At 41.0% G+C, this 72,089-nt stretch overlaps 2 protein-coding genes across 2 annotated transcripts; both read right to left on the reverse strand.

Annotated features, from left to right (window-relative positions):
* Positions 1–16,774: 16,774 nt before the first annotated feature.
* On the reverse strand, positions 16,775–53,373 carry LOC121465488 (kinesin-like protein KIN-8A). Its single transcript, XM_041678712.1, has 10 exons — positions 53,320–53,373; positions 50,860–51,359; positions 46,151–46,220; positions 43,763–43,879; positions 27,446–27,562; positions 25,529–25,561; positions 25,379–25,440; positions 23,531–23,610; positions 18,979–19,073; positions 16,775–16,839 (listed from the first exon to the last, which is right to left on the reverse strand). The coding sequence occupies exons 1-8, from the start codon at positions 53,371–53,373 to the stop codon at positions 23,550–23,552; spliced, it is 1,014 nt and encodes a 337-aa protein (XP_041534646.1). The 3' UTR covers positions 16,775–16,839; positions 18,979–19,073; positions 23,531–23,549.
* On the reverse strand, positions 23,928–25,019 carry LOC121465732 (protein SGT1 homolog). Its single transcript, XM_041679099.1, has one exon. It carries the CDS (start codon positions 24,972–24,974, stop codon positions 23,964–23,966), a length of 1,011 nt encoding a protein of 336 aa, XP_041535033.1. The 5' UTR covers positions 24,975–25,019; the 3' UTR covers positions 23,928–23,963.
* Positions 53,374–72,089: the final 18,716 nt, after the last annotated feature.

The raw sequence follows: 72,089 nt of genomic DNA on the forward strand, positions 1-72,089 counted from the left end.
CTCTCCACTTCTTTAGTTTATGTTCAGTAAGTAGCTTTAAGGCTAAGATATATCTTCCTAACAAGGTTTTAATCAGAAAAGAATGGAGGTAATGATATGATTTCTTTTGTTGTATCTATCCGTTTCCTTTGAGTTCTGCCATGAGCCCGTTCCTGAGATACAGAATCTCTGTGTGCGATTAAAATGGAGTATCTTGACCCAAGGAATAAAAACAGTCATCATAAAGCTATGGCAAGTTCACCAACCTAAATGGCATTTTTGAGGGTTTCTGATGTTTCCTACTAAGATATGAACCACTTGTATACTTGTAGCTTCTTCTGCCACACCCTCCTAGGCTTGGCTTTAATATCCTAGCTACCATACATTCATCTACCAAGCTTTTCAAGTGACTGCCGGGATTGACTTGCCACCTGCACCATTCTGGACCCCAGGGATACTATCCTAATGGAGGCGCCATCATCCTACCTGTGCAGCTTGCTCTTCCTTTGTCTGCCTGAGCTCAGTCCGGAAAGTGCTAATGAGTTCTTCATTTTCTTGAAGCTGCTGCTTCATCAGGACATTCTCCTCCATATCAGCCGATTTCTTATCCAAATGAAGGGGGAAATATTTATTTAATCAATGGGATTGGCAACTTTTAGTTCTTTTGACTTTCTCATTTGCCTTGAATACCTACCCTATTTTATACTAATTTCCACTTTAATGCAAAAAGAATTTTATTTGCTAATTTATAAAGTATCATTGAATTGCCAAAACTTTTCAGAAGAAGACAGAAGCAATAGCAATACGCTTTTCAATTTCGTTGAAAGCTAACATAGCAAAGAGACAGACCAAATAGACAGTGAGAGGAAACATGGAAATCAGTAACAATATGTAAAAACTATCCTACAAACCTTGCACTAAACAAGTTAAGGGCAAACCAGAAATATTGGGATTTTCTTGGCATTAGAGAATATAAAATAATAATGATAAAAAAGACAGCAATAGAGCTACATCTGATGTTCCTGTGAAATAGGGAAAAATCCAAGGTAAACAAGAAGTATTTGCAGGAATAGGTGGCAGCTAGTATTAGAAGAGATGCAACACTTCCCATTCTTTGATCATGGGTAAATGCAGGCCATCCACAGGAAAAAAAAAACCCAAATGCGATCTGTATAGACGTTTAGCAATGGTTCAGTGGCAACTAGCACTTGCTGCTCTTGTGAAAAGATCCAGGTTCCATCACAGCACCCACGCTATCTGTAACTCCAGTTCCAGGGGATCTGATGTCCTCGTCTGACCTCTGGGGGTATGTAGTGCATATACATACATGTAAGCAAAAACATTCACACAAAAGATGCATGAACAATTACATAATATCATTCAAAAGTCAGGCATGGTGGCTCATGCCTATAATTCCAGCACTCAAGAGGCTGAGACAGGAGGACTGCCACAAGTTCAAGGTAAAACTGGGCTACATTGTGAGACCTTCCTTCAAAAACAACAACAAAAATCACGAAGAATAAGGAGAAGAAAAATATGCTGAAAGACACTGTAACCTATATCATCGTTAAACATGTTTAAGAAAAATGAAGAGGAAATGAAAGGAAAATTAGAGTTAGAAAAGTTTGAAAAATTAATAAAATTCATGAAGTTGTTGTAAAAGAAAACTCGTTTCAGAAGAGAAAGCCAAACACAAAACAGAATGCCTTTAGTTAAATAAGAAAAAGGATAAATCAAAAAAATATTAATCACAATTGGTAAAAAAAAAAAAACACACACAAACAAAAGTAAAGGTTAACAGAAACCTGCAAGGAAAAAAATGAAAGCATCGGAGCAGACCGAATGCTATATGCATCATGTAATTCAAGAGTTTCTGAAAACACACGATCCATACATGAAGAATACACTGAGTATGTGCAAATACCAACCAAGAACGCCACACACACACACACACACACACACACATGCAAACTCTAATAAATGAGTAGACCAGGAAGCAGGGGAGAGCAGGAGGGGCAGGCAGGGAGGGACAGACTGACTGGAGAGAGCTACTGATCTGGCTCTGGCTTCAGAATGACCATGAAGAAGAACGCTGCATACTAGAGTCATTAGCAATGAGCCTCATACCCTCTCCACTTCTTTAGTTTATGTTCAGTAAGTAGCTTTAAGGCTAAGATATATCTTCCTAACAAGGTTTTAATCAGAAAAGAATGGAGGTAATGATTTGATTTCTTTTGTTGTATCTATCCGTTTCCTTTGAGTTCTGCCATGAGCCCGTTCCTGAGATACAGAATCTCTGTGTGCGATTAAAATGGAGTATCTTGACCCAAGGAATAAAAACAGTCATCATAAAGCTATGGCAAGTTCACCAACCTAAATGGCATTTTTGAGGGTTTCTGATGTTTCCTACTAAGATATGAACCACTTGTATACTTGTAGCTTCTTCTGCCACACCCTCCTAGGCTTGGCTTTAATATCCTAGCTACCATACATTCATCTACCAAGCTTTTCAAGTGACTGCCGGGATTGACTTGCCACCTGCACCATTCTGGACCCCAGGGATACTATCCTAATGGAGGCGCCATCATCCTACCTGTGCAGCTTGCTCTTCCTTTGTCTGCCTGAGCTCAGTCCGGAAAGTGCTAATGAGTTCTTCATTTTCTTGAAGCTGCTGCTTCATCAGGACATTCTCCTCCATATCAGCCGATTTCTTATCCAAATGAAGGGGAAAATATTTATTTAATCAATGGGATTGGCAACTTTTAGTTCTTTTGACTTTCTCATTTGCCTTGAATACCTACCCTATTTTATACTAATTTCCACTTTAATGCAAAAAGAATTTTATTTGCTAATTTATAAAGTATCATTGAATTGCCAAAACTTTTCAGAAGAAGACAGAAGCAACAGCAATACGCTTTTCAATTTCGTTGAAAGCTAACATAGCAAAGAGACAGACCAAATAGACAGTGAGAGGAAACATGGAAATCAGTAACAATATGTAAAAACTATCCTACAAACCTTGCACTAAACAAGTTAAGGGCAAACCAGAAAAATTGGGATTATCTTGGCATTAGAGAATATAAAATAATAATGATAAAAAAGACAGCAATAGAGCTACATCTGATGTTCCTGTGAAATAGGGAAAAATCCAAGGTAAACAAGAAGTATTTGCAGGAATAGGTGGCAGCTAGTATTAGAAGAGATGCAACACTTCCCATTCTTTGATCATGGGTAAATGCAGGCCATCCACAGGAAAAAAAAAACCCAAATGCGATCTGTATAGACGTTTAGCAATGGTTCAGTGGCAACTAGCACTTGCTGCTCTTGTGAAAAGATCCAGGTTCCATCACAGCACCCACGCTATCTGTAACTCCAGTTCCAGGGGATCTGATGTCCTCGTCTGACCTCTGGGGGTATGTAGTGCATATACATACATGTAAGCAAAAACATTCACACAAAAGATGCATGAACAATTACATAATATCATTCAAAAGTCAGGCATGGTGGCTCATGCCTATAATTCCAGCACTCAAGAGGCTGAGACAGGACGACTGCCACAAGTTCAAGGTAAAACTGGGCTACATTGTGAGACCTTCCTTCAAAAACAACAACAAAAATCACGAAGAAAAAGGAGAAGAAAAATATGCTGAAAGACACTGTAACCTATATCATCGTTAAACATGTTTAAGAAAAATGAAGAGGAAATGAAAGGAAAATTAGAGTTAGAAAAGTTTGAAAAATTAATAAAATTCATGAAGTTGATGTAAAAGAAAACTCGTTTCAGAAGAGAAAGCCAAACACAAAACAGAATGCCTTTAGTTAAATAAGAAAAAGGATAAATCAAAAAAATATTAATCACAATTGGTAAAAAAAAAAACACACAACCAAAAGTAAAGGTTAACAGAAACCTGCAAGGAAAAAAATGAAAGCATCGGAGCAGACCGAATGCTATATGCGTCATGTAATTCAAGAGTTTCTGAAAAAACACGATCCATACATGAAGAATACACTGAGTATGTGCAAATACCAACCAAGAACGCCACACACACACACACACACACACACACACATGCAAACTCTAATAAATGAGTAGACCAGGAAGCAGGGGAGAGCAGGAGGGACAGGCAGGGAGGGACAGACTGACTGGAGGGAGCTAATGATCTGGCTCTGGCTTCAGAATGACCATGAAGAAGAACGCTGCATACTAGAGTCACTAGCAATGAGCCTCATACCCTCCACTTCTTTAGTCTATGTTCAGTAAGTAGCTTTAAGGCTAAGATATATCTTCCTAACAAGATTTTAAACAGAAAAGAATGGAGGTAATGATTTGATTTCTTTTGTTGTATCTATCCGTTTCCTTTGAGTTCTGCCATGAGCCCGTTCCTGAGATACAGAATCTCTGTGTGCGATTAAAATGGAGTATCTTGACCCAAGGAATAAAAACAGTCATCATAAAGCAATGGCAAGTTCACCAACCTAAATGGCATTTTTGAGGGTTTCTGATGTTTACTACTAAGATATGAACCACTTACCATACTTGTAGCTTCTTCTGCCACACCCTCCTAGGCTTGGCTTTAATATCCTAGCTACCATACTTTCATCTACCAAGCTTTTCAAGTGACTGCCGGGATTGACTTGCCACCTGCACCTTTCTGGACCCAATGGATACTATCCTAATGGAGACGCCATCATCCTACCTGTGCAGCTTGCTCTTCCTTTGTCTGCCTGAGCTCAGTCCGGAAAGTGCGAATGAGTTCTTCATTTTCTTGAAGCTGCTGCTTCATCAGGACAAACTCCTCCATAAGGGCCGATTTCTTATCCAAATGAAAGGGAAAATATTTATTTAATCAATGGGATTGGCAACTTTTAGTTCTTTTGACTTTCTCATTTGCCTTGAATACCTACCCTATTTTATACTAATTTCCACTTTAATGCAAAAAGAATTTTATTTGCTAATTCATAAAGTATCATTGAATTGCCAAAACTTTGCAGAAGAAGACAGAAGCAATAGCAATACGCTTTTCAATTTCGTTGAAAGTTAACATAGCAAAGAGACAGACCAAAGAGACAGTGAGCAGAAAAACATGGAAATCAGTAACAATATGTAAAAACTATCCTACAAACCTTGCACTAAACAAGTTAAGGGCAAACCAAAAAAATTGGGATTTTCTTGGCATTAGAGAATATAAAATAATAATGATAAAAAAGACAGCAATAGAGCTACATCTGATGTTCCTGTGGAATAGGAAAAAATCCAAGGTAACCAAGAAGTATTTGCAGGAATAGGTGGCAGCTAGTATTAGAAGAGATGCAACACTTCCTGTTCTTTGATCATGGGTAAATGCAGGCCATCCACAGGAAAAAAAAACCCAAATGCGATCTGTATAGACGTTTAGCAATGGTTCAGTGGCAACTAGCACTTGCTGCTCTTGTGAAAAGATCCAGGTTCCATCACAGCACCCACGCTATCTGTAACTCCAGTTCCAGGGGATCTGATGTCCTCGTCTGACCTCTGGGGGTATGTAGTGCATATACATACATGTAAGCAAAAACATTCACACAAAAGATGCATGAACAATTACATAATATCATTCAAAAGTCAGGCATGGTGGCTCATGCCTATAATTCCAGCACTCAAGAGGCTGAGACAGGAGGACTGCCACAAGTTCAAGGTAAAACTGGGCTACATTGTGAGACCTTCCTTCAAAAACAACAACAAAAATCACGAAGAATAAGGAGCAGAAAAATATGCTGAAAGACACTGTAACTTATTTCATCGTTAAACATGTTTAAGAAAAATGAAGAGGACATGAAAGGAAAATGAGAGTTAGAAAAGTTTGAAAAATTAATAAAATTCATGAAGTTGATATAAGAGAAAGCTCGTTTCAGAAGAGAAAGTCAAACACAAAACAGAATGCCTTGAGTTAAATAAGAAAAAGAATAAATCAAAAAAATATTAATCACAATTGGTAAAAAGAAAACACACAACCAAAAGTAAAGGTTAACAGAAACCTGCAAGGAAAAAAATGAAAGCATCGGAGCTGACCGAATGCTATGCATCATGTAATTCAAGACTTTCTGAAAACACACGATCCATACATGAAGAATACACTGAGTATGTGCAAATACCAACCAAGAACGCCACACACACACATGCAAACTCTAATAAATGAGTAGACCAGGAAGCAAGGGAGAGCGGGAGGGGCAGGCAGGGAGGGAAAGACTGACTGGAGAGAGCTACTGATCTGGCTCTGGCTTCAGAATGACCATGAAGAAGAACGCTGCATACTAGAGTCATTAGCAATGAGCCTCATACCCTCCACTTCTTTAGTCTATGTTCAGTAAGTAGCTTTAAGGCTAAAATATATCTTCCTAACAAGATTTTAATCAGAAAAGAATGGAGGTAATGATTGGATTTCTTTTGTAGTATATATCCATTTCCTTTGAATTCTGCCATGAGCACGTTCCTGAGATACAGAATCTCTGTGTGCGATTAAAATGGAGTATCTTGACCCAAGGAATAAAAACAGTCATCATAAAGCTATGGCAAGTTCACCAACCTAAATGGCATTTTTGAGGGTTTCTGATGTTTCCTACTAAGATATGAACCACTTACCATACTTGTAGCTTCTTCTGCCACATCCTCCTAGGCTTGGCTTTAATATCCTACCTACCATACTTTCATCTACCAAGCTTTTCAAGTGACTGCCGGGATTGACTTGCCACCTACACCATTCTGGACCCCATGGATACTATCCTAATGGAGACGCCATCATCCTACCTGTGCAGCTTGCTCTTCCTTTGTCTGCCTGAGCTCAGTCCGGAAAGTGCGAATGAGTTCTTCATTTTCTTGAAGCTGCTGCTTCATCAGGACAAACTCCTCCATAAGGGCCGATTTCTTATCCAAATGAAGGGGAAAATATTTATTTAATCAATGGGATTGGCAACTTTTAGTTCTTTTGACTTTCTCATTTGCCTTGAATACCTACCCTATTTTTTTCTAATTTCCACTTTAATGCAAAAAGAATTTTATTTGCTAATTCATAAAGTATCATTGAATTGCCAAAACTTTGCAGAAGAAGACAGAAGCAATAGCAATACGCTTTTCAATTTCGTTGAAAGCTAACATAGCAAAGAGACAGACCAAATAGACAGTGAGCAGAAAAACATGGAAATCAGTAACAATATGTAAAAACTATCCTACAAACCTTGCACTAAACAAGTTAAGGGCAAACCAAAAAAATTGGGATTTTCTTGGCATTAGAGAATATAAAATAATAATGATAAAAAAGACAGCAATAGAGCTACATCTGATGTTCCTGTGGAATAGGAAAAAATCCAAGGTAACCAAGAAGTATTTGCAGGAATAGGTGGCAGCTAGTATTAGAAGAGATGCAACACTTCCTGTTCTTTGATCATGGGTAAATGCAGGCCATCCACAGGAAAAAAAAAACCCAAATGCGATCTGTATAGACGTTTAGCAATGGTTCAGTGGCAACTAGCACTTGCTGCTCTTGTGAAAAGATCCAGGTTCCATCACAGCACCCACGCTATCTGTAACTCCAGTTCCAGGGGATCTGATGTCCTCGTCTGACCTCTGGGGGTATGTAGTGCATATACATACATGTAAGCAAAAACATTCACACAAAAGATGCATGAACAATTACATAATATCATTCAAAAGTCAGGCATGGTGGCTCAAGCCTATAATTCCAGCACTCAAGAGGCTGAGACAGGAGGACTGCCACAAGTTCAAGGTAAAACTGGGCTACATTGTGAGACCTTCCTTCAAAAACAACAACAAAAATCACGAAGAATAAGGAGCAGAAAAATATGCTGAAAGACACTGTAACTTATTTCATCGTTAAACATGTTTAAGAAAAATGAAGAGGACATGAAAGGAAAATGAGAGTTAGAAAAGTTTGAAAAATTAATAAAATTCATGAAGTTGATATAAGAGAAAGCTCGTTTCAGAAGAGAAAGTCAAACACAAAACAGAATGCCTTGAGTTAAATAAGAAAAAGAATAAATCAAAAAAATATTAATCACAATTGGTAAAAAGAAAACACACAACCAAAAGTAAAGGTTAACATAAACCTGCAAGGAAAAAAATGAAAGCATCGGAGCTGACCGAATGCTATGCATCATGTAATTCAAGAGTTTCTGAAAACACACGATCCATACATGAAGAATACACTGAGTATGTGCAAATACCAACCAAGAACGCCACACACACACATGCAAACTCTAATAAATGAGTAGACCAGGAAGCAAGGGAGAGCGGGAGGGGCAGGCAGGGAGGGACAGACTGACTGGAGAGAGCTACTGATCTGGCTCTGGCTTCAGAATGACCATGAAGAAGAACGCTGCATACTAGAGTCATTAGCAATGAGCCTCATACCCTCCACTTCTTTAGTCTATGTTCAGTAAGTAGCTTTAAGGCTAAAATATATCTTCCTAACAAGATTTTAATCAGAAAAGAATGGAGGTAATGATTGGATTTCTTTTGTAGTATATATCCATTTCCTTTGAATTCTGCCATGAGCACGTTCCTGAGATACAGAATCTCTGTGTGCGATTAAAATGGAGTATCTTGACCCAAGGAATAAAAACAGTCATCATAAAGCTATGGCAAGTTCACCAACCTAAATGGCATTTTTGAGGGTTTCTGATGTTTCCTACTAAGATATGAACCACTTACCATACTTGTAGCTTCTTCTGCCACATCCTCCTAGGCTTGGCTTTAATATCCTACCTACCATACTTTCATCTACCAAGCTTTTCAAGTGATTGCCGGGATTGACTTGCCACCAACACCATTCTGGACCCCATGGATACTATCCTAATGGAGACGCCATCATCCTACCTGTGCAGCTTGCTCTTCCTTTGTCTGCCTGAGCTCAGTCCGGAAAGTGCGAATGAGTTCTTCATTTTCTTGAAGCTGCTGCTTCATCAGGACAAACTCCTCCATAAGGGCCGATTTCTTATCCAAATGAAGGGGAAAATATTTATTTAATCAATGGGATTGGCAACTTTTAGTTCTTTTGACTTTCTCATTTGCCTTGAATACCTACCCTATTTTTTTCTAATTTCCACTTTAATGCAAAAAGAATTTTATTTGCTAATTCATAAAGTATCATTGAATTGCCAAAACTTTGCAGAAGAAGACAGAAGCAATAGCAATACGCTTTTCAATTTCGTTGAAAGTTAACATAGCAAAGAGACAGACCAAATAGACAGTGAGCAGAAAACCATGGAAATCAGTAACAATATGTAAAAACTATCCTACAAACCTTGCACTAAACAAGTTAAGGGCAAACCAAAAAAATTGGGATTTTCTTGGCATTAGAGAATATAAAATAATAATGATAAAAAAGACAGCAATAGAGCTACATCTGATGTTCCTGTGGAATAGGAAAAAATCCAAGGTAACCAAGAAGTATTTGCAGGAATAGGTGGCAGCTAGTATTAGAAGAGATGCAACACTTCCTGTTCTTTGATCATGGGTAAATGCAGGCCATCCACAGGAAAAAAAAACCCAAATGCGATCTGTATAGACGTTTAGCAATGGTTCAGTGGCAACTAGCACTTGCTGCTCTTGTGAAAAGATCCAGGTTCCATCACAGCACCCACGCTATCTGTAACTCCAGTTCCAGGGGATCTGATGTCAACGTCTGACCTCTGGGGGTATGTAGTGCATATACATACATGTAAGCAAAAACATTCACACAAAAGATGCATGAACAATTACATAATATCATTCAAAAGTCAGGCATGGTGGCTCATGCCTATAATTCCAGCACTCAAGAGGCTGAGACAGGAGGACTGCCACAAGTTCAAGGTAAAACTGGGCAACATTGTGAGACCTTCCTTCACAAACAACAACAAAAATCACGAAGAATAAGGAGCAGAAAAATATGCTGAAAGACACTGTAACTTATTTCATCGTTAAACATGTTTAAGAAAAATGAAGAGGACATGAAAGGAAAATGAGAGTTAGAAAAGTTTGAAAAATTAATAAAATTCATGAAGTTGTTATAAGAGAAAGCTCGTTTCAGAAGAGAAAGTCAAACACAAAACAGAATGCCTTTAGTTAAATAAGAAAAAGAATAAATCAAAAAAATATTAATCACAATTGGTAAAAAGAAAACACACAACCAAAAGTAAAGGTTAACAGAAACCTGCAAGGAAAAAAATGAAAGCATCGGAGCTGACCGAATGCTATGCATCATGTAATTCAAGAGTTTCTGAAAACATACGATCCATACATGAAGAATACACTGAGTATGTGCAAATACCAACCAAGAACGCCACACACACACACATGCAAACACTAATAAATGAGTAGACCAGGAAGCAAGGGAGAGCGGGAGGGGCAGGCAGGGAGGGACAGACTGACTGGAGAGAGCTACTGATCTGGCTCTGGCTTCAGAATGACCATGAAGAAGAACGCTGCATACTAGAGTCATTAGCAATGAGCCTCATACCCTCCACTTCTTTAGTTTATGTTCAGTAAGTAGCTTTAAGGCTAAGATATATCATCCTAACAAGATTTTAATCAGAAAAGAATGGAGGTAATGATTGGATTTCTTTTGTTGTATCTATCCGTTTCCTTTGAATTCTGCCATGAGCCCGTTCCTGAGATACAGAATCTCTGTGTGCGATTAAAATGGAGTATCTTGACCCAAGGAATAAAAACAGTCATCATAAAGCTATGGCAAGTTCACCAACCTAAATGGCATTTTTGAGGGTTTCTGATGTTTCCTACTAAGATATGAACCACTTACCATACTTGTAGCTTCTTCTGCCACATCCTCCTAGGCTTGGCTTTAATATCCTACCTACCATACTTTCATCTACCAAGCTTTTCAAGTGACTGCCGGGATTGACTTGCCACCTGCACCATTCTGGACCCCATGGATACTATCCTAATGGAGATGCCATCATCCTACCTGTGCAGCTTGCTCTTCCTTTGTCTGCCTGAGCTCAGTCCGGAAAGTGCGAATGAGTTCTTCATTTTCTTGAAGCTGCTGCTTCATCAGGACAAACTCCTCCATAAGGGCCGATTTCTTATCCAAATGAAGGGGAAAATATTTACTTAATCAATGGGATTGACAACTTTTAGTTCTTTTGACTTTCTCATTTGCCTTGAATACCTACCCTATTTTTTTCTAATTTCCACTTTAATGCAAAACGAATTTTATTTGCTAATTCATAAAGTATTATTGAATTGCCAAAACTTTTCAGAAGATGACAGAAGCAATAGCAATACACTTTTCAATTTCGTTGAAAGCTAACATAGCAAAGAGACAGACCAAATAGACAGTGAGCAGAAAAACATGGAAATCAGTAACAATAAGTAAAAACTATCCTACAAACCTTGCACTAAACAAGTTAACGGCAAACCAGAAAAATTGGGATTTTCTTGGCATTAAAGACTATAAAATAATAATGATAAAAAAGACAGCAATAGAGCTACATCTGATGTTCCTGTGGAATAGGAAAAAATCCAAGGTAACCAAGAAGTATTTGCAGGAATATGTGGCAGCTAGTATTAGAAGAGATGCAACACTTCCTGTTCTTTGATCATGGGTAAATGCAGGCCATCCACAGGAAAAAAAAAACCCCAAATGCGATCTGTATAGACCTTTAGCAATGGTTCAGTGGCAACTAGCACATGCTGCTCTTGTGAAAAGATCCGGGTACCATCACAGCACCCACGCTATCTGTAACTCCAGTTCCAGGGGATCTGATGTCCTCGTCTGACCTCTGGGGGTATGTAGTGCATATACATACATGTAAACACAAACATTCACACAAAAGATGCATGAACAATTACATAATATCATTCAAAAGTCAGGCATGGTGGCTCATGACTATAATTCCAGCACTCAAGAGGCTGAGACAGGAGGACTGCCACAAGTTCAATATAAAACTGGGCTACATTGTGAGACCTTCCTTCAAAAACAACAACAAAAATCACGAAGAATAAGGAGCAGAAAAATATGCTGAAAGACACTGTAACCTATATCATCGTTAAACATGTTTAAGAAAAATGAAGAAGACATGAAAGGAAAATTAGAGTTAGAAAAGTTTGAAAAATTAATAAAATTCATGAAGTTGATGTAAAAGAAAACTCGTTTCAGAAGAGAAAGCCAAACACAAAACAGAATTCCTAGAGTTAAATAAGAAAACAGGTAAATCAAAAAAATATTAACCATAATTGGTAAAAAAGAAATACACAAGCAAAAATGAAGGTTAACAGAAACCTGCAAGGAAAAAATGAAAGCATCATAGCTGACCGAATACAATGCATCATGTAATTCAAGAGTTTCTGAAATCACACGATTAATACATGAAGAATACACTGAGTATGTGCAAATACCAACCAAGATTGACACACACACACATGCACACTCTAATAAATGAGTAGACATTGAAGCAAGGGAAAGAGGGGGGCAGAGAGGGAGGGACAGACTGACGGGAGAGAGCTACTGATCTGGCTCTGGCTTCGGAATGACCATGAAAAAGAACGCTGCATACTAGAGTCATTAGCAATGAGCCTCTTACCCTCCACTTCCTTAGTCTATGTTCAGTAAGTAGCTTTAAGGCTAAGATATATCTTCCTAACAAGATTTTAATCAGAAAAGAATGGAGATAATGATTTGATTTCTTTGGTTGTATCTATCCGTTTCCTTTCAGTTCAGCCATGAGCCTGTTCCTGAGATACAGAATCTCTGAGTGCTATTAAAATGGAGTATCTTGACCCAAGGAATAAAAACAGTCATCATAAAGCCACGGTAAGTTCACCAACCTAAATGGCATTTTTGAGGGTTTCTGATGTTTCCTACTAAGATATGAACCACTTACCATACTTGTAGCTTCTTCTGCCACACCCTCCTAGCCTTGACGTTAATATCCCAGCTAACATACTTTCACCTACCACTCTTTTCAAGTGACTACCGGGATTGACTTGCCTCCTGCACCATTCTGGACCCCATGGATATTATCCTAATGGAGGCGCCATCATCCTACCTGTGAAGCTTGCTCTTCCTCCTGTGTCTGCCTGAGTTCAGTCCGGAAAGTGGTAATGAGTTCTTTATTTGCTTGAAGCTGCTGCTTTATCAGGATAAACTCCTCCATAATGGCCGATTTCTCATCCACCTGAAGAGGAAAATATTTACTTAAGCAATGTGATTGGCAACGTTTAGTTCTTCTGACTTTCTCATTTGCCTTGAATACCTACCCTATTTTTTTCTAATTTCCTCTTTAATGCAAAAAGAATTTTATTTGCTAATTTATAAAGTATCATTGAATTGCCAAAACTTTTCAGAAGACAGAAGCAATAGCAATACGCTTTTCAATTTCTTTGAACGGTAACGGAGCAAAGAAACAGACCAAATAGACAGTGAGCAGAAAAACATGGAAAACTGTAACAATATGTAAAAGCCATCCTAAAAACCTTACACTAAACAAGTTAAGGGCAAACCAGAAAAATTGGGATGTTCTTGGCATTAGAGACAATAAAATAATAATGATAAAAAAGACAGCAATAGAGCTACATCTGATGTTCCTGTGGAATAGGGAAAAATCCAAGGTAACCAAGACGCATTTGCAGGAATAGGTGGCAGCTAGTATTAGAAGAGATGCAACACTTCCTGTTCTTTGATCATGGGTAAATGCAGGCCATCCATAAGAAAAAAAACCCATAAGCGATCTGTATAGATAGAGGCTTAACAATGTTTCAGTTGCTACTAGCACTTGCTGCTCACATGAAAAGATCCAGGTTCTGTACCAGCACCCACGCTATCTGTAACTCCAATTCCCGGGGATCTGATGTCCTCGTCTGACCTCTGTGGGTATGTAGTGCATATACATACATGTAAGCAAAAACATTCACACAAAAGATGCATGAACAATTACATAATATCATTCAAAAGTCAGGCATGGTGGCTCATGCCTATAATTCCAGCACTCTAGAGGCTGAGACAGGAGGACTGCCACAAGTTCAAGGTAAAACTGGGCTACATTGTGAGACCTTCCTTCCAAAACAACAACCAAAATCACGAAGAATATGGAGCAGAAATATATGCTGAAGACACTGTAACTTATTTCATAGTTAAACATGTTTAAGAAAATTGAAGACGACATGAAAGGAAAATTAGAGTTAGAAAAGTTTTAAAAAGTAATAAAATTCCTGAAGTGCATAAAAAGAAAACTCGTTTCAGAAGAGAAAGTCAAACACAAAACAGAATGCCTAGAGTTAAATAAGAAAACGGATAAATCAAAAAAATATTAATCATAATTGGGAAAAAATACACAACCAAAAATAAAGGTTAACAGAAACCTGCAAGGAAAAAATAGAAGTATCGCTGCTGACTGAATGCTATGCATCATGTAATTCAACAGTTTCTGAAAACACACGATTTATACATGAAGAATACACTAAGTATGTGCAAATACCAACCAAGAAGGCCACACACACACATGCAAACTCTAAAAAATGAGTAGACCAGGAAGCAAGGGAGAGAGGGAGGGGCAGTCAGGGAGGGACAGACTGACGGGAGAGCTCTACTGATCTGGCTCTGGCTTCAGAATGACCATGAAGAAGAATGCTGCATACTAGAGTCATTAGCAATGAGCCTCATACCCTCCACTTCTTTAGTCTATGTTCAGTAAGTAGCTTTAAGGCTAAGATATATCTTCCTAAAATGGTTTTAATCAGAGAAGAATGGAAGTAATAATTTGATTTCTTTGTTTTATCTATCTGTTTCCTTTGAGTTCTGCCAAGAGGCCATACCTGAGATACACAATCTCTGTGTGCATTATAATGGAGTACCTGGACCTAAGGAATAAAACCAGTCATCATGAAGCTATGGCAAGTTCACCAACCTAAATGGCATTTTTGAGGGTTTCTGATGTTTCCTACTATGATATGAACCACTTACCATACTTGTAGCTTCTTCTGCCACACCCTCCTAGGCTTGGCTTTAATATCCTAGCTACCACACTTTCATTTATCAAGCATCAAGTGAATGCCGGTATTGACTTGCCACCTGCACCATTCTGGACCCCATGGATTCTATCCTAATGGAGGCGCCATCATCCTACCTGTGCAGCTTGCTCTTCCTGTGTCTGTCTGAGCTCAGTGTGCAAAGTGCTAATGATTTCTTCCTTTTCTTGAAGCTGCTCCTTTATCAGGCTGAACTCCTCCATCCCAACCGAATTCTTACCCAACTGAAGGGGGAAAATATTTACTTAATCAATGGGATTGGCAACTTTTAGTTCTTTTGACTTTCTCATTTGCCTTGAATACCTACCCTATTTTTTTTGTAATTTCAACTTTAAAGCAAAACAAATTTTATTTGCTAATTTATAAAGTATCATTGAATTGCCAAAACTTTTCTGAAGAAGAGAGAAGCAATAGCAATACGCTTTTCAATTTCTTTGAAAGCTAACATAGCAAAGAGACAGACCAATCAGACAGTGAGCAAAAAAACATGAACAACAGTAACAATATGTAGGAAGCTATCCTACAAACCTTGCACTAAACAAGTTAAAGGCAAACCATGAAAATTTGGATTTTCTTGGCATTAGAGACTATAAAATAATAATGATAAAAAAGACAGCAATACAGGTACATCTGATGTTCCTGTGGAATAGTGAAAAAAATCCAAGGTAACCAAGAAGTATTTGCAGGAATAGGTGGCAGCTAGTATTAGAAGAGATGCAACCCTTCCTGTTCTTTGATCATGGGTAAATGCAGGCCATCCATAGGAAAAAAATCCCATATGTGATCTGTATAGATAGAGGCTTAGCAATGTTTCAGTCGCTACTAGCACTTGCTGCTCACATGAAAAGATCCAGGTTCTGTACCAGCACCCACGCTATCTGTAACTCCAATTCCCGGGGATCTGATGTCCTTGTCTGACCTCTGGGGGTATGTAGTGCATATACATACATGTAAGCAAAAACATTCACACAAAAGATGCATGAACAATTACATAATATCATTCAAAAGTCAGGCATGGTGGCTCATGCCTATAAATCCAGCACTCTACGGGCTGAGACAGGAGGACTGCCACAAGTTCAAGGTAAAACTGGGCTACATTGTGAGACCTTCCTTCAAAAACAACAACAAAAATCACGAAGAACAAGGAGCCGAACAATATGCTGAAAGACACTGTAACTTATTTCATAGTTAAACATGTTTAAGAAAAATGAAGGGGACATGAAAGGAAAATTAGAGTTAGAAAAGTTTGAAAAAGTAATAAAATTCATGAAGTTGATATAAAAGAAAGGTTGTTTCAGAAGAGAAAGCCAAACACAAAACAGAATGCCTTGAGTTAAATGAGAAAAGGATAAATCTAAAAAATATTAATCAAAATTGGTTAAAAAAAATACACAACCAAAAATAAAGGTTAACAGAATCCTGCAAGGAGAAAATGAAAGCATCGGAGATGACCGAATGCTATGAATCATGTAATTCACGAGTTTCTGAAAACACATGATCCATATATGAAGAATACACTGAATATGTGCAAATACCAACCGAGAATTCCACACCCGTTTGCAAACTCTAATAAATGAGTAGATGTGGAAGTAAGCGAGAGAGTGAGGTAAGGCAGGAAGCGACCAGCTGATAGAAGATTGCTACTGATTGTCTTACAAGAGGCATTTGCTGTGGATATCCGTTGGCTGGTAATGATTTGTTAAGATAATAATACCGAGGTGACTCACTCCTACCTTCACGGCTTGTTCTGACTGTGCCTGGTGAAGTTGGGCTTGTAAGTTGGTAATCACTTTCTCCTTCTCCTTGACTTGTTTTAGTTCTTTCAGCTCCTCTGAGTTCTTATAATGCTGAAAATTGCAACAGATTGAAGTCACTTACTTAAGAGTTACAATCAATATATATTTTATCTTTTACACTGTTTGCCTTTTAGAGACATTTAATTACAGCTTCATTAAAGTGATAGAAGCACTCAGGAGCAAGAAGCAGGAAGATCTCTCTTAGAAGCCATCCTGGTTTAGAGTCCCAGAACAGTCAGAAAGACCCTGAATCAAACAAACAAACAAAAACAAATAAAACCAACCAACCAACCACCACAACAAAATCAAACAGCAACGACAGAATCAAGAAAAAAAATTAACACAAAGGGATAAATTTTGGGCTGGGAAGATAGCTGAGTTTAAGAAAGCTTGTCCTAGAAAAATGGTGACTAGGGTTTGGATCCTAGAAGCCACAAATACCTGTTACTCCATTTTCAAAAGATCTGACACACCCTCATCTTGTCTCTGATACTCTTTTCTGTTGCTGTCCTCCATGTCCCCAGGCACACACATGCACACATGCACGCTGCACTAAGCACACCATGGCACACCGTGGTTACAGGGCTGCTGTGACTGACAGCTGGAGCGGACTGGGACGGCTGGACACCATTTATTGAACACGGAAAGGAAATGATGATATAAGATGCTGGCATGTTTAAGGCCTGAGGGCAAAGTAGTAAGCCTGAGTGAAATGCAGAGTATAAAATGGAAAAAATAAAAAAATCTAACAACATGACTCATGGAAAGTCTGAAAGCTTCAACATGAAAAGGAAAAGGTTAGTGCCTGCCACCACAGCCAGGGGAAGAGAGTTGCCATAGGAACCATAGAGGATGAAAAGAATTCAAACAAAGAAATTACTTGCCTTTAAAACCAACTTTGAGATGTTAAACAACCCTATTAGATTCCCCTCCTTTTCGTGGCCCTGCTGTAGGAGGGGCTAAACCTAGGGCCTTATCCACACTGCATAGGTGCTCTTCTCCTGAGCCACATCCCCAGTGCAGTCAAGGGACAGCAATGTCCCTGAAAGGCAAGGCTAAGCAGGGCACTGGGAGGTAACAAGTGCCCTCAAGGGCTGTGGCTCAGAACTTGAAAAACTCCCCTCAGAAGGAACACTTCTGATAATATAATACAGGGGGCAGGGGGAGTCGAGGCTGACTTACAACCACTGTGAGCCACAGGGGCACAGCAGCATCAGGGCAAACTGCACACGCCCCCAATACCTGACGGTTCCTGTTCTCTACAGCGATACCCATGTGTGGTTAGGACCCAACACTCAGAAGGCAGAGGCTGAGAGATCAGGAGTCCAAGGTCATTCTTTGGCTAGCTACAGGGCAAGTTGGAGACCAGCCTGGAATACACGAGACCCTGTCTCAAACAAATTAAATTAAATTAAAATAATTTATCAAAAATTATTTAAACAAAACAAAAGCCCTCAACTCTTTGGCTTGCCACTTGTCTTTGAAAAAGTTCATGGACATCTTTTGAATCCTCAAGGGTTGGAAAATACAATGCAAACTACAAGAAAGGCAGACAAATTTACAGAAATAAACAGAGGTTTATAAACAAATACAGTGTTCCAGTCCAATTTACTCTTTACACTTTTCCCGTGGAACAAGAGTTATGTCCCTAAGGAGGAGGAAAGGGAGGATAGGGAGGAGGAAGGGGAGAAGGAAGATGTTAACAATAACTTTTTTGTATCTCCCTCTCTCTCTCTCTCTTTTTTTTTTTTTTTTTTTTTTTTTTTTTTTTTTTTTTTTTTGATTTTTGAGACAAGGTTTCCTCCGTAGCTTTTGGCTCCTGTCCTGGAACCAGCTCTAGTAGACTAGGCCGGCCTTGAACTCACAGAGATCCGCTTGCCTCTGCCTTTCGAGTGCTGGGTTTAAAGGCGTGCGCCACAACCGCCGGTTAACAATAACTTCTTAAGACAGTTTGATAGTAAACTGTCTAAGTAGATAGCAGAGACCCATCTTTCCCGGCTCATCTACACTTGGTTTCTTTCCCCACAGCTCTCGGACTAACAGGATCATTTACAGAGTGGCAGTGGTTTTCTTAAACATCACTTCTACTGCACGAGGGAGGCTGCTCACATCCCTCTAGCTTAAGTTATTCTCCTCAGAAGAACACACAACGGAGGTCTTGTTACTCTGGATCTGGACAAAGTTACTCACAGCTTTCAAACGATCTTTCATATTTTGCTCGGCATTATAGCCCGACAATTCATGTAAAACTGCATTTCCTAAATCATAAAATAGGCTCAGCATCTCTGCAAGAGAAATAGAAAGAAAGCGCAACAATCAGTAAAAACAGATACAGGCTGCTGGAGAGTAAGTAAAGCAGATGGGTGCAGCTAGACATTAGTACCCATATCATCTGTGTGAGAGAAGGGACTGTCACTGGCTTCTGGGTGCAGCCAGCTGTGTGCCACACCCTGTCCTGCTCAGGTGCCTTATTGCACGCACCATCACTAGGATCAGTTTGAATAATAAAATGCAAGAACACAATCTTTAAATGCAAGGACATCATTGTCAAGGATGTCTTAAGGGCTGCCTTTTAATACCCTATGTTTTTTCATTGATAAACAAAAATCTTAAGTTTTCCTTCTCCCACATTGATCCTTTTCTGATTTTCGATAAAACCCCAAGACTCATCAAAATTTCCCTTCTCATGTGTTCCCGAAGCCCGTTCTTTCATGTAGTTTCCCTGACAAACCATGTGGTGTCAGTGGAGAGTCACTATTCAATGTGGAGTATAGACATTTACAGTAGTAAATGACTGAAATCAGTATCCGCTTGTTCTGAGCAGAATTAGAAAACAAAAGGCTACACAAGCAGAGAGCAGGAGACAAAGTCCAGAGCAGAAATCAGTGAACAGAAAATTAAACCCATAAAGAAAAGGCTGTGCTCAGAAAAGCTACACCCCCAAAGCCCCTATGCTGAGGATTCAGGGCCTGCGCATGCTGTGTAGACACTCAACTGCTAATCCACACCCCAACCATTGAAGATTAATTTTAATAAAGGAAATGAACACCATCAGTAATCTTCCATAGAGATCTGTATAAATCTTCTAAAGAAATTCATACTAGAATATAACTTATCAGATGATCATTCTGTCTTTAAATTTTACATGCCGCTCTTGGGAATAAGCAAACAACCAACTGATGGACTCAGAAGATGGCAATAAACAGGGAAGAAGGAACATGTGTGTGCTTCTTAGATCCCCAGATAAGAGCAAAGCAAGTAGAGGAACAGCAAAGACCTGTGGGCAACCTGAGCAAAACAAACAGTGCCCCCCAACAATAGAAAAGTCGTCCCTGCACAATCAAGTTTCCTATCAACCCCCAGGTTAACGTAGCAACAGTCAAAATCAACGACCACCACCAAATCTGGCTTCAGCAGTGTCCGTTCAAGAGGAAGCAGATGGTAGCCACGGGTGTGCAACAAACCAAGCAAAGGGCAGAGCCAATTGGCGTTTGTTAACTAATCAGTGTGTCGAGCACACTGATGAGGGAATGGCTCACAGATTGCCAGGTCTGGCAGCACACTTGAAATCCTAGAACCAAAAATGTGAAGGCAAGACCTCGAGACTCCCTGGACAGCCATCCTCACTTATCTGACCAGCACAGGTCCCAGGGAGACCCTGTCTCAAAAGGGCAAGGGTGGAGGATTCCTAAGGGCACCCAGGGCTGACCTCTAGCCTGCACGCACACACGCACGCACATACACACACACACATAAACAAGAACGCACGCACGAGTGTGCACTACCTTCCCATAAAATTATTCAGAAAAAAAGAAAACAACTATTCTAACATTTTCAGGCCCTGATCAAGGTATCTAGATACCGATCAGTCAATAGCTGATAAAGTAAAGTCCAGACATTATGAACTTCCCAAAGAAAGAAGATAACCACCTTCTAGAGTCTTGTCAAAGCATGGAAACTCAGGCCACCCATCCTGCTACATCTGCAGGAAACGCAGAGGACAGAGGAACACACTGAACCACATAACCCATGTGCACTCCTGCGGAATGTCCAACTCCACAGCCGCAGGACCCATGTCTCTCAACACACAGTTGTAAGCAAAAGATGGAAGACGTAGCAAGTGAAAAGGGCAAGATTCCCAAAAGGATAATAAAACTAAAAGGAAAGCATAAAGAAGGGCTTCTAGAATGGACAACCAAGTTATATCTGTTACAGTAACTATATGTTTTATAGTGTGCCTTTCTATATCTGTGTTTTATCAATGAGAAGTGGTTTTGTAAAGAAAAATGAACAGAAACTGTTAAATAATTATGTTTAGAGACACCCATAGGAAACTTAAGTTCTTATTTTTATTGACACATATCTGTACAGTCCATAAGGTATATGATGTTGAGATTCAGGCATATAGTGTGTGGTTTTCCACTGAGGGTGATTAGCATATTTATAAAGGAGTCTCTAGACTTAAAGCCAGGCTTTGTCACACACCCCACCTAGAAACACGCAGGACTGGCCGGCTCGCCCACCTCTGAGCCTCTCCCAAGGAGAAAGGACCCTGCTGGCCACCAGGCCACCAGGGTGTCTAAATGCTCCTGGGCCTCATAGGGCTGCAGCAACTGGGCTGCCACCTAGGATGGGCAGGTGACAGAGGCGGAGCCCCGAGGGGCGGGGCGGCCGGCTGAGCTCCAGTGTCCCCTGGCCAGCGGTGCGGTGCACTGTGGGCTTATGCGGGGCTCCCAGCGAGGCCTGCCCACCACACTCACCTGCAGGTGGGAGCCACCGGCAAAGCCGGGCTCCCCCCCGCTCGACCTAAGCCAAGTCAACTCAGGAATCCCGCTCGACCTAAGCCACGTCAACTCTGGAATCCCAAACTCAGCGCCTCCGCCTCCGCGTCCCTGAAGCACGACCACTCTCCTTGGGTCGGAAGACGAGACTGAGGCTTCTGCCTTTGGAACTGCGAACGCGCCATTACCCTGGCGACCAGGCAGGCCTTGTTTGTTACCTATCGCGTCACAATGACAGACACCAATTGATGCCCTACAACCTTCCACTTCCACAAAGACACAACCAAGGGGTTCTAAGGGGGAGAGGCATGGCAGATGATTATGTGTTGGGGTGTGACCCAGGAGAAGATCCAAGAAGGCGGGGCTATGGAGAGAGGATGGGTATTCTGCAAACATCAGGTGTTTGCTGCATAGTTTGGGAGTTCAGGTTTACCCTAATTTCTTACCTACTGCTGTTTGTGCTAGAGACTATGGGCCAGGCTTTTGAGGAGATTTTGGACTAGGGGCACCAGCTGCTAGTATTGGGTTCTGTGTGAGAACCCACCCGGAGTAGAGCCTGAAACTTGGTTTAGTATGGCTTTTTAACTTTGCGATGAAAAAATGAGAACCAGAGACAAGGCTAGTAAAAGACAACAGCAATTTAGCAAGGGTCGGACTACAACCTGACCTCACAAGGCATCCTTTGTTGGGATCGCTCAGGATGTGATCTAAGAGACAGTGAAGAGTTGGAAAGTGGTGCTTCAGCTGGGATAAGCAGACAGAGATCAAAGGGCTCAGGCTCTGGGAAGAGTCAGTGAGGAGCTCCAACAAGAGACAGAGAGCACTCATCAAGTGCTCCTTCCCCCCAAAAGGCCGGCCGGCAGAGGGTGCAGAAATCTAGCCAACTCCTAATGATTTCAGACATTCTTCGTAAGAATGTTACTATGACTTTATGGAATCTCGTTGTACACCAAGCACTCAGCTAGCCCACTGTATTTGCAATCTCATCCTAATGACCACACAATCCCGAGGCTCAAATAGTAGCTCGGTGAGGCATCTCTCAGCTGCTTATTTAAAGTTGTGTATTTACTATATCTATTTTGCCACCTAACGTAACTATCTTATTGCCTTATCACACTTTATTATAAGAAGTCTCGCCGGGCGGTGATGGCGCACGCCTTTAATCCCAGCACTCGGGAGGCAGAGGCAGGTGGATCTCTGTGAGTTCGAGACCAGCCTGGTCTACAAGAGCTAGTTCCAGGACAGGCTCCAAAACCACAGAGAAACCCTGTCTCAAAAAACCAAAAAAAAAAAAAAAGAAGTCTCTTTTGATCTCAGTTGTATGTCCACGTCCCAGAATAATATACAGGGGGTACTAAATGTCCCTTGAAGCAGTATTATGTGTAATATCTTTAATTTAAATGCAATATAATAAACTTAAATTATTTAGCTTATAAAATAGGTTTATAAAAAATAAAATCCCGAAGGTGCAAATTAGGAAAGACTATTGGCAGACTCTTAATGACTTCCAAAGATTGCTAGGGGACATTTTCCTTCTATGGCACACTATTGGAATAAAACCTGATGATCTGATTAATTTAAACAAAACCTTGGTGACAATGACTTAAACAGACCCAGGGTATTGTCAACTGGAAGAGAGAATTGGCTTTGATTGAAGAGAAATTACAGAAGGCACATGTGGATCATGTAGATCTGAGTCTTAACTGCATTTTGGTCATGTTACCCCCCCTAACATTCCACTACAGGAATTTTAATGTAGAGAGAAGATATTATCTCAGAATGAATCTTTTACCACATAAACTGAGTATAAAATCAAAAATTTATGTGAAAAGGGTCTCAGTTATGTGGAAGGACGCTTAAAAGAAATCCCACACTAGCTCAGAACTAACAAATAGATGGTTATTTATTTAGGGGTCGACACACAAATCAGAATCCTCTGCTGGAACAGACATCTTCCTTACCTTTAGGACTCCACAGATTTCAGTGCTGTTCGCAATAGGGACCCTCCAGTTGCCTCGGTCCTAGTGTCCTCTTGCAGCAACTGAAAAGTAACTAAGACAGTGAGCAGAACAGCCTTACTGGAAGAAGTGTGTCACTGGGGCAGGCTTCGAGATTAAAATCCTCCTGACAGTCCCCACTAGTTCTCTCAGCTTCATGATTATGGTTTAAGATATGAGCTCTCAGCTTCCTGTACCCACCATTATATATCCTAACCTTGTGGAACCCTAAGTCCAAATAAACTCTTTCTTCTATCAGTCGCTTTGGTCTTGGCGTTTAATCATAGCAACAGGAAAGGAACTAAGATAGCATTTTTTTAGTTAATTTTTTAAAACTTAATTAACATTTTTTTCCATTTATTTTATTTTATTTTTTTGTGATAGCAAACTGATTTATTTAGTACTGTTTCCATTCCATATCATCAGGGGGGTTGATTTCAACTTTTCTTTTACCTACATCAGACCAGTTGGTGCTCAAGACTGTACCACCAGACTCCATAAATGATTTGTTCATGGCGCGTTTCACTTCATCAGAACCATCTGAGTAGATTTGCTGAAACAGCTTGTTTAAAGCTGCATCGCCCTCCAGCTTCTCGTTCTTCTCTTCCTCTTTGATCTCACCCACCAGTTTATCCCAGTTCCTGGTATAATGAGATGATGACGGGTACAGGTTCCTCACATCTGCTGTGAACTGCTTTAGTGTAGGCTCATCTCCGTGCCCTTCTAGCTTTTCCCATCTCACAGCCTCTGGCTTTTTCATTTTAATTTCAATCTTTGTTGAAAGCACTTTAAACGTGCTCTGCTCCGGTACTACAGGGTGAAGCAACCTCAGCTTCAAATTGTAGTCTTCTCCAGAAGGAAGTTTTACCAAAGCAGATAACTCTTTTTCTGAAAATTCCACATTTACATCATTCTTCTGAATATTCTTGATCATAAGTGTAATGATTACTTGAGATTCCGTTTGATACCAGTCATACTTGATTTTCGACTGAGTTCTCTGAGACGCAGACACTTCAGATTCTGATCCATTCTGAGTCTCCTGGCACCTTTTAATCCAGATAGCAAAGTTTGCATCTGTACTGTCTAATTTCTGTCCTTCTGCAAAAGTGTCTAAAGCAGAAGCATAGTCCTTTTCATGGTATTCACACATCCCTTTCCTAAGGATAGCAGTAGGATTGTTAGGATTGAGTTCAAGAGACTTCTTTACATCAGCAATACCATCACGATATTTCCCAAGAAGAATGTGACAATAAGCTCTCTGACAGTAATACTGTGCATCGTCTGGATTCTGTTCCAAAGCCTTAGTCAGCTCCTCTAACGCCGCCTGGGGGTCCTCGTCGATCAGAGCATCTGAGAAGCTCTTGAAAAACCGCTGGGACGTTGCAGATCCTGCTGCAGCTGCCGCCATCCCTAAGAACCACTAAAGCTTAGGCCCCAGCGTTTTCTACCTTGGTTACCAGCTCTGCCCTCCATTTATTTTACATATCAATTACAGTTTTCCCTCCCTCCGCTCCTTCTGTCCTGTGCATCAAGTCCCTTCCTCCACCCATCCCACCTTCCCCATCCACTCCTCCTCTGCCTCCATTCAGAAAAGTGCAGGCCCCCATGGGCTTGAACAAAGCAGGGCACATCGAGTTGAGGCAGGACTGAGCTCCTCCATCTGCATCAAGGCTGGTTGAAGAAATCCAGCATGGGAAACAGATTCCCAAAAGCCATCTAAGCATCAAGGACAGGTCCTGGTCTCACTGCTAGGAGCTTTACAAATAGACCAAGGAACTAGGACATTTAGGGGTCTAGAGCTTGAGTTCTTACCTTACTTTTATGCTGCGGGAAGAAGGCAGTGAGGCACAGTCATCTTCCCTGATGAAGAGAGCCTGCACAAAATCAGAGGGTCAGATTTCCCTGAAGGGAGCTGACATAGGAAACTTACTCTGAAAGTACATCATCAGAGAGAGTCTATACCTCACATATCCGTGGGGTCAGCCCAACAGAAGCCTGGATGACAGAAAAAGAAAAACATTACTGTTCACTCTGGGCAATGCCCCTGCCCTCCTCTTACCCCCAAACACCCGGGACCCTGGACCCCCCCAAACACAGAGGAGGGGTGTGTGGGCTTAGTGCTAGCTAGCCACTATAGAAGGACATATAAAACTTGAGGCTGGCACTATCAAAAGACACAGATGAGAGGCAGATTATTACCATAAGATAGATAGGAGAAGCTGGCAAACTTAGACATGTGCTTTCCTGCAATGAACTTTATCATTTTCCACCACTAATGTGGTCTCTTCTAGATCCCTACTGTGTCTAGATCCCTAGATACAGAAGCACACACAAACACCCTCTGCAAAACTGCAAAAATCCAAAGAAGTAGGTATTTCCTCTATCTCATAACCAGAGGCTTAAGGTTTTATCCCCTTTGACCTAGTAGGATTTTTTTTATTAATTTCAAATGTCTGAAACCACACTAACCACAGACAAAGGGAACAGTGAGCTGTACCCAGAGAAGTGGGCTATTTTTTCAGATTGTTTCTATACAATGTTATTTGTCAACCAGTGCCCAGGTCATCTCACTAGCATACTTCTATATCTTCTATGTTTGTTTGTTTGTTTTGTTTTGTTTTTTCGAGACAGGGTTTCTGGACTCTGTCCTGGAACTAGTTCTTGTAGACCAGGCTAGCCTCAAATTCACATAGATCCACTTGTCTCCACCTTCAGAGTGCTGGGATTAAAGGCTTGCACCACCACTGCCTGGCTAGAAAGGGTATTCTTTTTTTTTTTTTTTTTTTTTTTAGTTGTTGCAAAACAAAAAAATCCCATTTCCCTCCCCCTCCTCGCACACATTACCCCTTCCCCCACTCTCCTCCCCCTCTCCCCACTCCTCTTTCCCTCCCAACACTCCATTCCCCCTCCCTCTCGAGAATGAAGAGCAGTCTAAATTCCCTGCCCTGCAGGAAGTTCAAGGTCCTCCCACTTCTATCCAGGACCAGGAAGGTGAGCATCCAAACAGGCTAGGCTCCCACAAAGCCAGTTCACATATTAGGATCGAAACCTAGTGCCATCGTCCTTGGCTTCTCATCAGCCTTCATTGTCCGCCACGTTCAGAAAATCCGGTTTCATCCTATGCTTACTCAGTCCCAGTCCCGCTGGCCTTGGTGAGCTCCCAATAGATCAGTTCCACTGTCACAGTGGGTGGGTGCACCCCTCGTGGTCCTGACTAAGGGTATTCTTATGGAATGCTATCCCCTTAATTTTATTTTTATTGCTGTTGTCTGTTTTGAGACAGAGTCTCAGTGTGTATCCCTGGATGGCCTGGAACTCAAAGATTTGCCTTGCCTCTACTACCTTCAAAGATTAAAGGGATTAAAGGCATGTACCACCATACCTGGCATTATCCCCTCAATTTTCTGTGATTAAAAACAACTTGCATTATACTCTACATTTTTAAAAGCCCCCAGCAAAGCTACATCTCTTGCTTTCTTCTAATACACATAGCTTTGAAAGCTGAACACGGCATTCTTATCCCTGTATAGCACTAAAATGCAGTCCAGGTTTAACCCCAGTCAAATTGTGAAGCTTTATGTGATGAACCTGGAAGTAATACATATATCCAGTGGGACCAACAAGGACTCATTGTCAAAGGGAATCATGAAAGTCTAGTTTTTCAAAGTTTCACAAAGAGAGACTAATTATACAAACTTTACTGTTCAGGTAAACTAGTGAAATGCCATTGTTAAGTATAGGAGAGGGTCACACGCATGCCTTTAATCCCTTTAATATTGATTATGGAGGTCATGCTCCATATCACAGTGGTAAGGACAATGTAAGATACAGGTTTGTTGTGACATTAGGAAGATAGTTCATTCCAGTGCTAACACTTACTGGAGTCCCCAGCATGGTATATGTCTTCCCAGAGCCCGTCTGCCCATAGGCAAAGAGGCATATGTTGTAACCTTGGGCAGCTCCAGACAGTACTTCAGTACCCAAGTCCTGGAACACCTGTAACAACAAAAGTAGAAAGCTTATTGATCCATCTTCCCACAGCACATTTAAAAAATACATTAAACCTAAAAAAAAATAAAATTAAAATATTGGGTCTAGAGAGATAGCTCAGCGGTTAAGAGCACTGGACCTCAGGTTCAATTTCCAGTACCCACATGGCAGCTCACACCTGAACTAGTCATTCATAAGAATCACTTCAGCTTCACAAGAAAAGATTTTAAGGGAAAATTCAAATTGCTCAAATATTCTTAGGTACCTACTGAGTACTAGCCTCATTTTTTGTTTGTTTTAAAATACGTTTCCTAGTCCTTTTTGTTTTCTTTTTTTCCCCAAGGCAGGGTTTCACTGTGTAGCTCTGGCTGTCTTGGAACTTGATTTGTAGACCACTGCCCAGTGCTAGTCCTTTTAAAAAGGATTTATTTTCATTATCTGCATGTAGGTGCATGTAGTATGTGGAGTATGTGCACACATGTGTGAGTGCCTGGTGAAGCCAGAAGAGAGCATCAGAGTCCATGGAACATAAGCTACAGGCAGTAATGACTACTTGGTACAGGCACTAGAAACCAAACTTAGGTCATCTAAAAGAGCAGTAAGTATCTCAAATGGCTGAGCAGTATCTCAGCCCCAGTGTTCTGTAGTCTAACACAAAAGAGCCTAAGGCAGGACAAAGATAAAAAGGCAAAAACCTGCTCCTCCTGATACACAGAGAAATGCTCACTAAGGCTAATGAGGTGGTTACAGTGAAACACTGCTCAAGAAGGTGACTCATGGTCTGAAGACCCCACAGGACCAGCTAGAAGTTAGAGAGCGCTGTCCCTGACAGTCGCTCCTCTGACTGCTCCTGATAGCTGGTAGGTTCTGCTGGACAATCACTTCATCTGTGGTCAGGTTTTGTGACTAATTCAGAAACCACCATTAATCCTCATGTGGCAACTGCACTTTAAGTTTCTAGGTTTCCTGAAATTTCAACTGAACTCTGCCAGGCAGCATCCAAACACTCTTGACCACTGATGCTGGTCTTGGTGGGAAGCAGAACCCAGTTTTCCACCTCGGAACCCTTTCACTTGCTGGCAGCTGGAACAATGACACACACAAGGAGGCTGCCAAGCAGGTAGACAGTCCCATTTGACTTCCCGAAGAAAGACACAAAAGCAGAACAGCAGATGACAAGTTCCCCAGGAGTGCCCAGCACAGCGGCGGAAGTGTCAACTATGGCGCTCGTGCCAGCCTACTCTGTGTGGCACTGCCTGCGATTCCTGCTGCCGCGGGGGCCCCAGTGCTTTCCTGATTATTTTATCGACTTCCCTTTCACTTCTGTGAAACATCTAGTATGGTTCCAGATTGTGGTGTGCATCTAGTCTTGTACTTCAAAGTTGGTGATCCTAGGCAAGTTCCTTGCATTTTGTAAACTCCAGTTTCTCCAGCTGTAAGATGTCTACCACACAGACTGCTGTAGAGACTGCTGTCACAGGCGAAACTGGGGGCAACCAGGTAAAGACAGGAGCTAAGTCAAGACTACATCGTTCCGTATTCCAGCAGCTGCACTTAGGCTTCTTGGCAGTGATTGCTTCTGTTTGCTTTTTAATGTGTCCATGGTCTAGGCAAAAGGCCAAAAGAACCCAGGGTGCTGTGAAGACTTGAGCTCTGTTCAAGAGAGATCCTTCCCATGGTCTCTCTTGTAGCTCTCTCTAGTCACACAAACTATGTTAACAAAGTTAAAAATTGGGAGAGGTCTTGCTTGCCTCCTAAAGTCTGGCCAGGTGACATTCCTTGAGTCTGAAGAAGCAATATATTTTGCTGCATTAGATTAGATGAATTGACTACCATTCATTCACTATTTGAAATATCCTCCACACACTCCAGCTTCCTGGGGCAGGAGGTGAGAACAGAGGTGGAAACAGTGAAGGGCCACATCTAAATCTAAACTTTATTTCTGCCCTGTTGCAGAATTGTTCATACTACCACTCTGCTGTGGCAATAAGGTTTACCTTGTATTCGAGGCCAGAGCTAGCTAATAGCTGACCAAAATTAGCCATAGAGGTTTTGGAGGACTGAGATATATAGAGAGACATGGGTAGTAGAGAGATGCTTAGAAAGATGTGTGTTCTTTGGATTAAGGAAGGAGAAAGAAAGGAGGTCACTAGTTACTTCTCTGCCCCTGATCAATCTGGTTCTAACCCCATATCTGACTCGGGAGTCTTTATTAATAATAGAATAATTTAGGTAATCGTTACTACCCACAGTTTATGCTCAGCTGAGCAGAGTAAAGAGAGAGAAAAAAACCAAAGATTGTTACTTCGTTCATGTCCTTATCCAAATGCCTATGTGTTCTCTGAAAGTATCACTGAAGAAAGCACTATAGCTGATGATAGAAGAGTATCAACAGGATCAGGGCTCCAGTCAAGAATGATGGAGACTAAGACACAGTACCACAGCTGGGCGGTGTTGGCACACACCTTTAATCCCAGCACTTGGGAGAGAGAGGTAGGCAGATCCCTGTGAGTTCAAAGCCAGCCTGGTCTACAAGCGCTAGTTCCAGGACAGGCTCCAAAGCTACAGAGAAGCCCTATCTAGAAAAACCAACAAAAAGATACAGTACCCACTCCTCAAGAGCTGGTAGGCTTAGCTCATCAGAAGATCCTGGAAAACCCACAACCTTAGAAAGAGGAAAACAGGGAGATAACACATGTTCCACTCCACCCATGTTAACACAATGAGACATAAGCCATGTCAGGGGAGCAGCAGGTGACAATTGGGGTTCGAGGTGTCAGCCCATCAGTAGGAGACTCTCTGGTGGGTGAGGCAAGGCCCTGAGACTACAGACTCTAGGATGTCTTTTGATTCTGTTGTGCCCTTACATGTTGCTGTTGCTATCTTTCTCTGGTGTGAATCGGGTGTGGGGAGATGCCCTACTGCCTGTAATGTAATGTGTTTATCTCATGGAAACATCCTGCTCACTGGACATTTTTTACCTGTAGACTATAATAAAAAATGACTTCTCTCTAACAGATACTGTTTAATTGATAATAATGTTATATTATACAATATATTATATAATAATATTAAAAATACAGAGTTGTGATAAATAAAAGTAACTACAAGGAAACGTCACACAGCAGGGGTCTATGTAAGGGGTCACTAAAGGAGCTGCCTAGATCATAGCTCAAGTTAATGATTAAGAGAAACAGTTGAGTCCCAGGAACCAGGCTGGCTCAAATTCCTTTAATCTTAGAGCTGAAAGACTCTAATGCCAAAAGACATAGTCACGGGTCTCGGTGTGCATCATTAGCTGAAACAAAGCGTTTTTACCTGTACTCTGTAAGAAATTTAACACAGTCACTGTATGGGGTAGATATATTGGATTGAACAGCTGTATTTCAGAAGTACCTTCATCTTGAAGAATCCTTGTAGAAAACAGTGAATGTTTTGCCAAAGGGTCCTGTGGCCATCCTATGACTTTGGTCACAAGACACCTCAGGTACACTTGAGGCTCTTGTATTATTGTGTATTGCACACAATGCATAGTGAATGACTAGAATCATGGAGGCATGTGATGGTCTTCAGTAAGATGTGCAAATTTAGATTAGGGACCTTGGTATGAGGAAATACTGTATAACAATCAATAAATACGTCTTTGTATGGCTGTTTGGGGTCCAGTCCAAGCCCAGTCCATTCCAGTTCCGTCTATCAGAAGAGGCTGGACCTTTCTGCTGCTACATGGGCCTTAAAAAATACAGAAGAATAAAGAAGGAAATCATCAAGAGATTGAGTAAGTGTCTTTTTCCTTAACACCCTCAGACAGAAAAGTCTAATGTTGTGAATTGCCCTTTGAACCCTGTGCTGCTTGGAGGCTGGTCCCCCAGGCAGCAATACTATAGTGGCATTTCATTTGTATTTTAATAAATAAATGTTTGCCAGAAGATTAGAGAGTAAAACAGCCTCACTGTTCAGCCTTACACACACCTTTAATCTCAGTAGCCACACTAGTTGCAATAGAAACTGGGTGGTGCATGTCTTTAATCCCAGTGGTGCATGCTCTTAATCCCGGCCCTAGGGACGATTATAAAGTGGGAGGATACAGCTCTCAGACACAGTCTCATTCTGAGATTCCTGGAGGCAGGATCGCCATTTTTGGATGGAGGTCAAAGTAAGAGCCAGTAGCTGGCTGTTTTGCTTTTTGGGTCTTCAGGTTGAACCCCAATTTCTCTGAGTTTTTATTAATTGTGCCTCACAATATGACATCATAGCCTAAGAGTTAAGATAAATCACTGAACTACAGTCTGCCGCAGACACCAATTAAGAATAGATAGGTGACTTCCTTTATTTATTTTTTAAGAATTCAAGTAATGGAACATATATAATGCACAGCACTATAGACCTTGTTCTTTTTTCCTCTCCCTCTCTCTCCCTCCCTCCCTCTCTCTCTCCCTCCCTCCCCCCTCCCCCCTCTCTCTGTCTTTCTTTCTTTCTTTCTCTCTTTCCTTTTTATTTTGTTGTTCTAAATAGGGTTTCTCTGTGTAACAGTCCTGGCTGTCCTGGAACTCACTCTGTAGATCAGGCTGGTCTCAAACTCAGAGAACCTGCCTGCCTCTGCCTTCAGAGTGCTGGGACTAAAGGTGTGTGTCACCATGCCCGGCTCAGACATCCCTTTCTCAAATCCAACCAGATTCAACAACACTGCTGACAATTTCCTAACAATGGTTCATCCAAGCATAGGGGTGGCCTACATATTCCTAGAGGGATTTGTCACTGATAAGTTGCTTTGGTTTGTATGGGTTTTTATTCTGTTAGCTATTATGTTCTCTAACCAAGTGGACTCATAGCAAAAGTAATTGTAAAAAGTGCATATGGACCCAGCAGTGTTAGTGCACGTCTTTAATCCCAGCACTCAGGCAGATCTCGGCGAGGTGGAGGCCAGTCTGGACAGCAAAGGCTGTTACACAGAGAAAGCCTATCCTAAACACAAAAACAACAACAAAAAAACCATATGGTTCCTGGATAGCTTTGTGTCATCTTAACACAAGCTGGAGTCATTTGAAAACAGGGACTCTCAACTGAAAACCGTGCCTCCATAAGAGCTGCCTGCAGGCAAGTCTATAATGTATTTTCTAAACTATTAATTGGCATAGGTGGTGGCATCCGTGGGCTGGTGATCTTGGGTGCTGTAAGAATGCAAACTGGGCAAGCCATGAGGAGCAATCCAGTAAGCAGCCAGCAAGCAGCCAGCACTCCTCCATGACCTGCATCAGCTCCTGACTCCAGGTTTCTGCCTTGCTTGAGTTCCTGCCCTGACTTCTCCCAGTGATGAACTGTTATTTGTATTTTAATAAATAAAGCTTGCCCGAAGGTCAGTGAAAAGCAGCCACACTAGTCAGCCATACAGACCAGGCAGTGGTGGCACACACCTTTAATCCAGCAGCCACACTAGTCAGCCATACAGACCAGGCAGTGGTGGTACACACCTTTAATCCAGCAGTTACACTAGTCAGCCACAGAGGCTGCATAGTGGTGGTGCACGTCTTTAATCCCAGCACTAGAGAGGAATATAAGGCAGACGAGGACTGGTTCTCTTTCAGTTTGAAGATTTCAAAGAGGTAAGAGCTCTCTAGTGGCTTGGCTGCTTTTGCTTTTCTAGTCTTCAGGTTGAACCCCAATATCTGTCTCTTGGTATTTATTATTCATGCTGCAGAAAATGACTCAGGAAAAAGCAGAATAGAGCCTTGAAAATCAAGTAGGTTGTGTAACAGAAAAGATGTCTAAACTGTATAAACAACTGTGTTACACTGTGAGGGATTAACCGAATGGAATTTGGAAAATCAAATACATGAAGAAATAGGACTCAAATGTTAGTGCAAGGTAAACATGCTTATTTTCTTCCACTAAGCGCGCTGCATTCTTTAGATGACAAGGCAATCACGTTCAGCCAGAAAACTATCAATAATATAAGACAATTAGACAGTACAGAAATGAAGAAATCACCGATAACCATTCAATCACAAAAAAATAAAAACTGAAATTGTGGATGACCCAAAATGCAATAAAGATAATAACCTATTGGTAAAATACAGCAAACATGGACCACAGTAAATTATGGCTTCATCTAATTACAGAGAAAGGTCTAAATGTATTTTAACCTATAGTCTTCCTACAAATTAGGGGAAATGGGGTGGGAGGTGAGTAGAACTTAATTAATAGACAAACTAGTAACTCCACACAAGGAAATTTTTTTTTTACACAAGGAAACTTTTTAGAAACAAAGAAAATTTTGTTATGTGTAACAACATGGATGAAAAAAGAAAAAAGGTATTTTTCTCCACTTACTATTCAAGGTTCATCTATGTTGTTGCACAGATCAAACTTTATAAAACACCATTTCTCAGCACGTATCTCAACCACCCAGACAATATTAAAAGTATGTTGGTAACATAGAGGAAGAGGGAGAAAGGAGAGATAGGTAATGCTAAGAATGTCTGAAAAGGCCACATATTATTTTGCGAGTGTATCTTAAAATACTAAAGTAACATGTGTACGTGTGTGTGCGTGCACATACACACACACACACCCACACCCACCCACCCACACACACACACACACACACATATTAAATGGAGTTACAGCACACCAGATGATAATGTTCCTTTTGACCACAAAGTTATCTTCTGAAGAAACATGTTCATAATATTGAGTTGAGCCAGATGAGAGTTGTGAGCAAAGGCCAGGGTGACAGAGAGAGTCTGAGTCATAGTCTTAGTGCTTCCAAAACTTTCCCCAACACAGTATTTATTTAGGCATAATAACATCACAGCTGGGGAGAAAGGAAAAACAAAACCAAGCCAAATAAGCATTGCCTTCCTAGCCTTTAGACTCTTTGTCCCTTCTTTCCTTTGTTCTCAAATGGAACTGTCCCTCCACCACTGCTCTCATGAGGATAGCATGTAAAACAGTGGTCCTGGGAGTTGCATCCCTGGCTATAGAGATTCTCTGGGTTCACCATCACGAGAAAACCCTAGGCAAGCCCCTGAAGTACTAGACAGAGGATGCTCATTTAAGTCTGAGGCTCCGACATGGCATCCACAAGCAACACAGTGCACATAAATGAATGTATAACAATGGACTGAATCCGGTATGCTCACAAAATAGATGCAGAATAAAATTACATTATGGTTGTTCTGTAGTTTTCCTTTAAATCCTGAATTACTTTCCACATGTTTGATGCTCGTTAGAGTCTTGCATACAGCACTGTTTCCAGTGTACTCAAAAGAGCTCCTCAGCATTGTTTTCAATGGGTTTGGTCCAGCAGCACCAAGACATAGTCAAGTAGGACCAAGCTGTTTCATATCGTTTGAGCTGCAAATACTTGTATAGAAGGAAGCTGGAAATATGGCTGAGTGGTATTCACCAGACAAGGCCAATGTGAAAACTAGAGTTTGGGTTCTCAGAACAAAAAAAGCTGGGTGGGTGTGGTAGACCACCTGTAATGCTAGCACGTAGAAAGGGAAGAAAGGGAATCCTCAGCTAGACTAGGCAAAAAGTTGAATCCAAGTTCAGTGGGAGAGACTGCCTCAGAATGTAAGGCAGAGAGTGACTAAGGAAAACACTGGAAATCAATCCTGGGCCAGTGTGCACACACAGAAAGAGACACCACAACCACACACACATGACCGTGAACATCCATACATGTCTGCACACCACACATACACATACACCGGGGAAGGAAAACAAGCCTAGATGATTGCGTCTATGTGGGAAAAGTTTTCCGCCAATTATGCTGCTAGGAGCATATTTCCTGTTTTTAATCTTGCTTAGTACGGAGTAACCCTGTCTCGAAAAATCAAAAAAAAAAAAAAAATAAAATAAAAAATAATCTTGTTTAGTCTAAAGGGTCTCACGAGGCCAATGTTAGTACTGGAGACACAAGCGAACTGGTTTTATACTTTAGCAAGGCCAGTTGAAGCCCATCTCATTTTTAGGTTTGGTTTAAGAGATTAATTTTTGTGATGACCTGTGGGGTATCTGCCTCAGATATCCCACTTACAGTACAACTTCCTGTCTAAAGCCATAGTCCCCTCCCCCAGCCTTAAAGCCTTTGCAGAAGGAGCGGCTGCATGCTAGTCACAATTCCTCAACACGCTGGCCTCAAGTCACTTCTTCCGCTTCAGCTCTCAGACTTCAAGTCCATCCCAAACTATACAAAACTAACTCTAGTTTAACACCTATTTCTGGAACAAATGGAGGCTGAGGTGGGGAGATCTCAGTAAGAGGCCAGCCTAGGCCACACAGGAGAATTCTGTCTCCAAACCAAAACAAAAGCATCATATATATTAAAAGTCTTCTGGATTCATTCTGGAGGACTTGCGTTCGTTCCCCCTCTGATTTGAAACTGGACACCCTAGGGTACAAGACAGATGAAAGAGAACCTACTTGGAAAGACAAGAGCCAGGAGTGCTGGGTTATACTAGGAAGAAAGCACAATGAGCTAGTGCAGGCCTGGAATCTCAGCACCTGGGAGGCTGAGACAGGAAGATAGCAAGCTGAAGGTTTATCAGGGTTATATAATGAGTTCCAGACCAGCCTTGGCCACACACTCAGACCCTGTTGCAAAACTCAAAGAAAGAAAAGAAAGTAGCACAATGACTACATTGTGACACAGATCCTAGTCGCCTGTGGGAGCATTCCAGCTACACTTCAACACCTAGCCCCTGGGTCACAAAGGAGTAAGTAGCATTCTCATTCACTGTTATAAAGCACAAACTATTGTCTGTATATCACAGAATACTCAAGTCCACTGAAGTACTCAGGTAATTTAGGATAAAACATCCTGATTGCATCCATAGACAAACACTTGCTCTGGTTACAGAACTAAAATCAGGTGGTGTTCTCCACTTCTCAGAAAGAGAGGAGTCACTAAGCAGGCCTGAAAATAACATGTCCTTCATTCATGGCTGTTGGCTCTTTCTACACTACTGGAAGACTTAACAGTCCAGTATCTTCTAAATGTCAGATACTTCATTTCACACTTCAAATATCAGAGGGCATCATAGAGTGAGGAGATGGGGCAAGTTCATAGAGCACTTAGGAGGATCTAGTATAAAAGTCAAGACTTTGAGGCAGCAGACCTGGGTTTAAATCTAGGTTCCACACTTTCCAGGGCTGCCATGGAGAAGAAATGATATAACAGAACTCAAAATACCCAGTCTACCTAGAACAGGGTGGCCCTCAATAGGTTTGTAATCCTAGCACGAGGGTGGCAGGGGCAGGAACAAGTTTGAGGCCAGCCTGGTCTACACAGTGAGAGTTTATCTCAAAACAACAACAGCATTTTAAGAACCCAGGCAAGATGGTACAAGCCTATAATCCTAGCACTTGAAAGGTAGGGGCAGAAGGCTTGTCCACACAGCAAGTTTAAGGCCAGTGTGAGCTACATGGGACTCTGTCTCTACAAAACAAAAGTCCTATTTTCTCCCTATAGAAGAAAGTTGGTTATGAAAACATTTCCAGAATTAACTCTGACTTTTCCCAACCCTGAAACCGAATCACTAAACTTCATGGAATGTTTCCAGATCCTTGAAGAGAAGGAAGAAGTTGTTTACTTTCTTAAAATGGATGTGGACAGAAGGAAAAATCATACCAGCCTGAAACCATGACAAGTCTGTGTTTAACATCACCACAAACAAGATGACCAATTTAACATGAGAGGAATAATAGAGAGTAATTAAGGGTTTCTATTCTTGTCAAATTCCATCTCAACAGAGTCGCTGCTTCTCCCAGCTACATAGAAGCTGTATTAATCTTCCTCCTGTGTAAACTCAGTGAGTATCCCTAAGAAGCACCTGTCTTATACGTAAATGCTGAGCTTCAGAAATAAGAGCTGAACAATGAAATGAGAGACAAAGGAATAATCTACTATTTCTAAGAAATGTGTAAGGCAAATGAGCACATTTTTCTGCTTGCTTCTTCCATCCCTGAGGGACAGTTACTTAGGAGACCGTGTATAAACTAAGATAATTTTATGGCTCAATTCCACATCTGCCTGAACTCCCCAGTGTAGCCTGAGGCATCTTGTTCATTTCCCGGTCAGCCAGGCCCGAAATGATCACACAGAAATTGTATTATTACAACACTGCTTGGCCAATATCTTAAGCGTATTTCTAGCAAGCTCTTACATCTTAAATTAACCCATTTTTATTAATCCATGCATTACCACGAGGTCATGGCCTAGTGGCAAGGTTCTGGCGGGTTCCCACAGGCATCTTTCTCCTTGGGTGGCTACATGGCATCTTCCTGATTTGTTTGCTCTCCTCCACTATCTGCTTAGAATTCCCACCTTGCCCTATTCTGCGCTGCAATAGATCTAAAGAAGCTTCTTTATTAACCAATGATATTCACAACATACAGAGGGGAATCTCACATCACCCCAGAGTTCTGCCTTTTACATCTTGAAAATCCATGGGTGCAGTGGCCCATGTCTTTAATCCCAGCTCTGAGGAAGCAGAGGCAAGTGTACATCAGTGAGTTCAAGAGCAGGCTAGTCTAACATATCCAGAGTTCCAGACTAGCAAGGGCTATATAGTGAGACCCTGCTCAAAAATGAAATAAAATAAAAATCCAGACTATGAGTGATGCCTGGACAAACTGTCACTATTGGAATTCAGGCTTTTATTGCATTCAGTCTTTGAGGGAGAGGGAATATAAATACCCCATACTCCCTGCTTCACAGTTGAAAAATACTATCTGTCTTCTATGTCTTTCTGCAGAAACAAGAGAGATTTCTATTGACATTTAGACAACTGAACCAAGGGTCCCCCATGAATCCCGTACATGATATACTGAGGCCAGCCTCAACCAGATGATTCATACACCTTGGACTAGATGGAATACATTGAATACTTCTTGACATTGTTGGCACAATACTGACATCTACAAAGTTTACATACTAAACTGTGCAATTGAGTTACAAAAAAAAAAAACCAGTCAAACAGTCGCACACTCAAACACACACACACCTCACACATTTGAATTAAGTTGACAAGTTTGCATCGGATTGCACTCATGGGTATTATAGGCCCCTACATGGCCTACAGACTCCTGGCTGAAGGACAGAATGAAACCCAAGAGGGAACTCCCAAGTTAAATTAGTGACTCACATGATGCTCTGAGAAATCAGATCCTCTTGAAATCCAAAGAGCTGAGGTTAAATGTGTGTGTGTGTGTGTGTGTGTGTGTGTGTGTGTGTGTGTGTTACTTTCAAGTCTTAGGAAAGAATGTCTCTCTCATTTTTTGGAAGAGAATCTACAGACTTAGGTTCTATCTTATTACAAACTAAGCAATCATATTGTTAATCAGATTTTAAAATGTTTTCATTAGCATATACTACCTATATATAATTTGTTTCATTATGAAATTTTCATATGGGTACATAATATATTTCAATTACATTCTCCCCTGTTTATCTTTCTTGCCTTTTTCCTCTCACCCTAACTCCCTTATACTCCCTCTTCCTAACTAGCTCCCCTTCTAATTTCATGTGTCTGTCCCTTTTTTGCTTATTTTCAATGATTTAGTGGACCGTGCACTTTATCAGTGGCGATACCACTGAAGACAATGTCTCTCCCTCCCTGACTACTGATAACTGCTTATAAATTCTCAAGTAAGCATGGGGCCCCGTTAGTCCCTCCCACAACACAATTCTGGCAGGCTCAATGTAGTCCAGCTCTTGTGTAAGTAATCACACCTGCTATGAGATTAAGAGTACAACAGCCCTGTCACGCCTGGATGCCAGTGTCCCACACCCTTCAGCTCCTTTCTCCAGCTCGTACACTCCTTCTGCCCCATCTTCTATAATATGAACAAAAATTTTTATACTTTCTTCCCATCATTGAGAATAACAATTTACCCACCCCTCTCTTTGTTTTTTGTTTTGTTTTGAGATAGGCTCTAGCTGTCCTGGAAACGACTATGTAGACCAGGCTGACTTTAAACTCACAAGAGATCCATCCACCTCTGCCTTCCAAATGCTGGGATTAATATGGGTACATAATATTACATTCGCTACCACACCTGGTATATATCTCCCTTGAAATTCCATGAAAAGCTTGGGTAAAATGTGTGTTATTTTCCATATTGTTGGACTGAGGAAAACTGCTCAATGGACAGAGTGATGGCCATGCAAGTGTGAGGACCACAATCTGTACCCCCAGCACCTCTAACTAAAAAAAAAAGTGGGAGCCAGTGGTGGTAATGCACACCTTTAATTTCAGCACTTAGGAGACAGAGGCAGGCAGATCTCTGAGTTTGAGGCCAGCCTGGTCTACCGAACAAGTACCAATACAGCCATGGCTACAAAGAGAAACCCTGTCTCAAAAAAACCACACATACACACACTCAAAAAAAAAAAAAGAAAGAAAGAGAAGAGGAGGGGGAAGAGGAGGAAGAAGATGATGATGAAAAAGAAGAAGGAAGAGAGAAGAAGGGAGAAGAAAGAAGGAGGAGGAGGAGGAAAAAGAAGGAAGAAGAAAAAAAGAGAAGAAAGGCTGGGAGAGTGTAGTTACCCTTTGTAATCCCAGCATCTGGGAAGCAGAAGTGGGAGAGTCCCTACAATAAACTAGGTAGGTAGATTAGCTAGACTTGGTGAATCCTGGGTTCAGAGAGACCTTACCTCAATAAAACAGTGGAGAACAGCTGAGGAAGGTCAACTTCAGGCCTACATATACTTTCAACACACATACAGACACACACGCCAGCAATTAAGCATACCTTCCTGTGCACACAAACATGCACACATATATGCATACAGACATGTACATCACACACAATGCACAAGTAAAAAAGCATAGTACTTACCACACTGTGATTATCTGTCTCCTCTAAAATAGACACATCAAATGTGATGCTGATTTAAGGGGAAATGTTTGAGAAAGGAGGACCAATCAAGCAAGAGCAAACAAAACCAAGATGAAAACAAATTATTTCTCCTGTCATCTCTGTAGATATGCTTGCAATTCTAAAAAGGCAATTTTTACTAAAACTTGAGATTATTTAAATGTATATAAACTGAAAAACAGTTAGACCACTGCATTGTAAGTACCGTTCCTGACTTCAAATGTGTGTGAGCAGAGAACTCCTGCCCCAACAGCTGCTCATCACCAGGAGGAAGTTAGGTGAGTTTTCCAAGCAGAACATGCTGGTCCCAGGAGAAATACACAGCTTCAAAGAAGGGTTAGAAAAAGTGTGCACTAATGGATGGATCTAGATAACACCATATTGAGTGAGGTAACCCAGACCCAGAAAGACAAATATAGCATGTACTCACTCATAAGTGGCTTTTAGACATAAAGCAAAGAAAAACCAGCCTACAGGACACAGCCCCAGAGAAACTAGACAACAAAGAGAACCCTAAATAGAGAACATACATGGATCTACTACATAGGAACGTGAAAAAAAACAAGATCTCCTGAGTAAACTGGGAGTTTGGGGCTCACAGGAGAGAGTAAAAGGGGAGAGGAAAGGAAGAGAGGGGAGAAAAATGTATAGCTCAATAAAAATAAAAAAAGGAAAAAGAAAAAGCGTGTATTTGCTTCTCATGTGCTGTAAGAGAATGGTTGCTCACTGTGCCAGGATCTGAGCGAAAGCACATAAAAACTCACATATCAACTTACTAGGTGGGCAATGAACATAAGTACTTTAACAAATAATTCATCATATGGTAATTCTGAGATATTCACCACCATAGTGGTAATAATACACACACATAACTAATAAAAATAGGCCATAGAGATTTTAAGTAGCTTGTTCAAAGTAAGACAGTAAATTAGTATCTGTGCCTATTTCAAATGTGGGTCTAATTTCAGAGCATAAACAGATTAGCATTAGTGCAGATTCACACCAGGGAGAACAGATCAATTTTGATGAAAAGTTTGGCTGAACATCCAAATATTTTTAATAGGGTATAAATACAATTTTTATCAACGAAGATCTTCCTTAAGAATGGAAAGTTAGGGCTGTGGAGTTGGCTCAGTAGGAAATGTCTTTTGCCACCAAGCCTAAAGACCTGAGTTTGATCCCTGGGGCCACAAGGTGAAAGGAGAATAAAGACTCCTAAAAATTGTTCTCTGGCCTCCTTATATGTGTGTGGCATAATTTACTTATTTAGTTTTTAGAGACGGGGTTTCTCTGTAGCCTTGGAGCCTGTCCTGGAGCTGGCTTTGTAGACTAGGCTGGTCTCAAACTCAAAGAGATTCTCCTGTCTCTGTCTCCCGAGAACTGGGATTAAAGGTGTACTCCACCACTGCCTGGCAAATAAGTGTAATTTTAAAAAATTACAGACAATAGGAAGCTAGTAACACCAGGGTTATAGGATAAAAGATCATGGAATAAAGACAGATGTGTTCTTTCTCTCTTCTTTGAGACAGGGTCGCTTATAGCCCTCGCTGGCCTGGAACTCTCCATGCAGACCATGCTGGCCTCAAACTCATAGATCCTTGGCTTTGCCTCCTGAATGCTGGGATTAAAGGTGTGCACTACCATCCCCAGATCCCGCTCTTACTTTTCTTGTTGCTATGATTAAATACCTTAATAAAAACAACAGAATGGGGGAAAGTTTATTTGGCTCACAGTTCAGGGTACAATCTATCATGGCAGGGAATGAAAGATGGCAGATGCTGAAAGTGGCTGGTCACACAGCATCCAGTCTGGAGGTGGGACACTATGAACACTGGTGCTCACCTTACCTTCTCTCCTATAGAGTCCAGGATTCCTGCCCACAGAATGGTACCATTCTCAGTGACAGGCTCTTCCTACCTGACCGTTATCCAAGATAATCCCTACAAGCCTGCCAACACCAGTCTGCCAGGTGATTCTACAGCTCATCAAACTGACAACTGAAATTAGTCATCATCACACATTTACCTGTGAATTACTAACATTAACATCTGTTTTGTTTGTTTGTTTTTTGAGACAGGGTCTCAACTGAGTAAGTGGCCTGGAACTTGCTATATAAACCATCCTGGGCTCCAATTCAGAGATCTGACTACCTCTGCCTCCCAAGTGCCAGCACTTGGGATTAAAAGTGTACGCCAACACTGCTCAGGTCCTAGGTGACATTCTTGTTTACATCCACCAATAAACAGTGACATCTTGTTAACATCTGTCTATGAATGGTGACACCTTGTTCACAGGTATCTCTGAATGCTAACATTTTATTATTAATAAATGTTATTATTAATAATAGATAATATTAACCATTATCTATTAATAGTGATACTTTACAGTCTATAGATAGTGACATCTTGCTAACAGATATCTATGAATGGTGACACTTTGTTAACATCTAAGTCATATATACACAGACACAAGTATGCCATGTTTCAGGTGAGCCTTACTAACTGTGGTGGTTTGAAAGAACATGGCCCCAAAAGGCAGTAGCACTATTAGAAGTGTGTCACTATGTGGGCCAGCTTTGAAGTCTTTTCCTCAAGCTTCACTCAGTGTGACAGTCAGTCAACTTCCTGTTGCCTCTAAGTTTAGATGTAGAACTCTCAGCTCCAGCATCACATCTATCTGCCTGCATGTCACCATGCTCTCCATCCTGGTAATGAACTGAACCTCTGAAACTGTAAGCAAGCCACCTCAATTACATGTTTTTATTTTAGGAGTTGTCATGGTCATGGTATCTCTTTACAGCAATAAAAACCCCTAAGACACTGACCTATTACAATAGTAGAAGACTACCTGCACTAAGCCCCACTCCTAGTCACTCTGAGGCCCAGATTTGAAACGGACACTAGTCAAGTTCCCACACCTTCACTAAGCAGTCTTTTTCCACCTCTTTGCCACATTAAAAAAGAAAGAAAGAAAGAAAGAAAGAAAGAAAAGAAAAGAAACTGATGCCACGTATTACCATTTCTCAGATTAAAACATTAGTTTCTAACCAGCATATCATAAAATACACTCATCACCCAGATTCCATGCTAATTTATCTAAGTATCCAGTTATAAAAACTAATGCTATCATTAAAATAACTTTAAACATTCCACAATGTATTTGAGGGTTTTCCTCTCGAAAACCAGTTTTCATTTGAGAGTTTTCAAAGTTAAAAGTAGCAGTTAGAGTACTTTAAGTTTGCAACTGTCACAATGACCTTGAAAAGTAAATTTACAGCAAACATTTGTAAAAAGGAGAATGGAGGGAAAATGACATTACCACTTCCTGAGATGCATATTGAGGGTCCTCCGGGTTGACTGACCAATAGCAGTAATCAAAACCAAACGCTACAACCTTCTCCCGGGTGTCTCCAGACCTCTCTGGTCGACTGTTCACCTAAAATTAAACACAGCATCCAGTGTCTTTCCTGTCATATCATTGGAATCTGGACAGTGGCCCTTAATTATGCTCTCTGTGATTACAGAGACCTGGACTATCACTATAATGTTTACGACAGCCACAAAAGAAGAGAGGTAACATCTATCTCCATCTCACTAGGAACAAAGAAAGACCCAGGAACTAAATATGCCCATGACACAAGCCTGTGTCTGCGCACAAACACATGAACTATAGGACAGCGCAGGAGAAAAAGGCTCTTTTACAGGACTTCTCCATCACTCGTTCTTCCCTAGGCATTTCTATAGAGGAGACTGACAGCATGAGCAGCACAGCCTCTGGGTGCAGCAGATTTCATCACCTTGGAGCTTTCGCTGGGATCCTTCAGGAATCTACCTTCAGTGACTTGGAAATAGTATTAAATGGAATAACCAGGAATAATATAGCTGCTGAACACAGGGTAGGGCCAAAACGTGGAACTATGCTGAGCCCTGGGTACTGGGTAGAATGGCTGGCATTCTTCACAGACATGCCTAGTCTTGGTATTTAAACTGTGGCACTCAGGAGTTAATGATCTTCCTATGATAAAATGCCTTCTGCATTTTCATCCTCTCCGGAGACAAGAAACTGAAGAATGGACACCTGGTGCACACCCTGAGTTCCTAGTTCGCTGGTATAAAATGGCCAGGATGCTACAAAATCACCAGTCGGTAAACACGCACAGCTTTGCGTGCTGGCTGCTCCACTGTCTTCTGTCAGCTCCAAGTGGGAAAGCATGGCCACAGAGGGTGCTCCTTGAGGAGGAAGCAGCACTAAGAGTGCCCATATCAAGGTTAAGGGGAAAATATACCCAAAACACATTTTAGACAAGAAGAAAGTTAGAAAAGGGGAAGGTAGCTCTGACATTAGCCATTCAAAATCTACAGAAGAACATGGATGTCATAATGAATAATAGCTTGTTCATAAACAACTGACCTTAGGGAAGCCAACAGCTAAGGAAGTGTGTAGAGGGCAAACTGGAATCTGTCCTTGGGTGCTTGAGAAGTGGCTCGGAGGTTAAGAGCACTGGCAGCCCATCCAGAAGACCTGGGCTTGATTCACAGCACCCACATGGTGGGTCTTAACCATCTGTATCTCCAGGCCTGGGGGATCTGATACCCTCTTCTGGCCCCCTAGGCCACTAGGTACCTATGTGGTACATAGACATATATGCAGGCACAACACCCATACACATAAAATAATATTTTTTAAATTTGCTTTTAAATTTTCCTCTTGGACATACTTTATTCTCTAGACCCAAGAGTGTGAGATCTTACAACAAAACAGCTGAAGTGACTAGCAAGGGCAGTAAGAGAGAAGGCATGGGATGGAAGGCCCTTTGTTCTCCAGGAGCTCCTGCTTAAACATTCACAGGACCCCTCCTTTAACAGGAGCTGATGACAAGAGGAAACAAATCACAGCAGGGAAGTAAGGGGGGTGACCAGAGCTCTGAGGGCTGGGATTTAGATGACCTTCACTCTGCCTCAGCTTCCTTGGCTCTTGGAAAGGCTGGCATTGCATCACAAGCTAACTACAGCATCGATCACGTGATCACCTCCCTGGCTTCTTTCTTTCCACTGCTCAAGGTCCACAGAAGAAGAACCAGCTCATCTTCTGCATCAGGAAGGATGGAGGAAGTTGACTCTGGAGGGCAGGGTGAGGAGCAGGGAAGAAAGTTCCCCGTGTCTGCCCAGTTGTGCTCCAAATTTAAGCAGGGTTGTGGAAAAAGAAATCTGAACAAGACTCGGGCTAGTGACCAACTCCCTTCTGGGATCTGCAGGCTGATGTCATATTATTATGATATATTAATATGACATATTATGGCCAACACAAACCCTGCATTATCAGACAAATACTAAAATTCCCAAAAATGACCTGGATAAAGTATTACCAGTTGAGGGGCTCAGGATAAAGTTTAACTGGTGGCCAGGTGAGTTACATAGGCATACAAATTGCCCCCAGCATGAGTTACATAGTCTGGATTTGGTTTCAAAGCAGCTCCTATCAGTTTCCAAAACAGCTGCACTATTCTATTTAACAGCTTGGACTACAACGCCACATTTTCTGGACTCTAAGCATAATTCTTTTGTTGTTTATTTACTTTATGATTGGTCTAAGCTTTTCCCACAATCCTTACATCTCCTGCTCTCTAATATATTAAACATATTCACCCTAGAGTCACCTTTAATCATAGATTCGTACCTAAGAAAACAAACACAATTTCAGGCTTACCTTCAAATTCCTGATTTTTGCCACTTTGTCCTCAACTTCCACAATAATTCTTCCCCCTTCTTTGGCCTCGCTAAGAAATGAGAACAGAATTCCAATGAGAAGAAATACTTTTTGTTTTCTTTTCTGAGACAGAATCTTAAGTAGCCCAGGCTGCTTAAATCTACTCTCTAGCCAAAAATGACTGAGCTTCTGATCCTCCTGTCTCTTCTTCCTAAATGCTAGAATTACAGACATGTGCCACCACATCTGCTGCCCACTTTAACACACACACACACACACACACACACACACACACACCCCAGAAACAAAAACAGAAAAGACAAAAAGAAATTAGTTTTCTCACTCCTGTCCCTGTTCCAGGAAGTGCAATGCCTGTCTCCATAAATAGCCAAAAGCACGTGAAGACTCCCTTGAGGGGACACTTTCCTGATCAGACACTTTGACTCCGGAAGCACTAACTGTCACCACCATTTATTTCGGTGATAATGTATAAAGCACCATATTGTGTATGGATACTGTAATTTCCCTACCCACCCTACTCTCCTGATACCACTTCATAGCATGTCTTCATTCTGACAGAATTTTAAAGCCTAGAGAAATTGCATAACTAATCCAAGGCCACCCAGCCAGGACCAGTAACTGAGATTTAAGTGCAGATCTGTCTGATCCTTAACTATAGCTTTAAAATAAGGCTTGGAAATTATCTTTGGTCCAGTGCAAGACACAATTTCTCACCGTCTCTGAACCACTGTACAAAGTACTGATGAGAACACTGCAGTCCTCTCTGCTGAAATGTTGGGCGTACTTCTGAAGTTGGAGAAAGCCAAGGTACTTAGAAATCCTCCTACACTGTCCGTACGTGGTAACACTGCTAGCAACTAGCCCACCTTTACATTCACTATAAACTTCTTCTTGCAGTGCTGGGGATTTAAACTTACTCATTTTAATAGGCTTTTTTAATAGGCTTATTATGGTGATCCATGCATCTGAAGCCCACTCTTTTCATAACAAAAACCTCTGGCTAGGACAAGATGGCTCATCAACTGAAGGCGCATCAACTTGGTGTATCTGGAATAAAGTCCTAGATAAAACTTCGCTCTAGCTGGGCAGTGGTGACACATGCTTTAATCCCGGCACTTCAGAGGCAGAAGCAGGTGGATCTCTGTGAGTTGAGGGCCAGCCTGGGCTACAGAGGTAGTTCCAGGACAGCCAGGGCAATACAGAGAAACCCTGTCTTGAAAAAACAAAAAACAAGACAAAACAAACAAAAAATAACTAGCTAAGTAGCATCTTTGTTAGTTGAACTTAAGTTTCTGTTGTTTCTTTCCCCTTAAGGCTTTACTGTACTTTCTTATCCACTATACAGAAGACAGTACACGAGAGAGGTATTCTTTTGTGGTGGAGGCGATCAAACCCATTGTCTTATACATCTAGGCAAGTGCTTTATCACCCAGTCACACACCCCCAAGTACAGAGATATTCCCAACTCCCAGGATCATCAGTCCACAGGTAGGTGAAATTTTCCTACCTCCTCTGCTCACCTACAGACATGTTGGCATTAAATTTTAAAGAGGGCAGAAAGGACATCAATCTCAAGGAAGAAGCTGGCTTCAGCTGGGTGGCACACACCTTTAATCCTAGCACTCAGGAGGCAGAGGCAGGTAGATTTCTGAGTTCAAGACCAGCCAGAGAGTGTTCCAGGACAGCCAGGGCTACACAGAGAAACCCTGTCTCAGAAAACAAACAAAAATCAAAAACAACAACAACAACAAAAAGAAGCTGGCTTCAAACGGTTCAAACCAGTCCTACTAAGGAAAAGCCCTAAGCAAGGCAAAGCAGTCACTATTACTAGCTGCCAGAGCCCATCAGCAGAATCCATCTTTAGCATCAAAGACTTTGAATAGAAGTAAGTCTACAGGCTGCCTACATCAGAATTAAGAAGAATACAAGAAGGCTGAGTTAATTCAAATGTTTAGAGGAGTAGAGCAGATGATAACCAGCTTCTGGGGGGCAGGGATTTTATGTGTGCTGTAATTTGAAAACCACTGTTCTAGAGGGGAATTTAACCAAGCTACACATTTGTATTTATTCCTTTTTTAAAACTCAAAAAAGGAACAAACGAAAAGAGGCCAGAAGAACAAAAACGATCACTAAAAATATGATTAACACCTGATTAGACATGAAATGGTAACAGGTGATATGATCAAAGTTCATTATCTACATATGTGCAAATGTCATAATAAAGCCCATTATTTTGTACAACAAAGACATGTATGTACATGTAAAATGTATTATAAAAAGACTGACATGGAGACAGGTGGTGTGGGATACACTTTTAACCCCAGCACTCAGGGGGCAGTGGTCGGCAGATCTTTATGAGTTTGCCACCAGCCTGGTCTACAAAGGGAGTTCCAGGACAGCCAGGGCTACATAGAAAAACCCTGTCTCAGAAAAAAAGAGAAAAGAAGATTGACGTGATTATCATTTTAGTCTATTTTATAGATCAAAAACCAAAACCAAAAAGTGGAAAAAATTAAGGTACCAGGTGAAAGTAGAGGGCAGTGGGGCAGAGCTCAGTGGGGCAGGTGTTTTCTCCAGTGGCGAATGACTCTGGACAGGCAATGGCAGCATCTCTAACCAACAAACAGAATTTCTGATTATGGGAAACATCTGAGGTCAAGGGGAGGACTCCAAAATCACTTCTGTGTTATTTCATCCAGCATTTTCTCTAGTCCTATAGAACACAGGAACAATTTTGAGCATCTTGGGAAGGAGCAGTGTGGTTTAGTGAATCAAATCCTGCTTCTAGAACTTAAGCAAGACCATGTTCTCATTTGGAGAAAAATAATGTAAGCTTGGGCTAGATGACTTTAATGGTTCCTTCTCAAGCACAGTTGTCAGTCCTGATAACTTATCTGTAAGTTGGGACAGACGACACAGTCAGCAGACTGTGCAAAACAGTCTGCATGCAAAACAGCGTCAATAAGCAGTGGGTACCACCACCATCTCTGCAGAATTCTGTGGGAATTGGAGAATGGTCTAGTCTAAACGTCTTAGCTGAGATCACACTAATTTTTTACAAAACTACTCCTGAATCAGTGACTGTGGATCTGCAGCCTGCTAAAAATCAGCTCACACCTGGAGACCAGGAGGCTTGATGATCTAATCTACCACTTACTCTCAAGCCTCTTCACTGGAGCTGAAAGTAAATAAGTTCCCTGATTGTTTTTCATTTTTGTTGGATGAGATATGTTATTCTCGGCAACGACTGCAAGTAACAAAGGGTTTCAACATCCTTTTCTTAATCTAATCCATGCTATTTGAAACTCCTGGTTTCCAAGGAACTAAAAAGTTAAAAGTGGTCAATACTGCTATCCTAAGAACCCTAAAAATTAGTTTAGAAAGAATGAAATCTACCAGCAGTTATCTCCTCCTGGAAAGCTGCTCCCTGGAAGCCTCCAACCCTGAGTCACTGTGTGTAGTTATGCAAACCCAGATGTTTAAAAACCAATTGTCCTGGCTGTCCTGGAACTTACGCTGATAGACCGGGCTGGCCTTCAACACAGAGTGGTTCACCTGCCTCTGCCTCCTGAGTGCTGGAATTAAAGGCATTTGCCAACAACACTGGCATGGGTATATTTTCTTATGTCTTCCTCCTATATCATGGTTCTCATTCTGTCAAAACTTTTCAAAGCAAATGACCTCTACAAGGACAAAACTAACACCCCATGATACTATTTCTGTCATAGGAGACAAAGCCATTCTTGACCTCTGTGTACTGGACATTGAAGATTTTTTTCTACAATAAATCCCAAGATATGTGATCTGGTATAGAACCACACTCTGCCAATTTTCTCGCCCATCACACTCTGCGTCTATCCACCCATGTGTCCAAGGCTCCCATCTACACCCTAACAGCCTAAATTTACTTTCTCTTCCTGCTCTTACTTTAGAGAGCTCTGCACTTTCCCCTGCCTGTCAGAAAACTCAAAGATCTTTCAGAGCAGTTCAGTCATCAACCCTTGTGCAAAGCCTTCTTTGACTTCCCCAGTGGGAGAGGATGAAATGTTCAGTTCCACAATGGTTGCCTCAAGGGCTGAGAGGTGTGGAATGAGGCGCAGGCACAAGGAACTGGCACTAAGGAGCAACTTCCCCTTCCCATGTCCCAGTTCTGTTCTTAAATCACGTCAGCTGTTGAGCACAGATTGAAATCACATTCTCTCTCTGGGCCTCAATTTCCCTCCCATATCCCGACAATCCTTTTTCCTAAGTCCCCACAGAGGAATCCCATGTATATGTATATGAACACACCTTTCAGTCCTCTCGGGTCCTCCTGGGTCACCATGAGGAGTGGAGACTGCCCACCTCTTTGCACCTCCTCACGTCATGATGCACGAGAAAGGCCCTACTAAGTGCACCAAGACCCGAGCCAGGCTCCCAAGAAACTCTTGTTGGCAAGATGCCAGGGACGTGTAGACAGGGCAGCGACCTCTGGAGGGAGGCACACAGGAACCGCCATCTCCTAGTTCGTGACGGGAAAGCTCGACTTGAAGCCCTGTCCCTCCGGGCTTTCATGGCTTCTGGACCCTGAGCCCTCAGGCCACTGTGAGTCTGATTTTTCTCCAGGCCAGTCCACCGAGAGAAAGGCGCCTTCTCGCTCTCCTCTCAGTTCACTTGACGCCTCAGGCGCCCCCTCCTGCCAGACTCACCGCTTGCTGAGAGGCCAGACCCTCACGGCCACCTGCACATTCGCCATCCCGCCGCCACAGCGGCCCGGCGGAAGCATCCCTGGCCGGCGTCCAGCGAACAGACCCAGCCCCGGGCACAGCAACCACAAACTGCCCCGCCCGCCCCACGTGCCTCCTGGCTGCAGCCCCGGCTCCGCCCTAGGGGGCGGGGCCCTCTGAGCCTCGACCAATCCTGATGAGGGTGGGCGGGAGGATGTGCGGGCCGCTCCGCCTCTCTCCCGCCCAAGTGCGAGCCACCGCCCGACATGGGCGGAGCTTCCCAGCCTTGGCCAATCCTGAGACGGGGGGTGCGCTTCCTCGCCTCGCTCCACCCTCTCCACCGCCCCGGACAGCCCTGCCCAAGTATGAGCCTGACAGGGGCGGACCCCGCAGCCTCCAGCCAATACTGAGAGAGGTGGGCCGGGCCACCAGGTCTCGTGCCTCCTTAGACGCCCCTTGCGTGCTGAGCCACCCACTTTGTTCTAAGATTTGTTGGGAAAGTTTTTTGTTAATACTCGAAAGTTCATTAAGTAAATTGCTAAATATGCTAAATATTGTTCTTACCCTATTGGTCTGAGATAGCAAAACTGCTGCTCTTGTAAACCAGGTTGGCCTCAGTCTCACAGAGATCCGCCTGCCTCTGCCTCTGCCTCCTGAGTGCTGGGATTAAAGCCCTGAGCCACCACTGACCCGGTTTGTTGTTGTTGTTCTTTTAAAAAAAAATGCATAGCTCAGGCTGGCCTCGAACTCCTGATTCGTCTGCCTCTGCCTCCTTCAACAAAGCCTACTGGTGTGCGCCACCACAATTGGCAATAAATTGCAAGTTTTAAAGATTACACAAAGCTTAAAATTTAAGTAAGGTTTAAAGGATATATAAAAATGTGAGCTGGTTTATTTATTGTTCTTTTTTGAATTTCTTTTTACTCTCTGAAGTGTTCATAGAAATATACAGTGTATTTAATCCTAGCCTCCCACTGCCTCCTCCACTTCTGTCTGACCTCCCCAATATCTGTTTCCCCTTAAGCCCTCTTTAAAAAAAAATCCACTGTATCCAATTAGTGCTGTCCTTGTGTGCTTGACTTTGGGTTATCCATTGGTGTGTGAGGAATCTGCCAATGGCCACCCCTCAAAGAAGAGTGAGTTTTTCTCCTGTGTCAGCCATCAACTACTAGTAGGTCCTTGGGCGGGGTGGGGCCCTTAAGAGCCCCTCTTTACTCCATCCTGAAAATTTTAACTGAACTGATCTTGTCAAGTCCTGCACAGGTTCTGTGACAGTCATGTCCTGTTCAGAGGGCAGCATTCCTCCCCATCCCCTGGCTTTGACATTCTTTCTTCCCCTTTTCCACCTTATTCCCCGAGCCTTGGGGTGAAGAATGGCCCAGATGGCCCATCTACAGCTGAGTGCTCGTAGTCACTGTCAGAACTTGCAAACAGTTAAGAGTCTCTACATTAACTGGTTGAGAGTAGTACAGCCTGGGTTTTAAGGCCATGTGGGGCAACTGGAGGGTCCCTATTGCAGACAGCACTGAAATCTGTGGAGTCCGAAAGGTAAGGAAGATCTCTGTACCAGCAGAGGATTCTGATTTGTGAGTCTACTCCTAAATAAATAAACGTCAATTTCTTAGTTTTGAGCTAGTGTGGGATTTCTTTTAAGCGTCCTTCCACATAACTGAGACCTTTTTCACATATTTTTTTTTTTTTTCGAGACAGGGTTTCTCTGTAGCTTTGTTACCCGTCCTGGAACTAGCTCTTGTAAACCAGGCTGGCCTCAAACTCCCAGAGATCCGCCTGCCTCTGCCTCCCGAGTGCTGGGATTAAAGGCATGCGCCACCACCGCCGGCTTTTCACATAAATTTTTAATCTTTTACTCAGTTTATGTGGTAAAAGATTAATTCTAAGATCATGTCTTCTCTCTACATTAAAATTCCTGCAGTGGAATGTTAGGAGGGTAACATGACCAAAATGCAGTTAAGACTCAGATCTACATAATCCACATGTGCCTTCTGTAATTTCTCTTTGATCAAAGCCAATTCTCTATTCCAGCTGACAATCCTCTGGGACTGTTTAAGTCCTTGTCACCAGCTAAGATTTTGTTTAAATTAATCAGATCATCAGGTTTTATCCCAATAGTGTGCCATAGAAGGTAAATGTCCCCTAGCAATCTTTGGAAGCCATTAAGAGTCTGCCATCAGTCTCTCCTAATTTGCACCTTTGGGGATCTAATTTTTGTAAACCTATTTCATAACCTAAATAATTAATATAATCTTCTCTTTGTATTTTTAAGAGCTATTTGTAATTCCCAACAAGGCAAAATTTTCTTTAATTCTTTAAACATTCTTTCTAAAGTATCTACATTTGAATTGGATAATAAATATCATCCATGTAATGGTAAACTATAAATTCAGGAAATGACTTACATATCATTTCCAATGATTGACTTACAGAATACTGGGACAGGGTAGGGCTACTTAACATTCCTGTGAGTGAATCTTCCATTGATATCTCTTAGCAGGCTAAGATTATAAGTAGGCATTGTGAGGGCAATTTTTTTTCTGTTTTTTTCTTGTAAAGGTATAGTAAGGAAACAATCTTTTAAATCAAGAACTATAAGAGTTCTCTATTACCATCCTTTAGGTCATAGAGAAGGCAAAAGACTGCAGAAAGCCTATTGGCTGAATCACCTAATTAACAGATCTGTTACCAATCTCCATTTTCCAATTTTTTTTTTTTTTTTTAAATAACAAGTTCAGGAGAATTTCAAGGGCTGGTTGATTCTTCAAAATGCTGAGCATGTAGTTGCTCCTGTACCAGCTCTTCTAAAGCCTGCAGTTCCTCTGTTGTTAAAGGCCATTGTGCAAACCATACAGGTTTGTCTGTCAAGCATTTTAAAGGTAGGGCTGTTGGTGCCTTTGGAAGACCAGCAGTTATTATGCACTGTTCTTGTACAATCTGAATTGTCAGTGACTATTCTCTTTAATACCTCTAATATTTTCCTCAGAAACATACGTTAATTTTTGTTTTGTTTCTAAGATTGGAGAATGTTAATCTGAGCATGCCACTGCTGTAACAAATCACGTCCCCACAAATCATTGCTATGTTAGCCACATGTGGTTTTAATGTTCCTCTCTGTCCTTCTAGTCCCATTCAGCCCATCTCATGCTCTACTTTACTTGAGATAAAGTTCTGATCCCTAAGCACTGAACAATAGGGCATAGCAATAGGGAGGCATAGGCAGATGGATCTCTGTGAGTGTGAGGACTACAAGAGCTAGTTCCAGGACAGGCACCAAAGCTACAGAGAAACCCTGTCTTAAAAGGAAAAACGAAAGAAAGGAAGGCAGGAAGAAAGAATTAGGCAATGTTCCTTTTGTTTCTATTTTGTGGAATAATGTGAGGAGTATTGGTATTAATTCTTCTTTGATAGTCTGATAGAAGTCTGTGCTAAAACCATCTGCTTTTTTTTTTTTTTTGGTCGGGAGACTTAATTGCTGTTTCTATGTAACTAAGTGTTATAGATCTGCTTAAATTGCTTATCTAATCTTGATTTAACTTTGTGTTACATGGGTCAGAGGATCACTCCAAAACATAATTCAGGTTTAGCAACAGCAGCAGGGGAACCAGCTTTGGTGAACTAACTGATTGGTGGCTTCTCACATATAAAAAAACACCTTTTGCAAGTCAATTTCCGCATACCAAAACCTCCTTTCTGGAGTTACTTAAAGGAATCCTTTGCCTAATTAGGTCTCAGGTTCTCTCAAGACTAAGTTATGCAAAGGCTCTGGAATTCCTTCAAAAGAGCAACTCAGACAACAACCCCTGACTTGTGCTAGCACTCTGGAATTTAAGCCACCTGCAATGGCTCTGTGGAATCTCATGCTACATTCGATAGATGGTGTATATCAAGAAAATTATCCATTTCTTTTAGAGTTTCCACTTTGGCGGAGTACTAGTTTTTAAAGTCTGCCCTTTATGATTCTCCGAATTTCCTCAGTGTCTGTTGTTATGCCCCCCTTTTCACCTCTAGTTTTGTTAATTTGGATTTCTCTCCCTGCCTTTTAGTTAATTGGATTTCAAGTTTGTCAATCTTATTGATTTTTCTCAAAGAACCAAATATTTGTTCCATTGATTCTTTGTACTGTTTGTTTGTTTGTCTCTACTAATAACTAATAAGCTTCTCCCCTGAGTTTGATTATTTCTTGCCATTTATTCCTTTGGGGCATTATTTCTTCTTTTTGTCCTAGAGCCTTCCTGTGTGGGTTAAGTTACTAGGATGAGATCTCTCCAGTGTTTTATGTGGGCCCTTAGCACTATGAACTTGCCTCTTAGAATTGTCTTCATTGTATCCCATATTTTTTAGGATGTTGTGTTTTATTTTCATTCAGTTTTAGAAAGTTTTACATTTCTTTCATAACTTCTGTCCTGACCCATTTTTCATTCAGTAGCAATTTGCTCCATTTTCACGAGTTTGTACGCATTCTGTTGTTCCTGTTGTTGACATCCCAGCTTCAATTCGTGATTGTCAGAAAGGATTCAGTGAGTTATTTCAATGGAGGCCCTTCTTTCATTTTTAATATTTAAGCTTATATTTTTGTGATACCTTTCAAGCTACATGACTTTTAAAGTGTCAAAATTCAGTATTGATCTTTTTGGTTGGCCAGTGAATGATGAGAGGGATATTGTGACTAACTTTGATCTATAAAGTCATTATATTGAAATCTTTTATTTTATTTTATGGGGAAACAGCACCTAATCCTAATTGATGAAGTCATCAACACACCAGGAGTAGTGGCCAGGTTTGTGGAGTTCCTGAAGAGAAAATTGTACACTGCAGGTGCAGATATTTTCATTTCTTTTTTTTTTTTAAATTTAATTTTATTATATATAGTGTTCTGTCTACATGTTTGCCTGAACAATAGAATAGGGCACCAGATCTCATTACAGGCGGTTGTGAGTCACCATGTGGTTGCTGGGAGGTGAACTCATAACCTCTGGAAGAGCAGCCAATGCTTTTAACCTCCGAACCATCTCTCCAGCCCTTGCCACCACTCCCCAATTTGTTTGTTTGTTTGTTTGTTTGTTTATTTATTTATTTTTTCGAGACAGGGTTTCTCTGTAGCTTTGAAGCCTGTCCTGGAACTAGCTCTTGTAGACCAGGCTGGTCTCGAACTCACAAAGATTCACCTGTCTCTGCCTCCCGAGTGCTGGGATTAAAGGTGTGTGTCACCACCGTCCAGCTGTTACTTTCATTTCTTGCCTTAGATATTTGTTCTTGAAAACTTATTATGAGTTACTAATCTATATGAAGGCTTGTTTGTTTATAATGGTATCGGTGATAACTACCTTGTAAACTGCTTGTGTAGGTTTGTTAACATGTAGGGATCCTGATCAATATTTGCTAGAATTTGTGTCTTATTTGAATTTTTAGCAGTAGGAGTTGTCATAACCAGGAACCGATGCAAGTTATGAGAAGTTTCTTGTGTGTGTATGTGTGTGGGGGGGGGTATTAGACTACTTGTTCCCAAGATGGTGTATATAACATGGACTGGCCTAGAAACTCAATATTCAGATCTGGTCTTACTAAACCACAAGAAAACTTTGTCATAACTTTGATTTTCTACTAATGGACTATACAAAGAGTTTACCACCTTATGATTGAATATTTTTTTATTATTTTTTAGTGTTAATTTCTAACTTCTTTATTTATCTTTATTTTTATGTGCATTGGTGTTTTGCCAGAACTGTTGGGTCCCCTGGAACGGGAGTTACAGACAGTTGTGAGCTGCCATATGGGTGCTGGGAATTTTGAACCCTGTTCCTCTGGAAGAACAGTCAGTGGTTTAACTACTGAGCTATCTCTCCAGCCCCCTAGGATTGAATAATTTTTACAGTAAGAGGAGCCAGCTGTCAAACTCACAGCCTTTGAGTATCTGGAATTCTAAAAATACTACCTTTTCCCCCTGGGTAAAGTTCAACTTTTTCTACTAATTGATTGTTCATTAGCAGATTCCTTTAATATCTGAATTATTAACAAATACCTAGAATCCATAAATTCTCACCAACATCTTTTATGTAATGTGAAGGGCTCAGGTCTTTTAGAGGTAACTTGTAGCTATAAAATTTGGTTAAATTGCAAGTAGATCACAAGATGGGAGAAATACTTGCCAATCATAAGGCAATTCCTGCCTCCTTTGTTACTCTTGACCGAGGCATTTCATAAATGGCAATTCCTGTCTCAGGCTCCTTATTGCAGATGATTTGTGAGTCTTAATGCTTTGTCTTAGTATTTTTTCTCCTCCTGCTACAACTTTCTCTTTAATCTTACATCTTTATTGTGGTGATGTATGTCTTCCAGAGGAGAAGGAGGAAATCCAGCAAAAGTAGAGTACTTCTCTGTCCCAGCAGTTTTCTTCTCCAGTTTGACCTTTGCCTGTGTCTTCCCACAGGTCAGGGAACCCTGATTGCTCTTTGAGCAGATGAGGGAGGGGGACTTGATCGGGGGAGGGGGAGGGAAATGGGAAGCGGTTGTGGGGACAAGGCAGAAATCCTTAATAAATAAATAAATAAATAAATAAAAAAGATTCTGTCTTGCTTGCTGCCTCCTGGATTATTGTAATTCTGGTCTCCATTTAAGTCCAGAATCAACAGACAGTTGAAAAGTTATATTTACTCTGAGAGCAAGGAAAGAGAGAGTTTTCTCAGGAGAAAGGGAAATCCAGATGACCAATACTGCAGAGCACAGAGCCTGAGCCCCTAAGCGACTGTTTGTGTGGTTGAGGGGCAGCAGTTCTACCCTCAGGGAGGCAGTTTTAAATTAGGGACCTATAGAGGTCTACTCTCTTATGCACTAAAGAAATAAAGCAGAGGGGCTGGAGAGATGGCTCAGTGGTTAAGAGCACTGACTGCTCTTCCAGAGGACCAGGGTTCAATTCCCAGCACCCACATGGCAGCTCCCAACTGTCTGAAGATCCAGTTGCAGGGGATTTGACACCTTCACACCAATGCACATAAAATAAAATTAAATAAACCCTAAAAATATTAAAAAAGAAATAAAGCAGAAGCTTCCAGAATTAAAATGAAAACTCTTGAGAAATGAATTTTGTCTCTATACTCTTAGTAGTCTTGTCTATAAGCAGTATAGTATGTTCATATACAATGCCCTTTTCTGACTGACACATAAAATTCATATTATTTTGTGATTCATTATCTGTTAGAACTTAGGTGAAGCCTTCAAAATCTCTGATTTGCTTTTATCTAAATTTCTAGATTCCACCCTTGTCCAGACTGGTAATTGAGATGAAAGACTGAAAAATGATTTCTCTGAAGTGACCCTTCATGAATTATATACCTCAGTTATATAAGAGTGAGGGTCGTTGTCTCCAGCTTTCCTTCTGCATGTGACATACAGTGTGGCATTGTCTCTCCAGTCTGAGTGTTGGGTGACATCGATCACCTCCAAAGCAGTTAAAAACAATTATGTTTAGGGAGGAGCCAGGGACATAAATTCTCTGCCATGTCTTCAGATAATTAGATGTGTCTGGAGGGAATTCCTGGCTTTGTGAATGGGGGCAGCACCAAATGTAAGACAGCGAGTAGCACATCTTTAGAAAAAGGTTTCTGCCATTTCTCTTTCACAAAGAGACTGATAGTCTATGGCACAAATAAAATCGGGTGGCTTAATTCAATAATAAATCCCAGGGCCAAGTTGTTTTTTTTTTTTTTTTTTTTTTTTTTTTTATCCCAAGAACTGAGTTTTAGTGAATGTCACTACCATTTTGTCTTCTCAGATCAGTGGATTATCTCAAATAAGAGAGCCCTAAATACCTTGTTTGGGACATCACTACCCAGATACTGTTTTGCCTTTCAAACTGGAGGTGAATAAGGGTAGAATTGAGGATTTGGGGATTAAGCAGTACCTTAGCTTTAGAGTGCTGTCAGGCTTAGTGACACCCTCTAGCCTTTGGCAGGAGACTGCTCTACCTTGAGTAGTCTGTGGGCTCACTTGTTAGAGGTCAGCTCCAGCATCTTTATACTATCTTCTGCAGTGCTAATATGCTGTACTGCCAAACCTTTAATAAGTTTTATCTAGAAATGATAAATTACTTCTTTCTTCTAAATATTAGATGGCACTCCTCCAGAAGTTGTAAATTTGAATGAAGTTGGCTTAGCTTTTTTTGCCCTTTTTTGGTTTTCTTGTCCCCTCTGGAAGGAAGCTTAGTGTGATAAGCTGCAGTAAACCTCCATCCTCTTACCCTCCCTGTCTTCACTTATGTCTCTCCATTTCCTGGAGGGTTGCTCAGATACCTCAAGTGCTCTTCTCTTCAGAGTTTGGTAATCTGGGTTTGCTTTTCTGATGTGAGCCTTTCTTTTCATTTGCTCTCCAGGTGAGCCTGGCATTTGCTAGGAATCAGAGTGGAACCAGCAAAGTGGCCAGCAACAGAATCCTGATCCAAACGAAGAAAGGGAGCCAGGCGTACCTCAGCCCGGAGTGGGAAATTTGATAGGAGCTCAGAAGTGCTTCAGCTTTGGATTCTCATTTTCTTTATTAAAGGAAATGAGCACCAGAAGGTAGAGACTCAGAAAGAGGACAGAGAGAAAACCTCAAATCTGAAGAATACAGATGGCAGTTGTAGCGATCAGTCCGTATTTAGCAAGTTCCTGTGTAAAACATCAGTGGAGTAATAATGTATAAGCAGTTATAGCTACACAGTAGGTTCTTTCCTGTGATGCAGTTCTTGGACTGCTAAGATTATGCTAGTATAAGACAACACAGAGAAGGCTAAGGCTGTGATTATTTTGTCCATGATTTGTTACTTTTGGTGATAACATTTCTTAGGTACGCCTTTTACTTTCCAAGTTATTCTCCTATTGGGTTGTACGATTATGTAAGTTATTATTTTTTCTTTTGGATGTTTCTATCATATCTTCATGTATTTGTATTCACCACTAGTTTGAGCTCTCCTCTTTACTGTCTCTCTCTGGTTACATTCTAATCTAGCATCTAAGACCAAAATATTAAAAACAAAGCTATAATTCTTAGTGAAATACAGAACAGACTGTAAGGAAAGGGTATCTAGGCAGCTTACATCCAAGTTTTAAAAAGGTGTACCTGCACATTAAACACATCTGAATACGGACTTACATTTCTGAAGTGGGTTTTTTTCCACCCCTCCCTCTCTCTCCCTTCTTCTCCCATCCCCACAGCTATAACTCATCACAGGGTGAAAACACTTTTTAATTCCCCTTCTGGAATCTTGTCTGTATTTAAAGACGGTCATCATCATAATTATGTACTGAATATAAGCATAGCTCGGGCATATTCGCTTTTTCAGAAGCACATCTAATGTTTCTCGTCCATACTTTGCTGTTGCTCACTTGTTCACTTTCCTGATCATCATCACAACTGTTTTTCTGTCTGGTTCATCTGAGTAGGCTTCTGTTTTTTGCATTTCTCAGAGACTTTTGTTAAACTCAGTTAGCAGTATGAACCCTGGCAGCATCACTATGCTAATTGATTTTTCCCACTGATAGCTCTTTAATATGTTCCGTTATCAGGGTTTTGCTGTGATATGCATCAGAATCTGACTGCGACCCCTTTCCTCATGGAAATGCAGTATCCAGATAGGACTTGCTCTTTCCAGATTGCTTGTCCTCAGAGTTTTTGACTTCTGACTTGATACCTAGAGTAACTGGGCAATTAGTTTATAACTTTGAGCTCACCTTCTAGTCAGACAGTCTGCTGCCTTCTTACATCATTTGCTTTATATTTTACCCAGCTCATTTTAATAGTGAGTTACATGAACTACATCTTAGGCAACACCTCCTCTGTAGTTAAATAATGTGGAACTATTTGAGATTTCTTGCTCTAGGTGGTAGAACTAAAAGCAGTTGAAGTGTGTATGTTTTGGAGAGATTGAAAATAGTTAGAGCATTTCTTTCATTAGTAACTTAACCAGAGATAAATGTATAAAGTGCTTCCCCTCCATGATATATATATTTTTTTTTGTTTTGTTTTTTCGAGACAGGGTTTCTCTGTGGTTTTGGAGCCTGTCCTGGAACTAGCTCTTGTAGACCAGGCTGGTCTCGAACTCACAGAGATCCGCCTGCCTCTGCCTCCCGAGTGCTGGGATTAAAGGCGTGCGCCACCACCGCCCGGTTGCCTCCATGATATTTTTGTGTTAGATTTTTAACCCCTCCCCCACAGACTTTATTGATATAGTTACGCATATGTAGGCTTTGCAGCATTAGTTAAAATTTCTGCTTTCAGAGGTGTCTTTGACAGCCCTTTTGTTCTGGTGTCATTTTTCCAACTGTAGATACAATCATAGATTGGGTCACTGGTTACATTAATCTTAAAAATATGCAAACCAAAGAACCCTCAAGGGGCAGCAAAGATCGTATAAGTTTCTCTCATTTGACCTTCTTGTTTCTTTTGCTAGGAATGTACTGTCGGTCACCTGGATTTATTCTGCTATTTTCAATAATTGATGACTTATTTTTTCCTATGATTGATGCCTTTTTATTGATATGATTGATATAAAAGCTTAAAAAATAATTAGCTACAAGTATATTTTTGTTGAGATGTAATTGATCTCACATTCAATGTTCTATTACTAAACCGAAATGTGACATTTTTTCAACTGCATACATTAATTATTAAAGAATAGAGACTGGTGGGAAGAATTAAAAAACTTAATTTAGGGGTCTTGACTGGATATAAGGAGACTCTTAGATGTGCATCTTCTTCTTGAAGTAGATTGATGCTGCCAGGAGCAGATATGTCTTATTGTCATGAAAAGTTTTAACTTCTTAAAACATTTAAATGCCATATTTTGTACGTTTTTGAAAGGTTTGAAGAATACTTATTCATTTAAAATATATCTTCGTACATCTAGAATACCTAAGTAACGTGACTACAAGCTTGACTATTATAGATAATTATCTATTAACCAGTATTTCTTAATTATACATTACATTTTTAAATGAGCTGCACAAATGCAATACCTTAGTCAAGAGCAGAAATATACATATAACAAAATTGACCTAAAATTTGCATCAATAGACCAAGATCCATACCAATACAAAGTATTTGTATCTATCTCATATGCCCCTTTAAATGTAAACAAAAATTTATAAATAATTGTTTAGGGAATTTGGGTGTAGTATTCTCCAAACTGCTTCCTGCTTTTTGTTGTGCAAGTAATTTTTTGGGGGGGTTGTTCACAGTGACCTTTCTGGGGGTTTTGGTCCATCAAATCACATTAGTCTGGAAGGAATCCATAGGTTCTCATCCTCTGTGGAAACAAAAAGAGAACCTTTTTTCCAAAGCAACAAATCCTTAGACCCAAATTTTGAAGTGAAGATACCTGTAAAATATATATGTTGGCTTAGCCTAGCAGCCCGTATAATGAAATGTCGTTCTGTGTGTGGCTCAGTCACAGTCAAAAAAATTCAAAGAAAACACAATAATATACATAATTCAGACTGACTGTGTATGTTCCATCTTTATGTGGCTGAGAGTCTCTGGAAATTATTTTTAAATTAGTATGATATTTACAATATGCCAATAATGATTCCAGATTGATCCCAGACTCCTTTTAATGTACTAAACATTGTATTGCTTTAAGTAAAGAACCTTCTAAATTTTAATAAGACAATGAAACTTACTTTTGTCTTCATAGTTTGAATCAGCTTATGTCCTGACAAATATTGCTTCAGGAAATTCTCTTCAGATTTGGATTGTGATTCAGGCAGGAGTGGTGCCTTTCTTCACTAAGTTGCTTAGCTCAGAGTTCAAAGATGTCCAGGAACAGGTAAAATCTTTGCAGAAACTGCACTCACCCATCTGGATGGATCTTCTCAGCATAGGAAGAGAAACTCCTGGTGTGCCAAGGACCCCCCCAGACAAAAGGGCAAACTTGGGGGGGGGGCAGGGACATGTGGAACAAAGAAGTTCCTGCAGCGGGAGCTGGAGGTGCCGTGAACTCCCTTCTGGGGATCTTCTGGCTGTGCAGGTGCACACTCACCCCTCTGGGTGAATAGCCTCAGTGCAGGAGCAGGAATTGTTCCTGGCCTCAAGACCTCACAGACAATAGGGCAGGCTTGGGGGAGGCAGGGTCATGTGGAACAAAGAAGCCCCTGCTGCAGGAGTTGGAGGGGCCTGTGCTCTGTTCCTGGACCATCCACTCTGGACAGGGACATAGTCACCTGTCTGGATGGATCTCCTCAGCAAAAGAACAGGGACTCCTGGTAGTCCAAGGACCTCGTAGACAAAAGCTCGATATCTTTCTTTAGGTTTGGAAAGTATTCTTCTATGATTTTGTTAAACATATTTTTTTGTGCTTTTGAGTTGAACTTCTCCTTCTTCTATACCTACTATTCTTAGGTTTAGTTTTTTTCATAGTGTCTCATATTTCCTAGATATTTTGTGTTACACTTTTATTAGATTTAATGATACTTAGACTGATGAGTCCATTTCCTGTATTTTATCTTCAGTGCTCGGGATTGTCTCTTCCATCTCTTGTATTCTGCTATTTAAGCTTGCATTTGTGGTTCCTGATCATTTTCTCATAATTTCTGTGTCTATAATTTCTTTGACTTGTGTTTTATTTATTGTCTCTATTTCAGTTTTCAGGTCTTGAATAGTTTCTTTCATATGCTTGATTTATTTTTCATGGTATTTTTTTAAGAGATTTGTTGATATCTTCCAATTTTTTGTTTGTCTTTCCCTCCATTTCTTTGAGGGAATTTTTTATTTCCTCTTTGAGTGTCTTAAACATTCTCCTAAAGTTATTTTTTTAGGTTCTTTTCTTCTGCTTTATCTATATTTGGTTGTTCCAGTCTTACTGTTTTAGGGTCACTAGTTTTTACTGATGTTATGTTGCTCTTTGTGGTGTTGAGTGTGTTCTTACCGTGTTTACCCATTTTTCCTCTGATTGGTGTAGTTGGGACTGTCTGTGACTCTGGTGATCAATTTTCCAGGTGCCAGTGTATTCAAGGTTCAGGTCATTGCTCCTTATGGTGTAGTCAGGGCCACAGTTCCAGTCACCCAACTGGTCAATCCATGTTCCTGGAGGTTGCTTGGTGCTCCTGGGGTTTGCTTTGCCATACCAGGGTTCATTTGGGCCTGCTCCCACTGAAATTGCTTGCTTGAGATTCTTTCTGCTGAGGTTACTCCCTTGGGCCAATTCTGGTAGAAGCCCTGGATCAGGCCTATTCTCCCTGCAGATTCACTCCCCAGACCCATAGAGTTCTCTGGTTTTTGCCTGCTCCCTCAGTGTTTACTCCCTTGTACCTGATCCTGTTGAGTTCACTGCCTCAGGCTGCTCTGGCCTAGGTATCTGGCTTAGTCCTATTTCTATAAATGTCCCTGGTCTGAGTCTGCTCCTGCATAGGTCCCTGACTTGGACTTGATCCCACAAAGAACTCAGGCTCTAGTCTACTCCCTTGGAGTTCCCAGAGTTGGGTTTTCCAAGAACTGCAGAGGTCTTGGTTCAGGCCTCCTTCCTAGGAGGTCCCAGACTCACTTAGACTTCTTCTCAGATTGATGAACATCTTAAATATGACCATAAAATCTTCATCCAACAACTTATGGAAACAGAGACCCACAGCAGAGCACTGGGTTGAGCTCCCAAAGTCCAGTTGAAGAGTAAGAGGAGTGAGAATATCAACAAATAGGTCATGACCATGATGGGGACACCCACTGAAATAGTTTACCTGAGCTGATGGGAGCTAATCAACTCTAGACAGAAAGGGAAGGGAACAACATTGGACCAAACTAGGCTCTCTGAATGTGGGTGACAGTTGTATAGCTGGGCAGACTTTGGGACCACTGACTGTGGCAACAGAATTTATCCCTACTGATTGTCCTGAATTTTTGGGAACACATTCTCTTTGGATGGATTCCTTGCCCAGCCTAGATCTAGTAGGGAGGGTCTCAAACCTTCCCCAAACAGTGTGCACTACCCTCTCTGATAGCTGGATGGTGTTAGCTTGGGGAAAGGTAGAGGGAACGGGAGGTAGGGAGGGAGTAAGAGCTGGGATTGGTATGTAAAATGATAAAAGATAGTTTGTTTTCTGTTTTATTTTTTATTTTTTTTCCAATGCTGCATATATCATTTTATTTAGCTCTTACTTAGTCATGTACAGGCATACACTTTAGTTAACAAAGCAAAGATCCACTAGGTGGAGAATTTTTTTTTTTAATGAGAAAAGGAGAAAAGAAAAACAAGTTTCCACCTCCTCCCAGCCTCCCATTTCCCTCTTGCTCCTCCCACCCTTCTCCCCCTCCCCCCACTCCTTTCCCCCTCCCTATCCAGCCCAAAGAGCAGTCAGGAGTCCCTGCCCTGTGGTAAGTCCTAGGTCCTCCCCTCTCCGTCCATATCTAGGAAGGTGAACATCCAAACTCGCTAGGCTCCCACAAAGCCAGCACATTAAGTAGGATCAAAACCCCATGCCATTGTCCTTGGCTTCTCATCAGCCCTCATTGTTCGCCATGTTCAGAGAGTCCAGTTTTATCCCATGCTTTTTCAGTCACAGTCCAGCTGGCGTTGGTGAGCTCCCAGTAGATCAGCTCCACTGTCTCAGTTGGTGGGTACACCACTCATGGTCCCGACTTCTTTGCTCATGTTCTCCCTCCTTCTGCTCCTCATTGGGACCTTGGGAGCTCAGTCCAGTGCTCCAGTGTGGGTCTCTGTCTCTATCTCCATCCATCACCAGATGAAGGTTCTATGATGATATGCAAGATATTCGTCAGTATTGCTCTAGGATAGGGTCATTTCAGGTTCCCTATCCTCAACTGCCCAAGGAACTAACTGGGGACCTCAGCTTGGGCTCCTGGGAGCCCCTCTAGGGTCAAGTCTCTTGCCCACCCTAAAGTGGCTCCCTTAACTAAGAATTGTGGTTCCGTGCTCCCCTATCCACCCTTCCTTTATCCCAATCCTCCTGTTTCCCCAAGTCCCCCCCCACCTTCCCTTCTACCTATTCTCTCCCCATCTCCCTTACCCCCATCCCACCACACCCCCAAGATCGCAATTTTTTCCCCGGCAATTTTGTCTACTTCCCTTAGCCAAGAGGATAACTATATGTTTTTCCTTGGGTTCACCTTCTTACTTACCTTCTTTAGATTCACCTATTGTAGACTCCGTGACCCTTATTTATGGCTAGAAACCAATTATAAGTGAGTATATCCCATGTTCATCTTTTTGGGTCTGGGATACCTCACTCAGGATAGTGTTTTCTATTTCCATCCATTTGCTTGCAAAATTTGAGAAGTCATTGTTTTTTACTGCAGCATAGTACTCTAGTGTATATATATTCCGTACTTTCTTCATCCATTCTTCCATTGAAGGGCATCTAGGTTGTTTCCAGGTTCTGGCTATTACAAATAATACTGCTATGAACATAGTTGAACAAATGCTTTTGTCATATGATAGAGCATCTCTTGGGTATATTCCCAAGAGTGGTATTGCTGGTTCCAGGGGTAGGCTGATCCCGAATTTCCTGAGAAACTGAAACACTGACTTCCACAGTGGTTGCACAAGATTGCATTCCCACCAGCAATGGATGAGGGTACCCCTTCCTCCACAGCCTATCCAGCAAAAGCTATCCTTGGTGTTTTTGACTTTAGCCATTCTGACAGGTGTAAGATGATATCTCAAAGTTGTTTTGATTTGCATTTCCCTGATTGCTAAGGTAGTTGAGCACGACCTTAAGTGTCTTTTGGCCATTTGAACTTCTGTTGAGAATTTTCTGTTCAGTTCAGTTCCCCATTTTTTTTATTGGGTTAATTAGCATTTTAAAGTCTAGTTTCTTGAGTTCTCTATATATTTTGGAGATCAGACTTTTGTCTGTTGCGGGGTTGGTGAAGATCTTCTCCCAGTCAGTAGGCTGCCTTTGTGTCTTAGTGACAATGTCCTTTGCTTTACAGAAGCTTCTCAGTTTAAGTAGGTCCCATTTATTCAATGTTGCCCTTAATGTCTGTGCTTCTGGGGTTACACATAGGGAGCGATCTCCTGTGCCCATCTGTTGTAGGGTATTTCCCACTTTCTCTTCTATCAGGCTCAGTGTGTTTGGGCTGATATTGACGTCTTTAATCGATTTGGACTTGAGTTTTGTGCACGGTGATAGATATGGGTGTATTTTCATTCTTCTACAGGTTGACATCCAATTGTGCCAGCACCATTTGTTGAAGACGCTTTCTTCCTTCCATTGTATACTTTTAGCTTCTTTATCGAAAATGAGGTATTCATAGGTTTGTGGGATAAAATCCGGGTCTTATATATGATTCCATTGGTTGACTTCTCTGTTTTTATGCCAGTACCACACTGTTTTCGTTACTGTAGCTCTGTAATAGAGTTTGAAGTCAGGGATGGTAATGCCGCCAGAAGATCCTTTATTGTATAGAATAGTTTTGGCTATCCTGGGTTTTTTGTTTTTCCATATAAAGATAATTATTGTCATCACCAGGTCTGTAAAGAATTTTTATGGGATCCTGATGGGCATTGCATTGAATCTATAAATTGCCTTTGGTAGAATTGCCATTTTTACTATGTTGATCCTCCCAATCCAGAGCAAGGGGGGTCCATCCATTTTTTTGGTATCCTCTTCAATTTCTTTCTTCAATGCCTTAAAGTTCTTGTCAAATAGATCTTTCACTTCCTTGGTTAGAGTTACCCCAAGATATTTTATGCTGTTTGTGGCTATCGTGAATGGTGAAGCTTCTCTGATTTCCCTCTCTGCTTCCATATCCTTTGTGTATAAGAGGGCGACGGATTTTTTGGAGTTGATCTTGTATCCTGCCACATTACTAAAGCTGTTTATCAGCTGTAAAAGTTCTTTGGTGGAGTTTTGGGGGTCGCTTATGTACACTATCATATCATCTGCAAATAACGAAAGTTTAACTTCTTCCTTTCCAATTCGAATCCCCTTGATCACATTATGTTGTCTTATTGCTATTGCTAGAACTTCAAGCACTATATTGAAGAGGTATGGTGAGAGTGGACAGCCTTGTCGTGGTCCTGAGTTAAGCGGGATGGCTTTGAGTTTCTCTCCATGTAATTTGATGTTAGCTGTCGGCTCGCTGTATATAGCTTTTATTATATTTAGGAATGACCCTTGTATCCCTAATCTCTCCAAGACTTTTAACATAAATGGATGTTGAATTTTGTCAAATGCTTTTTCAGCATCTAATGAAATGATCATATGGTTTTTTCTTTCAGTTTATTTATATGCTGGATTACATTGATAGATTTTCGTATGTTGAACCAGCCCTGCATCTCAGGAATGAAGCCTACTTGATCATAATGGATAATTTTTCGGATGTGTTCTTGGATTCGGTTTGCAAGTATTTTGTTGAGGATTTTTGCGTCGATATTCACGAGTGAGATTGACCTGTAATTCCCTTTCCTGGTTGAGTCTTTGTGTGGTTTTGGTATCAGAGTAACTGTAGCTTCATAAAAGGAATTTGGCAATGACCCTTCTATTTCTATGTTGTGGAATACATTAAGGAGTATAGGTATTAGGTCTTCTTGGAAGTTCTGGTAGAATTCCGCATTGAAACCATCTGGTCCTGGGCTTTTTTTGGTAGGGAGGTTTTTAATAACAGCTTCTAATTCTTCGCGACTTACAGGTCTGTTTAGATTGTTCACCTGGTCCTGGTTTAATTTTGGTAAATTGTATTTATCTAAAAAAGTGTCCATTTCTTTTACATTTTCCAGTTTTGTGGCATATAGGCTTTTGTAGTAAGATCTAATGACTCTCTGAATTTCCTCTGTGTCTGTGGTTATGTCCCCCTTTTCATTTCTGATCTTATTAATTTGCATATTCTCTCTCCGTCCTTTGATTAGTTTGGATAGGGGTTTATCAATCTTGTTGATTTTCTCCAGGAACCAGCTTTTTGTTTCATTGATTCTTTGTATTGTTTTCTGTGTTTCTATTTTGTTGATTTCAGCCCTCAGTTTGATTATTTCCAGTCTTCTACTCCTCCTAGGTGAGTCTGCTTCTTTTTTTTTTCTAGAGCTTTCAGGTGTGCTGTTAAGTCTCCAATGTGAGCTTTCTCTGTTTTCTTTAAGTGGGCACTTAGTGCTATGAACTTTCCTCTTAGGACTGCTTTCATAGTGTCCCATTAGTTCGAGTATGTTGTTTCTTTATTTTCATTGAATTCAAGGAAGACTTTAATTTCTTTCTTTATTTCTTCCTTAATCCATGTATGGTTCAGTAGTTGACTGTTCAGTTTCCATGAGTTTGTAGGCTTTCTGGGGGTAGCATTGTTGTTGAATTCTAACTTTAATCCACGGTGATCTGATAAGACACATGTGGTTACTAACATTTTTTTGTAACTGTGTAAGTTAGCTTTGTTACCGAGTATGTGATCAATTTTCGAGAAGGTTCCATGAGCTCCAGATTAGAAGGTATATTCTTTCCTCTTTGGGTGGAATAATCTATAAATACCTGTTAAGTCCATTTGCTTCATTACCTCCATTAATTCTCTAATTTCTCTGTTATGTTTCTGTCTGGTTGACCTGTCCACTGGTGAGAGAGGCGTGTTGAGGTCTCCTACTATTAGTGTGTGCGGTTTGATGGCTGCCTTGAGTTTTAGTAATGTTTCTTTTACGTATGTGGGTGCTTTTATATTAGGGGCATAGATATTCAGGATTGAGACTTCTTCCTGATGAATTGTTCCTGTTATGAGTATAAAATGTCCCTCTCCATCTCTTCTGATTGATTTAAGTTTGAAGTCAACTTTGTTAGAAATTAGCATGGCCACACCTGCTTGTTTCTTAGGTCCATTTGCTTGATAAGCCTTTTCCCAGCCCTTTACTCAGAGTAGGTGTCTGTCTTTGTGGTTGAGGTGTGTTTCTTGTAGACAGCAGAATGTTGGATCCTGTTTTCGTATCCAATCTCTTAGCCTGTGCCTTTTTATAGGTGAGTTGAGCCTATTGATATTAAGTGATATTAATGACCAGTGGTTGTTAACTCCGGTCACTTTTTTAGTAGTAGGGTTTGTGTGTTTCCCTTCTTTGAGTTGCGCTGGTGAAGGGCCTCTAGATGTCTGAGTTATTGTGGTTATTGTTGGACTCCTTAATTAGTGATTTTCCTTCTACTATTTTCTGTAAGGCTGGATTTGTGGCTACGTATTGTTTAAATTTGTTTTTATCCTGGAAAATTTTGTTTTCTCCATTTATAGTGAATGAAAGTTTGGCTGGATATAGTAGTCTGGGCTTGCATCCGTGGTCTCTTAGTTTTTGGAGAACATCTATCCAGGACCTTCTGGCTTTCATGGTTTCCATAGAGAAGTCAGGTGTAAGTCTGATAGGTTTACCTTTATAAGTAACTTGGCCTTTTTCCTTTGCGGCTCTTAATATTCTTTCTTTATTCTGTATATTTTGTGTTTTGATTATTATATGGCGAGGGGATGTTTTCTTTTGATCCAGCCTATTTGGTGTTCTGTATGCTTCTTGTACCTTCATAGGTACATCTGTCTTCAGGTTGGGAAAGTTTTCTTCTATAATTTTATTAAGTATATTTTCTGTACCGTTGAGCTGCACTTCTTCTCCTTCTTCTACTCCAATTATTCTTAGGTTTGGTCTTTTTATTGTGTCCCATATTTCCTGAATGTTTTGTGATGAGAGTTTGTTGGACTTGCTGTTTTCTTTGATCAGAGTGTTTATTTTCTCTATGTTATCCTCAGAATCTGAGATTCTTTCTTCTATCTCTTGTATTCTGCTGGTTATGCTTGTTTCTGTAGTCTCTATTCGTTTACCTAGATTTTCCATGTCCAGCCGGCCCTCTGTTTGTGTTTTCTTCTTTGCCTCCATTTCAGTTTTCAAGTCATGAACTGTTTCCATTATCTGCTTGATTGTTTTTCCTTGGTTTCCTAGGGTATCATTCACTGATTTACTCAATTCCTCGAACTTTCTGTTATACTTCTCATCCATTTCTATAAGGGCGTTTTTTATATGCTGTTTATGTGAGTCAATCACTTTCATGAAGTCAGTTTTTTCTACTTCTTCTTGATTAAGGTGTTCATGTCCTCCTGTTGTGAGGTCGCTGGCTTCTGGTGGTTTCGTGTTGTTTTTCAGATTGTTGGGTGAATTCTTGGATTGGCGTCTGCCCATCTCTTCCTCCCAATACTCCCCTATGGATCTTCTTTTACAGGATCGGGTCTTTTTGCCCACTGATGTACCTTCCCAGTGATGTCACGCCCCAGTGATGTTTCTCCTGGTGTCCAGGTTGGATCTCCGTGCTGCTTTGTTAGCTTGCAAACATAGGGCCCACCCTGCTTGCTGCAGGCAGGCTATGGGGACAAAGGAGCTACCGCCCTCCTCTTTGGCTTCCCGATTCGGGTTCGGTCCCAGAGCCCAAGCAGGCTGAGCTGGGAGGTGCTATGCTGCCAAAGAAGGGAGGGAGGGAGGGAGACAGGGGGTGGGAGGGATCTGGGTGTAAGCTGGATGGGATAGGAAGAGAGAGGAGGTATAGGGCAGTATAGCCCCTGTAGGATGACCTTGTTTTCTGTTTTAAAGCATAAAATAAAAAGAATTAAAAGAGAAAAACAATCAAAAACAAATAAATAGAAAATATACTAAAGTGATTAAATAATTGTTTATAGTCAGGATTTGAGTTTATTTTCTAGTTTTAGGGATTAGTTACAATGGTTGGTTATCAATATTTGCAACAAAATAGTACAATGATATAAAATTTCCATTTTTGTTTCCCTTTTTCTTTTTAGTGTTGTTTCATGAGGTATGAAATCCTTTAGTTGCACTGGACAAATTATATGGTCCTCTAGGGAGAGAATCTAAACTATGATCGCATTCAAAATTATCTCGTGTTTTCTGGATTCTATGCTTAATGATCTCTTGAGGTTTTGTTAAGTAGCTTCCTATATTTTATGTTAGGTTGTTGTTTGGTACTTTAGGCTAGAGAAATTAGGAAAGCCAGTCTTTGAAGATGTTGTACATTTTATACAGGCAAAATGCACAGAGATGTTTAAACAATGAGAAGTGTGGCTTTATTTGTAGATACAATTCTTGTTTTAAAATGGCTATGAGCATAGATAATACCTAAAGTGCTTCTGTTTGTTTAAAGGAAAGTAGATAGCAACCTGAAAAAGGAATTGCATAGCCTGGGAAAATACTTATTAAAAAATTCTTCGATGTTTAGAACAATGCTAATTTTCTTTGATTTTTGAGCTAGAATAACACTGTACATGAGGAA

The sequence above is a fragment of the Microtus oregoni genome, unplaced genomic scaffold (genome assembly GCF_018167655.1).
Source record: "Microtus oregoni isolate MIOR12 unplaced genomic scaffold, Mior012 000031F_ref0000149, whole genome shotgun sequence".
NCBI lineage: Eukaryota > Metazoa > Chordata > Mammalia > Rodentia > Cricetidae > Microtus > Microtus oregoni.

What these genes read in the sequence shown, in the direction of transcription:
- LOC121465732 (XM_041679099.1), bottom strand. Translation starts at nt 24,974, where the DNA reads ATGGCGGCAGCTGCAGCAGGATCTGCAACGTCCCAGCGGTTTTTCAAG.
- LOC121465488 (XM_041678712.1), bottom strand. Translation starts at nt 53,373, where the DNA reads ATGGAAGATTCACTCACAGGAATGTTAAGTAGCCCTACCCTGTCCCAG. An exon ending in GTCTGGCCTCTCAGCAAGCG is followed by an intron (nt 46,221 to 50,859) that starts GTGAGTCTGGCA and finishes CTCATTTCTTAG; the next exon opens with CGAGGCCAAAGAAGGGGGAA. An exon ending in AATATGCATCTCAGGAAGTG is followed by an intron (nt 27,563 to 43,762) that starts GTAATGTCATTT and finishes TTGTTGTTACAG; the next exon opens with GTGTTCCAGGACTTGGGTAC.